The sequence below is a fragment of the Cibotium barometz genome, chromosome 54 (genome assembly GCF_041138505.1).
Source record: "Cibotium barometz isolate CiBa-2024 chromosome 54, ASM4113850v1, whole genome shotgun sequence".
Lineage (NCBI taxonomy): Eukaryota > Viridiplantae > Streptophyta > Polypodiopsida > Cyatheales > Cibotiaceae > Cibotium > Cibotium barometz.
Window position 1 is genome coordinate 23,116,426 of NC_141099.1, and position 72,089 is coordinate 23,188,514.

Consider the following 72,089-nt stretch of genomic DNA (forward strand, 5'->3'; position numbering starts at 1 on the left):
CCATCCAGGTCTCTGACAGGGCGATGGCGGTGGTTCTGACGCCAGACTTCTCTTCGGCAGTCTCCCAGGAGGGGGACGGGCACAGATGGGAGATGATCAGCAGCATGACGGCTTGGCACATATGGAGAGCCCGATGCAGGGAGGCCATAGACCGCCAGGCGATTCCACCGACGGAGGTCATACAGGCTCTCTGGGTGGACATCATTCACACCTTGAGAGGACTCAGGGCGACTCAGATCGCATGAGAGATCGCCGCAAGGTGTTCCTCCGCACTTGGCAGCCTGGCCCTTTCCTCACCGCGAGGGGCGAGGATGTCACTTGGCACTACAGGCCTCCGGTTTGGCTCTTCTCACCTCCCGCATGTACTACTAGCCCCCCCGCCAGCCCACAGGGGTGGAGCTTCGATGTTCACTGTATATATTATCCCTCCTTGTGAGGTGAGCTTTGTAGCCTTATGGCGTCTTCTCATTAACTAATAGAAGGATCGTTTTTCCCCAAAAAAAAAAACCCGAACTACAATTCAGCTTTCCCTGGATACCTCCACCTCGACCACATATCCTTCTCCATGAAGACTAGATGCTTTCCAAAATGTGCAAGTTCATCCAAAAGATTATAAAGAGGTGCCTAACCCTGACATAGTCATCACTATTTGCATTTTTTGCCTCATCATTATTCTACTGGTGGAGTTTCTAGAATGGCATGGTTTTGATGAGTGTCTTCTGGGCATGCCTTTTGACATCAATAAGGGTCTTACTCTACAATAGAGATATTTAGCTACTATAAGGCTAGATAATGCTCACTATTCATGTTTTTTGCCTCATGCTCATTTTGGTGGTGGAGTTTGCAGAATGACATGCTTTTGAAGAAAGTCTCTAGGGTGGCTTTTGACATCAATAAGGACCCTACTCTATGACAAATACTTGTGTACTATGAGTGAGTATAGTGGATGTAAGGCTAGAGGATGCTCACATTCAAAGATATGTTCAAATTTACCTTTTGGACATCCTACAAGGCATTCCACTACACCACCATATGAAGTCCCATTTTGACTTACTTAGCGCAGGCAACTTCTACCATTGACTCCCATGGAGCTTCAGTGTGCCGATGGAGGAACCATGATTAGGAAGAGGGTTATGTTAACCACATTGGTTGACTTTAGCATGGTTAGAGGAATGTTTTACACCTTGACTTTCGCATTGCGGCCAAAAGTTAAGCTGATGCCACATGGAACCGGTGGCCTACATTGCCACATGGCACACATAACCTTTTTTAGGTTCTTTTTTTGAGTGATGATGTGGCACTTAATGCCATGTGGCACTTTGGGCCATGTATTGCCGCATGGGACATGCCAGCCCTAATTTATTTAAGTTTATGTGTGTGTGTGTGTGTGTGTGTGTGTGTGCATGGAAATTTTCTTCAACAGAAGAGGTGTTTCAAAACTATAGGGGAAGGAAATTCAAAGTATATATGGGGGAGAGAGGGGGGAGAGCTTTAGATGAGGGTTGTGTGTATGTATGTGCATGTATATGCATATGTTACCATGTGTAAAGAGAGTGCACACCTGAGCAAGGGTGTGTATATGTGTTGTGTGCATGTAGGTGCATATGCATGTTTTTAAAGTTTGGTCAATTTTAGTTTTGTTTGGGCTTTAAGTTTAATCATTCCTAGGTATATTTGTGTGTACAATTAAATAGAAAGTGCTCTCTTACATATATACAATGGGGTTTTCAGTTTTTGGCTTACCATGTGACCTTTAGTGAGTGAAGGCAAAGTTGCTTACCCATCCAATGAGACAAAAACCTTGATGTCATTGGCTACCATTGGCTTTGCTAAAGCACATGATTAAGCTTTGTCTTTCCAATTCCAACTGGCGAGTTGGTGTTACGATGTGACACACATGGGTGTTCTAGGGTTGTGGTGATCTTTTTGAGCCTTGGGATTACTTGGCATGCTAGAGAAGTGTGTGAACAACACTCTTTGGGGTTTGGCACCGTTGGGTGGCGTTTCTTTAATGGGGACAAGGAATGAGTAAGGCTGCTACACAACATGGGCAAGGTACTACCTCTTGCTGCTTGGCATTGGACTCCTCCAACTTCTTTGAACGTGATGTCATCACATGAATTGAGGTGAAACCCACCACCATACATTCTTGGTTAAGCTTTGGGGTTGTCATTGGAGGCATGGCTTTTAGTCTCCACTCCATCTTTAGTCTAGTGTTAGAGAGGCCTGTTTTCTTAACTTCAAAATCCAAGTATAGTGGTTCTCTTTGTTGTAGAAGCTTTGTGTTTCTAATAGCCTAGTTTTCTTCACTTTGGAACCCAAATGTAGGGGTTCCCTTAGTAACAGCCTTGTTCTTCTAACAGCCTAGTTGGAACATCAACAGAATGTTGGCTGTTGGGCTCGAAATGGTGTTGGGCCACCTCGCAACTCTCTTTAGATTTGGAGATTGGGGTGGGGTTTCATGAGGTTTTTGGGACCCAAACAAAAGGGTTTCCATCATTAAAAAAACCTTAAGCTTCTAACATCTTAACATGGATCTAGGGGGTTTCACGAGGCTCTCGCTTTATAGATCTCTATACATAGGTACTACTCTTATGGCTAAATGGTGTCTACTAGGTCTTTACTTAGGTATCACAATTTCCTTGGTTAACACAACGAGGGTACCTACTTCTCTTTTGTGGCCTCCCTGAAAGGTTGTTAATGTTGAGGTTTGGGAGAGTGATATTTGGTAAGTTTTTAGATCTCCATAATGGTTTTAAGGAGGTGGTTAGAAGGTAAGAGGAGTGTTGAGTGTTAAGGGTTACCTTATGGTGATGGCTTGTAAGTGAAGAATAAGTCTTGGGGTGTTGATAGGTGTAGGGTTCCCTCATCTACCGAGGGTATGAGATAACCATTCCATGGGGGGAAAGCTTGAGTTTTGTAGCTCTTTTCTACCATAGGCTACACAATGGAGGCAATCTATCCCCAAGGATGGATTGCAAGGGGAAACTTGAGTGTTGTTGCTCTTTTCTACTAAAACTAACTACACAATCAATGTGGATGCAATCCATCCCCTCCCAATGATGATTCTCTCTTTCATTGTACCTATGAGGGTCACATAAAACTTGCAAGGTGCAGGTTTAGTTCCAAAATAAAATTCAGCTTTAAAACAATCAAAATTGTTTACCATGGTAACGGTCATTGAAGATAGTGCGAGGGATGTAGTGGCCTAATAAGGTCCATGTTTGTAAAGATAACGCATTGTGGCTAGCCTCGATCTCAACCAAGGTGGGACATGTAGCTAGCAGCCTTTTTAGGGACTCTTTCTAAAAATGAGCAAATTCCATCACTTAATTTGTTTTAAATACATTGATCACCCATAGGGATGTGATTTTACCCTACCATCCAATCGTGCAAATATTGTCTCAAGCTTTTGTGGAAGAGTATCCATGGTTTCCAAACATGAATACAATCCTTAGATACACACGCTCATCTTCACCATCTCACATCTTGTTTATAGGCTCTATAGATATTAATTGGCATGATCCAAGTTCTTATATCAAACTCATTGATGAGAATATCTTGTTCCATGGGGGGATGAGTCTTCTTTTGAAGGACTAGTTACCTTTGTGTATGTAAATGTGATTGGTTTCCCAATCATGAGAACAAATCATGAGAACATACCTTACATCTCTCATGTAAGGCCTTTAAAGGATCATGGTGTATGACCTTGAGCATACCCAATATATATGGCCACATTGTCAATACTTTGAAGAACATTCCAAAACCAACAACATTGGAAGAGGTGATCACATCACTCCAAGAACAAAAGAGAAAGTTCCAAAGAAAGGAAGAAGGGGAAGACTTAAATAGTGCATACTTCTCCAACAATAACTCTAATAAAGGACCTAAAGGTCTAACAAAGCAACGGGCAAACTCAAGTACAACTACTACTAGAGAACCAATCACTTAGAGAAGGATTGCTTCTTTTAAAAGAAGTCTCTCAAAGCAATGGGAAAACTCAAATACAACTACTACTAGAGAACCTATCACTTAGAGAAGGATTGCCTCTTTTAAAAGAACTCTCAAGCCAACCTTAAGAAGGGAAACCTACCTGTCTCAAGCCAACTTTGAAACCAATGAAGAAGAAGGGAAGCCTACCTCAAGCTTGGAAGAAGGGATAAACCTTGCCAAAGATGATTGGGCATTCTAAAGCACCAAAGGTCTTTAGGCCACCTCCAACTCTTAATTGTGTAAAACTTTGCCCATTTTTAAATGTATCAAAATATGTTAAATCCATATGTCAAAGTGATCGATAACACCACTTGAGGGGGAGTATGTTGGGACTGCAACCATTACCCATCACCAGGAGGAGCCATTTAGCCAAAGTTATATTAGTCCAACAATCTTAGAGTCACTTAAGCTTTCTAAAAGGGAGTAAGCAAGTAAAAGCCATCATTTCTACCTAGGAATCTCTACAAAATCAAGTCGGAGAAAGAGAAAATGAGCCCACCTTGAATCTAGCTAAAGGCCTACAATCTAGAAGAGAAAAATGGGTTAAAGAGAGAGAATAGTGGGGAAATTCTAGGGGAATCAGAATTGTCTCCTTATGCTTATAATGTGCCTATAAAAGAGGCTCATTTTTATGAATGAAGTGATAAAGTTTATGCTCTAAATCTCCTATGAGGTTGATTAGTACTCTATTAAGGTTAATCATCATTCTTATCTCTTAATCATGTTGCTAATCATGATATCCTCTTTTTATGATCCACGTACTCATTATGCTCCACAATCTTCCACACTTTCTTGGTGGGAATCTTCAGCTTAGGCTCCAAGAACCTCTCCCTAATGTGGGCCATGTGCAAAGAACCTCTCCCTAATGTGGGCCATGTGCAAAGAAGTCATGTGGCTTAAACATATCACGTAAAGAGTCAATAGGATCTTCCTCTCATGAGTGAATAGGGGAATGGGGATCAAGACTTCTAGAGGCAGCAGTTGTTATGTTTGCTTGGGTGAGAGGTGCATGGAAAGTTAAAGGTTCCTCCATGGTTGGCCTTGGTGAGAAAATTGTGGGGTCTCGGGATGTCTCTAGCTTTTGCCTCTTCAAGGAAATTTAAGGCTTGGGTAGGCACTGCTTCATTATCTAAAAAATGGTTAGGGAAGGCACAAGGGATGGAATCTTTTTACCGATGGCATGATAAAAAATCTTTATAAGCATGTGGACACATTGGACCTTGCACATCGACAAGTTCTTTCACAAGCCTTGGAGTTCAGTTAGTAAAGGCTTTGACCCAATTTCTTGGTTATCCTAAAAGTAGCCTAACAAGGATGGTGAATGACTCCCTTTTGTGATGGTGGTCTCTAGCCTTCTACTGTGAGTGAGGAAAGTGAGCACATAGGCTGGGTTCATTAATTGAAATACTACGATGTCTTCAAAGTATCCTCAAAGGCCTCATTTGGTGGCCAAGTGTGCCAATAGCTCCCTTCTCTTGCTACTATGGAATTTTGATGAGGTTGTATGGCTCTTTTAACAATATCTTTGGTGAGAGGGATTTGACGATGCAAGCCATCCAAAAGCTCGACCTCCCCTAAATTATATATGTTGTGGTGGGATGACTCAATGAAGTACAAGGTGAGAAGAAATCTGGGCCCTAAAATGATCGGTTCCAGAAGGACACATGACATAGACCTTCTTGAGGTAAGGGGCTACTTGAGTATATGGAAGATGACATGACATTCTGCCAATGGATAAGTGAATCGAAAGTGGTTTCCAAGGGGGGCGATTTACTTAGGCATGAATGAGGGCTTCTCAAACTTTACAGAGCATGTCAGTGTCTAGGGATCATAAATTATCCCTAATGATTATTGCTATGGAAAAATGGATTAAATAAGATCTAAAGGCCACTTTCTAGGTTCCCTCCGCTCCATCAACTATGGGGATTCTGCATGGATGTTCCTTGTGTAGGGATTAAAAGTCCTTAGCTTTAGTGTATGTGTAGTCATTTTGTGTGAAGTGCACTTGCACAGGGAAGAGGGCTTGAAGTGGCAAAAAACAAGACTCAATGAATGGATAAGAGCTCTATGATGTAAGTGGGGTCTATATATTGGAGCTTGGAATGGACTTTTTGCACTAAGCAATTCCCCTACTATACTAAAGTGGACTTATTATTCTCATTGACTTGCAGTGCATCAAATTCAGAGCTCATGATAAACAGGTGGCTTATGATCGGGAGGTAGAATACCTTCTCGCAAGCCAGCAACAACAGAAAGCTCTTGGTTGATTATGCGATTAGGATCGGTTGGTCCAAGTGAAGGAACAATGCCATGTTGTCTCATATGCACATCGGACCACACTCTCACCTCTGGGGTGTCAAAAGTCACTAGTGCTGGTGGAACATGATGGGAGGTGCCGAAAGTATTATAACCATTGTAGTTATTACTGATGATAGTCCTAAAATAAAATAACACTAAATTAAAGGATGGAGTTGGTTGATGAGAGTAAAACAACACTAAATTAAATTATCGCGACAGACCGCGAGTTAGTGCAGTGGATAAAGGTGTTTCTTGGAAGTCCCAAGGGGATGGGTTCAAAGCCCTCATTGTGCTCAGTGCACGCTTGGAAGGTTGACCTTTATTACTAGTCTTAAGCAACTATATACACAAAGTCCTTAGACTTTCCCTATTTGACATTAAGCATAAGGTAAGTGCCCGTTCGAGCATGTAAGATGGAAAAGCGCCTTATGGTAGGTCGGGTAGGTGAAACTTATGTTAATCTACGAAGTGGTTGACATACCCCCCTTGTCATCCTCGCATCACCTAAGTGGATGATGAAGTTACTGCCCAGGTGGAAAGGTGTAGATGGTCCAGGATGTGCCACATGAAGTTGGCATGCGAGAATCACATGGTGATAAGCGGAAGAGACACTTCTCCTCCGGCTGGCCGCTCTTTGAGGAGAAGGATATCTCATATGGGGGGGGAGGAACAACCACACAGGTGGTCTGTAGTAGTGCCAATGGGATCACCACCTCTATCTCTGAGAAAAGGGCCAGGCTTCCAGAGCCTCAAGAAAGCCTCCCACCGCTTCCGCATGCCACCAGAACCTCCCTGAAGCTTCCCCCACTGACCGCCCGTGGAGGGTATGAATGATGTCGATCCAAATGCTCATGATGGACTTAGTAGCGGAGTATGGGTACCCTCGATGTCCTCGCTACATCTAGCTTGCCAAATGTGCCAAGCTGCAATGCTGTTGTAAATCTCCCATCTCTGGCATGAGCATGGTTGCTAGTGATCTGTAGGTGGGGCTCTGAATGGTACTGCCAATATACTATAGTGAGAGACCTGAAGGGCTAGCCCTCCCCCATCCTCGTCATAAGCCTTGACCACCACAGCCTATGCGGCCCAAGTGACAGTGCCCTATGTAATGATCCAAGTAGAGGCTCTATCCATAGTGAAGATGCGGAGAATCCGCTGCCAGATCCGCTGAGCCTTCGGGCAATCCCAGAGACAATGTCACTGAGACTCCTGAGGGTGGTCGTACTCAGGCAAGCTATTGGCCTACCTCCAACTAGTACCACCAAGTGCCAACTGCCAAGCTCCTGTGTGCCATCATCCAAAGAAAGAGGATGAGGCCGGAAACTATCCCATAGCCTCTTCCAAAAATCTGAAAGGAAACGCCGTGAGTGTGATTGCCAATGTGTTGCTATACTGTCGGGGTGCAATCAATCTCTAGCATCTGGATCCTACGGCCTAGACGCACAGTATATGCAAAGAAGGGGGCATCCAGAGTCTCCTCCCGATCAGTAAGGTCATGCCAAGTCCACTTCCCCCGGGTCCCACTGTAGGTGCATGAGAGGTCGGCACTCCCATATCCATAGTCGCCATAATCTCTCCTTAACTAGCTGCTCCTCTGAGGCTATGTTGTCGAGTGATTGCTACCCAATAACCCACTGAGTGTCTCTAGTTATGTGCACAACAATACACCAACTTGATATAGAAAACATACAAAGAAAGACGAGGAAAAATAGCATAAATGATTTACAAGAGATGCGACACTGAATGATTATACAAAAGACAGATCAACTTGTAGGTATTACCTGATTGAAAACATAAACAAAAAAGACTTAAAAAGACAGATATACATAATGGTAGAAGAGACGGATATACAAAATGTTAGAAATTTGATTAATACCCCTGAGCTAGCAACAACCCGTGTACAAATTTTCATTACATCTTTATACTACTTAATGTGCAGTTTTATGGAGTAGTACAAAGATGGCATCGTGCTCTGAGCACAGCTGAGTTACATTCCATAATGGCCTATTAACCAGTTGGTCCATTACTGTTACCCGACTGAGCCACAACGGTGGTGTTAAATGCATCGAACTAGGCCATGACTCTGACGTTCTGGCTTGCCAACACTCTAGCTGGCCTGTTGTCCATCCCTAGCACCTGGCACGCCGTGTGGGTCAGATTCAAAATCCGACCACCCGAACCTTTAGTCTTCCCAAATCACCCAGAGATAGGGACCATGTTAGATGCTCCTTATCCCAGACTCCATATGTGGGTGTTCGACTATGCACATCTGTGGTTCTCATTGTCTTGTGAGAGCAGACTTCTTAACCCTGACCTGCTTGGGCATTTTCCTGATCCCGCAGGTCCGGAGGCTCTAGTCTTCAACTCCACCCATCTCATCATCATCATTGCCATCAGGAGAAGGTTGGTTTGGATTGTTCAAGCTGGGTGGAGCTGAGGCGAGGTTGGGGAGGGGTCATGGTCGAGGGAACGCTACAGCAGAAAGGTGTCCATCCTCCTCCAGGCTTGAGATTCGAGTAGGTTAGCACAACAATGGCACCCGCTAGGATCTGCATGTAGTAATAACCCTCGCGGATTGTTTGCGTGAGGTTGCCCTATTGCTGAATTGCTGCTTGTTGGACTTTAGTGAGCTCGGGTATCGAGAGATGCGAGTTCCACATCCTCGTGTGTGGGCCTCTTCCCTACCACCTTGGACTTTAGCTCATCAATGTGAGCTTGCATTTTCCCCCTGTCCTCCATGGCCCGCTGATGTCAGTCTTTGTAGGCCATCTTCTAGGTGCCATCTTATCTTCTAGCTCGTCATAGTTCTTCTGGAGGGCCACTGCCACATGATCTTTCAGTAGGGCCATGGCCGAGTCTTCCCTTGATGTGGCTGCCTTGGAGACTGGCACCAATGCCAGTTGGAGGTTCTGCACGTAGATCAGCTCCTCCGGTTCCTAGAGAGGCCTCTTGCCCAGATCTCTTTGTACCAAGTGAGCTCTTGCTCTAGTTGCTCCATCTTCAGCCAGAGATTGTCATGGTCCACGGACAAAGCCAGTTCCTTCAGTAGGGACTGGGTCAGACTTGTCGGGCTCTCAGCACTACCAACTGCTATTGGGCGGGCGTTCGGCCCAATGTTCTAGATTGAGCATCCCCTTCGTCATCCAAGTTGGCATCCTCCCTAGGTTGGATTGCAGGCTGCTTGCACTGGCCCATGAGGATCATGTGGAGCTCGTCCATGAGGTGCTCCCATAGATGACTCAGGTCATTCTGTAGCATGTTAGAGAGCTTGAATAGGACTTTTGTGTTGGTCTTGATGGTATTGGAGGGGCCGGTGTGCGCGTTTAGTTGGGCTTCCAGAAAGCTTATTTGCATTTTGCCTTTGAGGACTTGGTCTTTGAGCGAGTCCAAGAAGCCACTGAAGTGGGCGGCGACGTGGCTTTCTGCTTCCTCAGCCCCACAGGCATCCACCACCTGCTCTCTCAAGTTGATGTTCTCCAGCTGGAGTCGATTAATGTTTTCTTGCAGGCAGAGCATCTGGGCCTCATCTTGGCATGTGCTGAATGGATCCTCCCCCTCGAAGCACTGGGCCAGGTACTTGGGATACCGTCTGACCGTGGGGATGTTGATGGGCACGCATTGGGTTTAGAGACACACTCGGCTGGAGACCACCACCGACTGTACAGGGGCACTTGGAGCTATTGGAGGTCTATCAGCCGGCTTCATGGTCGACAGCTCCACCAGGACTCATTGCTTCTTTTCTTGGGACGCTTAGGAGGCCAGCACCCAGCTTACACTTGAACTGGGACACCATGGCCATTGATCGGGTTCTTCTCATCTCGGAGGTCATGCTAATCGTCCTTTCCAAGCTGACCACCTCGATTGGAATTTCTGCAGTCTGTGGCTCCGACCGTGGTCACTTTGTAGGGGATCAACCACATCAACAGGGCAGTCACTTTTTGCAGGGGAGGTAACAGGAGAAGGAAGATCCTCCAAGCAGGCCTCTGGTGGCCGTCTATACTTGGCAATGCCTACAAATAGGCCAAACAATGTGATGTGTGCCAAAGACTCAATGTGATGTGTTCCAAAGACTAAGCCACACGACTGATAGAGATCGGATGTCTCACAATCTGATCCTCCAATACTTCTGCTATGTCCACTCCAGCCAGCTTGACTTGGATCATCGGGATGGCTTCATGATAGATCCAGGATTCCTTCAGCAAAGTCTCTGTCTTCTCAATGTGCAAAGCTTCCAGAGTCTGTGATAGTCCCGTCCTCTCCTCCCGGGACATCAGGCTACTCTCTAACGTTCGGCACTAATGTGAGGAGCTATTCCACTGACATATGGATCGGCTGCTACTTTATATCTTCCCACCACAGATCATAAGGCAACGTTTCTCCCTCCGCGAGCCTGCTCTAACTTTCCTCCTACTTCGGTGCCTCCGCACCTTTCTCCTGCCTTGGTGCCTTCGCACCTTTTTGAGGGTTTTCCTTTGCCCGTGTCGAGGACACTTCTCCTCCCCAGTCTGTTTGTTGGACTAGATTAATCGGCTGTATGGTGATTTCTACTTCGTGCCAATAGATCAGTCGAGGCCTTTCTGGCTTCTCCTACCACAACACTTCTCGAGCTTGCTGCTTCTCCACCCAATTGAACACCTCCGTGCAAACCTTGTGTTGCTCCTTGTTAGGGGCTCATCCCTAACAAGTAACTGTGTGCAAAGAAAAGGGAAAAAAACACAGAAAAAGAAAGAGATGAGGAAGAAGACAGAGCTTTCCATTGCAGCCAGATATCCATAGTTGTGAATGCTTACCATACAAGAACCACAAAAGCATAAGGTAGGTGCTAATCCAAAGTAGGTGAAGGACGGCCGTCAAGGTAGGTGAAGGTGGCAGTTAAGGGTAGGTAAAGGTTATGGTGGCTAAGGGTGGTTCACATGGAGTGCACACATACGGGCTAACACTTGGCACACCCCATGGGTCACATTCCCAATCCAACGACTCGAACCCTCAAGTATAGGGCCATGCAGTGTCGTGCACATAACATGTATCTAGTGCAAGTACAGTGCAACCATTTTATGGCAACACGCCAGGGCTGGGAATCCATCAAATACAATGCCATCCACCCATGATCATATAAAATGAAAACATAAAACCTTGTCTTCACAAGTATGTCCACACTCCACTGGCACGGAGTAGACACAGGGTAGGCATAACATTGCCCATCAAAAAGATATATCAATGAAGCTCCAACATGTGCTACACGCTTATGTACCCCAAATGGCACAATGCCTCGAGCTCGAATCGCTGAACATGGCACATCATCTATGAAGAAATTTGCTAAATAGCACAGGAGTGTGTGCATAAGTAACCAATTAAGCATTGCATCCGCATCTTCATCATGCTTTGTAGGCTCAACAAGAACATCAATCCATGATCTACTAGATCTTGCATGCAAGCATAATCTGCATGATCCACATCCCCGAGCTTCTTTGGTTTTGTGGCTTTTAGACGAGTATCTGCTTCCAACAAGGAGTTAAACCAAGCTGCATCCACCTCTGCAAGGCTATCACCATGGACAGGCACTCCGTCATTGGCAAGCATGTCAAACCAGTCTATGTCATCATCTTGACCAAAACTGAAAACTAGATTTTCCAGACTATCTGCACCATGAGGGAAACTTGATGTAAGGTTATCGACATCCAAGGGGCATCACCTGGCTCTTCTGGCCTTCATGCTCCTTCCATGCTCCCTCACCCCACACCATAAGCATCCCATCATCATGGCTAGAAATACCATCTGGATCATCTGAGCATAAACATCCGAGCATAAACTGCATATTGGTGATTCACCTGCTTATCCATCCAAGGGGTCTTAGCATGTGAAGGCTTCTCCAAGCTACGCAGCCACTATGCTCCTCCCCAACCTCACCCTTGTCCTTATGCATCCAAGCATCTTGGAGATTGTCCTCCATGCTTTCCTGCATATCCTTCTGAGGAGTCTCGACATGCAAGGGCATTCTTGGGCTCTCTTGGCCACACAGCTCCTCCACTGGCTCACCGTTAAAACCCTAAGATCTCTCTAGATAATTGTTATGCATAAACATGCATAAATCAGGCATAAACTCAACCACCCAACCACCCTCGAGCCCAAGGGATGCACACATGAATTATAAATGAAATACATCATACCTCTACCTTGATGTCCCATACCATCAAGAGGTATAACTCCAATCCAATAGCATGTTGCTATAGTATGAAATGGTAGATGAGTAGATATGGACCTCTACACAAGAGACCATAGCATAAGTCTCCAAGCCCCCAAGCCTCCCTTGAGTGTGCCCCATGCCTCTATTATATAGGAGGGCCCTCAAGTGACTCTTGACTTTCCATTTCCCATGTGTGACCCTTGGATGCCTGACCCTAAACTTAACCCTTAAGGTTAGTCCTAACCCATGCTCCATTAGAACTTATTCCCATGCTCCCATGCTCACAAGCCTAATGTGGGTTAGCCTCCTAGTATATGCACACATAATGTGCATATAACATACTTTCCCTCTCTCAAAACATTGCACTCTTGCAATGAAAAGAAGAAGAACTGCACTGAACAATATCAATTGACTCCCAAGTCGAATCCTCTATTTCCCTATCTTTCCACCTGAATTTGACCTCAGGGATTAGTCAACTACAAAGTTTCCTTTCCTTGAATTCAAGTACCATATCAGGTTCATGTGGAACATAGGATAAATCTTCGACTTCAACTAGTTCTTGAGGAGTAACTCTGTTATCCTCACCTCCCAGTTTCCCTTTCAATCTATTGATATAAAAGACTGGATGGACTCTAACATGTGGAGGTAGTTTTAAGTTCAAACGCAACCGTGCCAATCCGATGTATAATTCGAAAATGGACCACAATATCTAGGAGATAAATTTGAGCATTTTTCTTTTGACAAAGTCTAAGAATCTTTAGGAACATTAAAATAAACCAACGCTCCTGGTTCAAAAGACCAAGATGAGCGTCCCCTATCAGTATAAAATCGTACCCTATCTTGAGCACTCCTGATAGAATCCTAAGCTTCAGTCAGTATTTCCTGCATATCACGCAAAGAATCCCTCGATGCATCAAGCTCGATGTCCTTAAGACCGACATCAATAGGTACCCTGGGTTGATACCCATACATAAGTATGCACGGACAAAAACCAATAGTCGTATATTTAAAACTGTTATAGGCAAATTCCATCATTGGAAGATATTTTTCCCAATATGATGATTTTCTAGAGACATGCACAAAGCATATACTCTACAATTTGATTCATATGCTCTGATTTGTCCATCAGACTACAGATGATCAAAGCAATTCACATTCAAAGTAACTTCCTTGTTGTAAACCATTCAGAATAAAGTACGAAAACATGACATTATAACAACAAAAACCACGGATTCATCGACGCCCCGACATACCCACATCTGCATATGGAATAATCAACGTCTCCCGAGTTATCCATATCAACATACAGAGTCATCAGAGTCTCGATGAGTCACATATGTCCATCCGTAAAACAATCAGGTTGACTATATAACTCACCTAAAGTATGGAACTAGAGAAAGAAATACCAACAAAGGAACAATCTAAATTTCCTTATCCGAACACAACAAGATAAACTTGTTTGAACTCTAAAGAAAGAGATTTCAACAAGTGAAAATGCCGACGAGATTACACTCATCAAAACATGCAGGCTATAGATAAAAGAAGTTTATCTAGAGAATGCCCACACTATAACTTCTAGTGAATTTAGAAAATGAGATTGTCTTTGAATATTGAGGTCAACATGCTAAGTGATACAAGCAAAGCAACAATCTTGAGCCTAAATTATCCCATAAGATAATATATGTGAGGGATCACTAGCATCCCATACCACCATGATACCACCCATACATACCTTAACAATTCGAAACTCCCTAGTATGCCGTCTAAGAAATATGAATAAAATTCTGTATAAAAGAAATAAGATGGCCTTATCCAGACTTTCACATACTAAAACCTGTCTCTATATATTTGAGACTACATCAAGGAATAACCCTTATCAAGTACATCATTAGAAAAGAATTTTGAGTTATTGACGCTTTTCTAATCATAACTACCCAAAACACAATAAAGTTAGGGTAGAAAAATAACTCACCTAGATACATAAGCAACTAGGTATCCGAGTTGAAATATGTACAAGAGTACAAGGAACATAGTCCAAAATTACATGCAAAAAATGAAGGTAAATGCTACCTTCAAAGCACATGAAATTATGCAAAAGATCAAAAGATCCTTATAACACCATGGATAAAAGCATAGAAGCTCCTCGAATCCATAAAGACTATAGTTGAATCATGCCAAAAGAAGCATTAAAATTGGTGGCCAACTACACACCTTGTTTTCACACCTTCCTGTACAACCATACCACTCTCTTCCCATGGCCTAGGTCAACATAAGCGAAGATCATTACATTCCAAGAGACTGCATCTCGGACTAACAGTTTATCAAATACATCTTATGCTTCCAAGTAAGCTACCTGGACATCTTCGTCCTCCACCCCCTTCCATGCACACACCACTTGCCCACCATATATCTTATTAGCTAACCAACCAGATGCATAAAAAACCTTGGCACATCGAGAAAACATGCATCATTGGCTAATCCGGACATGCTAGCTGTTGTGGTAGCATCCGCTCCAATAAGTTTCCCTCCAACCATGCAAATTTGGCCTGATGAGGTAGTCTGCTTTCCTTCTACAGATAGGGTCAGGCCGTCAAGGTCAGCTTCCATTTGCTTCTCCACATCTTCCGGATGAACTACCAAGTCATCGGAATCATCGAGAACCACTTCATGAGCATTTGCCAACTACTGCGTGGAACCGGGGCATCTCCATGTGGGCTGCCAGTGCCATCGGGTTGTCATCAACCAAATCGAAAGGGTCCTAAGTCAAACCTTCCCCACAGACATCATGTGCATCTGCAGCAAGAGCCTCCTCTGGATCGTGCAGTAAATCCACCATCAACTATACATAGGATGGAGACTCTACAAACGTTTGCTTTGACAGACTGTTGGCCATAGGATGGTCATCCTCATGTACATGATCGTCATCCGCCACATTGGGACATTGTCCACTCAGCAACACCTGCTCCAAGGCTAGGCCGAAACCCAATCTAGATTGATCATGCGGATGTCGGTATGGAGGAGGTACAAAGCCACAAGCCGGAAACATCTCAACCCAGGTGTTCATGACCTCTACTACCCCGCTTGGCGAGAACATGTGACATACATCTGTTTCAATATTGGTATGAGCTTTTGCCTGGTTTGATACATCATGATCTTCATCGTGAAGAGGAACAAGCTTCTCATTCAGCTTATACCATGTACCATCACTAACATGGAGGATATAATCAATGTGCTACTGCTGATCATCACCATGCTCTTCAAGGACATTTTGGGTAGCCAAAAGCTCCTCCTTTGGATGCTCAATCGCAGGCAGATCCGCTCCATTATCATGGCAACCATAGTCAACGTTCAAATCAGTATCAAAAGCCTCAGAGTCACTTAGCTATTGTTCGAACTACTGTCTTCATCCTCGAGGTTTGCAATCGCATGCTTGACATCGGACAAGAGGTGTCATGTTGCAATTATTGTCCATGCCATATCCTGCAACAAAGAGTCTCCTCTTCAAGGGTGTTAGGACCTGGAAAAGATGTACTTAATAATGATGTGAAATGAAAGTACAAGTGAGTACTCAAGGGCCTAGGGCAAAGTGCCCAACACACATAAGTGTGTTCACACGCATTCCACAGACAAGGCAGCATCTTTGAGAAACCACTTTAGCTCCTTTTCACTCTTCGGAAGGCAATCAATATCATGTGCATTCCTCCGCTTGACCCACCTCTGCTTCTTCAAGGCCAGGTAGGTATCGGGGTACCAAGCGAATAGTTCAGGTTATGCCACTGCCATCCATCTTGCCAGCAAATGCTCAAAACTCCGTCACCTCAGATTCCGCGGGGCCATAGCACCATCAGCTATCATAAGCGGGCAACAAGCAAGGAGTAAAGGAATCTCATTGGGGATGGGTGCAGGGAACGTACATATGCATCTCTCTCTGATTGATGCACGGTGGATTGGACTCGACTGTGAGAAGACTGTTTGGGTGGCCGGTTACTGGATCTGGATACCAGCATGATGAAGGGTGCTCCGCTTGACCCGTCGGAATGCCTTCCGGATCAACAAGCGGAATACTTATTCGCTTTACAGATTCAGCTAGTCGGGGAGGGTTGGAGCGTGGAGGGCGGAATCGGCGTGGGATGGAATGCGGAATCAGAGTGGGATGGAGTGTGGAATGCGGAATGCGGAATGCGGAATGCATAACCATCGTGGGATGGAGTGCGGAAGTCGGAAGTCGGTTGGCGTGCGGAATCCGGAAGTCAGGCTGGTTACGCTGCTAGCTCCAGATTCGAAGACCTTCACAACATCTTTGACTCGGGCTCGTACTTGCCTTATGTATGTGCCCAGTAGCGGAATAGAGTGCCGTGCACCTACTTCCACCGGCAAGAGAAGAGAAGACGGCAGCAACTAAAGCTTCTCCAGTTGTCCACCCACATCAATTACCCCCCGCAGCCAATCTAAGAGTCACGCTGCGGAGCATTTTTGTGAAGATATAGCTGCTGTCACCTCTTCCTCCACTTTGAGCAGCCCTATATTCGCAAGAAGGCAACCAGTGTTGAAGCCTCAGAACGAGCTTTCCAAGAGAGTAGGCAATGTCGAAGCTCGTGTTGAAAGCGATGGCTTTCCCTTTCTGCAACTCTGCGTCTGCTTCCCATCGAGCTTCATCTCCAACAAGTGCCTGCTAACATCATGGTCGCCAATGTGTTAGGGACTCAGCCCTAACAAGGAAATGTGTGCAAAGAAAAGGGAAAAAAACTTAGAAAGTAAGAGATGAGGAAGAAGACAGAGCTTTCCATGGCAGCCAGATATCCAATGTCGTGAATGCTCACCATACAACCACCACAAAAACATAAGGTAGGTGCCAGCGGCCGTCAGGGTAGGTGAAGGCAATAGTTAAGGGTAGGTAAAGGTTATAGCGGCTAAGGGTGGTTCATATGGAGTGCACGCGGGCTAACACTCCTACCAGGTGACCACCTTTTGCTTCCCCTTCTTATCCGAGCTCGGCTCTTTCCAACTGCAGAGTCTCACGTTACATGGACCTCGTCACTGCCATGGCTAATGATTCTACCACCTCTGTGGTCGGCTTGATTCTTTCATGCTCGTCCAAAGCTTGGATTTCAAAGGCATTCACCGCCAGCGGGCCATATGTTGAAGCTTGGGCTCCTTCCACCTCGGCCTTATGCTTCCTTTAGATCTCGCAGTCGAATTTCTGATAACCTGGTGCATGGCAATAGAAGCATGTGACAATATAGACCGTTGAGCACTTGGCCAATCCTTGGGAGGAAAATTTCCCTATGGCGGAATGATGACATTCTATATGGATCATACGGAGCCATCGGTGGGGCGGGTTGAACTGCCACTGGGGGTGTACCACAGGTTGTTGAGGTGCTCTCCTCCCATTGTATTAAGACCCAATGAATGAGTCATGAATTTACCCATTGTTTATATATATCAAGACATGTTATTAACTCAATGTTTGAACAAAACTCCCTTGGTCATTCTTGTTCCATCTATATATGTGAATAGAAGGTTACGACAACCACTTAAAAGAGGGAATTTGTTTTAGATCCTCTACGACAACAAAACCTTAAGCTAATTCATATTTCTTTAATTCAAGCAAGAATCTTCACAACATCTTGGTGTCTTAGTTTGCTCTTACACACTAATTCATGTAATGTTTTTTACTCTCTTTTTGACATAGAAAACAAGCACGTTACATTTTATTTGCACGTCTTTCTCACAAATGCCATGTTATTCTTCCTCTCAATCTTGATAATGTACTCAGTTCTCCCATGGGCAAACAATTTTGGAACACGAGAGTTAAATTCACAAACCAGAAGTAGGTATTAAGATGGAGGCAAGAAAATACTCTTGATAAAAGGATGGCAAATGCCAATAGGACGAAAATATGTGCCGAGAATGTCTAGTAGCTCTTGTGGATGCTTTGTTGCTATTTACATGAATGATTCATTCATAAATACAATCAAAGAGATGGAGTAAGCAAGGAAAGCCGTGTACTAGTATCCGTGTTCTGCAGACTCATTGAAGTGTAGCTTGATGCTGAGATGCTTTGAAACTACGTGTGAGGCTTTGAAATTACATGACTACTAGACTTGCATGACATAGGTGTGTACAATTTATTCTCATGATAATTCTATGTATGTGTGACCTTTCCATACATGTATGTATGAAGTCCCTTTGGAAGGGAACTGTGTATGTATAATATATATCAACAAATGCAACCTTAAAGCCACACAAAATCCAGGGCCATTGATCCACTGCAGTGAAGCAATTGCAGCCCCTGGAAGTGGTAACGCTATTGCAGTCCCTGGCGTCGTGCTTTGAGGCAACAAGCAAGTAGTTGTAGTACTAAGCATGCTCCTCATGCAACCCTTAATCCTCTAAGAATTTCACACAATATTTATTGCAGAGGGCTTACATGGAGCCAGAATCCGCACCATTGCAATCCATCCAATGTCCTAGAACACGTGCTTTTTCCTGTTCAAATTGCACCAATTGCATCCTCAAGCTGCGTTCCTCTACCTGTCCTCATCAATGAGCCTGTTAGATATTTTCATCCCAGGAAGACCACCCACTCTTATGCATACACATGTTAAGGAAGTAAGAGAAACAAGAACTGACCTCAAGTGAGGAAGCAATCAAGAGCAAATCTCCACATTCCTCTAGCAGTGTCCTCTCTCGATCAGCTACTTGCGCAAGCTCTGACATCAGTCCATTTGTCTTCTTCATCTGAGGTGTAATAATATATGATCAGGTTAGGCGGAGCTTGTATGCATTGCTACAATTCAGACTAAGAAGCTCCATGGTTCCTTGACTTTCATTTCATTACTTCATGATAAGATATATACAGCAAGTACACATATATATATAATTCACAGGCTTGACTTTCGTTTCATTCCTTAATGATAAGATAGATACTCCAGCAAGCACACGCACGCTGCTCTGTATCAAAGATAAACGATACAGAAATTACATATTAAAAGAACTTCCAAGATGCTGTGCAACTTCATCTCTTGCAGAAAAGTGTGGTAGAAAGATACCCAGCCCAGGCAGAAAGACAATGGACGAAACATGTAACACGTGGAAGCTCTGGGGGTCTTCTTTCAGCCCTAAACACCACTGGAAACAAACTGATGCAAAACGCAGACATGAAGAGAATAGAGAGAGAGAGAGATATGCTGGAAATTCAGTATATTCCTATGGTACAAAAAGGTGCCTAATTCAGTATATTCCTATGGTACAAAAAGGTACCTAATTCTGCAGCCCTAGGCTGCCTTCGTACAAAAGGTGAACATCACCAAAATCTAGTCCCTACTTGGACCCTAAGGACCCATCCCCATAAAGGAATGAATGAATCCAATGAACAGCACATGTGGCCTTTTACAGCCCTCTTGGAACATTGGAGTGCTGGCCGACCAGCAATCGGCCAGCTGACTGGTCACAAATCCTTATAAACTTTAACGCCTGCAGCTGCCTTACTCTCCAGTTCAGTCGACCACTCTTGTAAGCAGTCGACAGCTTCTTGCTTGATTCTGGTACAGCCGACAAGCCTTCCTCTTCATGCCCTCCAGCCTTGCTCCACCATTTCAACAAATGGTTCATGATATTTTCTATGATTACTTAGTCACTTTCATGAGAGTATTCTAAGATGATTTTAGTGTCTTCGGAAAAATGGTGGAGCATCTTCTGTTTCTGGCACTCTGTCTCGTCCACACTAGTGTGCACCTTGTGCTCCAAATCCTAGCTCTAATCTGTTTTTCTTGGCTGCCCCTTCTGGATTAGCTCTGGAAATGTTCATGGCAATGCTTGCACATGGCATCCCCCTCTGCTAAACTTGATGACGGGATTCCAACCTGCTCTTGGATGACTGTCATCATCCCATTCTTTTCCCGAAGTCCCTCTATCATCCATCCATCCCTAGCAACCCTTTTCTCTGAAAACCTGGCCCGGTCTCCAAAACCACTCTGTCTCTAAATAAGATCTATGCATCTGTTCACTCCAGTCCCCAACCATTCTTTCCCTAACTCTGAACATTGTCTTGGTCTTCATTCCTGAGAAATGAGTCTGGCACTCTCACATCACCCCCCTTGGAGGATAATCCTCCCTTGGGACCATTGCCCGAGAACCTATCTGGCTCACAGGACTGCAATCCCCTCTAGCTTTGTGGAACACCACCAACAAACCTCCTGGGATGTCCGATTCTGTGTTCCTTGCCTTGGGCTTCGTATCCGTGTACTTTCCTATACCTTGGACCTGTACACCATCATATGGGACTGAATCAGTTTTTAGCTTTGCTGAGCCTGATGCTATGATACCAATGTAACATGCGGAAGCTCTGGGGGTCTTCTTTCAGCCCTACACACCACTAGAAATAAACAAATGCAAAACGCAGACATGAGAGAGTAGAGAGAGAGATATGCTGGAAGTTCAGTATATTCCTATGGTACAAAAAGGTACCTAATTCAATATGTTCCTATAGTACAAAAAGATACCTGATTCTGCAGCCCTAGGTTGCATTCATACAAAAGGTTAACATCACCAAAATCTAGTCCCTACTTGGATCCTAAAAACCCATCCCCATAAAGGAATGAATGAATCCAATGAACAGCACATGTGGCCTTTTATAGCCCTCTTGGAACATTGGAGTGCTGGCCGACTGGTCACAAATCCTTATAAACTTCCGACTGGTCACAAATCCTTATAAACTTTAACGCCTGCAGCCGCCTTACTCTCCAGTTCAGTCGACCACTCCTGTAAAGCAGCCGACAGCTTCTTGCTTGATTTTGGTACAACCGACGGGCCTTCCTCTTCATGCCCTCCAGCCTTGCTCCAAGTCCACACTAACCTGCACCTTGTGCTCCAAATCCTAGCTCTAATCTGTTTTTCTTAGCTGCCCCTTTTGGATTAGCTCTGGAAATGTTCATGGCAATGCTTGCACATGACATCCCCCTCTGCTAAACTTGATGACGGGATTCCAACCTGCTCTTGGATGACTGTCATCATCCCATTCTTTTCCCGAAGTCCCTCTGTCATCCATCCATCCCTGGCAACCCTTTTCTCTAAAAACCTGGCCCAGTCTCCAAAACCACTCTATCTCTGAATAAGATCTATGCATCTGTTCCCTCCAATCCCCAATCCATTCTTGCCCTGACTCTGAACACTGTCTTGGTCTTCATTCCTGAGAAATGAGTCTGGCACCCTCACATCACCCCTTGGAGGATAATCCTTCCTTGGGACCGTTGCCCGAGAACCTATCTGGCTCACAGGACTGCCATCCCCTCTGGCTTTGTGGAACACCACCAACAAACCTCCTGGGAGCTCTTCCCGATTCTGTGTTCCTTGCCTTGGGCTTCGTATCCGTGTACTTTCCTGTACCTTGGACCTGTACACCATCATATGGGACTGAATCAGTGTTTAGCTTTGCTGAGCCTGATGCTCTAATACCAATGTAACACGCGGAAGCTCTGGGGGTCTTCTTTCAGCCCTAAACACCACTAGAAACAAACTGATGCGAAACGCAGACATGAAGAGAGAGAAGAGAGAGAGAGAGAGAGATATATGCTGGAAATTCAATATATTCCTATGGTACAAAAAGGTACCTAATTCAATATATTCCTATGGTACAAAAAGGTACCTAATTCTACAGCCCTAGGCTGCCTTCATACAAAAGGTGAACATCACCAAAATCTAGTTGCTACTTGGACCCTAAGGACCCATCCCCATAAAGGAATGAATGAATCCAATGAACAGCACATGTGGCCTTTTATAGCCCTCTTGGAACATTGGAGTGATGGCCGACCAGCAGTCGGCCAGCCGACTGGTCACAAATCCTTATAAACTTTAACGCCTGCAGCTGCCTTACTCTCCAGTACAGTCGACCACTCCTGTAAGAAGCCGACACCTTCTTGCTTGATTCTGGTACAGCCGACAGGCCTTCCTCTTCATGACCTCCAGCCTTGCTCCAAGTCCACACTGGCCTGCACCTTGTGCTCCAAATCCTAGCTCTAATCTGTTTTTCTTGGCTGCCCCTTCTGGATTAGCTCTGGAAATGTTCACGGCAATGCTTGCACATGACAAAACAAGCTCGCCAAAAGAGTGCTCATGGGACTCAGAATCCACGAGTGCCTCACACACATGGAACCATCAATGAAGTAGGGGTGTTACCTTAGAAAAGAGAAGGTCCCCCCTCCTCTCAGATACAGAACATCCGCCCATCAGGTTCTGGTCTCATAGGGTCTCATAGACCCATTAGGTCTTTGGTACGTTATCTATATACGTATATACGTGTGTGCGCACATGTGCATCTAGAGATAGACCAAGAGGTTGATCTCACAAAGAAGTAGAGAACTTGGGTATTAATGATATTTTGGACGGAGACAAAGGAACATGCTATATTTCATTGTTTACCGCTAAGCATACTAAGATTCCATAGCGCCACCATTGTTTCTTCAAAGAAGGCTTCGATCCCTCTACACAAGTATGAGAACCAAGGCATGTGGTTCTCTACTTGGATGAAAATTGTAGGCATAGAAAGAGTGTAGACTCTTCTGTGGCACACCTACAATCAGACAACTCCACCAAAGCACTCCTTGATTCTTCCTTTCCGCAGACTCTGAATGATAAATGACACAAGCACACCAAACGACCTAGTCAGAGGATTGAGACCCAGCAATGTTACAACAATTTGATTTGAGTTCCTTTATTGCAAAAAGAGTAAGCATACATGGCCTCCCCCTATAACAGATTCTATACACATGGTACATTTTCAGTCTCATAGGCCATTTCTGCCTTCCATTGACGGTAGGAAACGTGGGATGGCTCAAGAAATGGAAGCACGGAAAGTAGAGCAATGGGCAGTCTGCAGAGCTGGCAGTGTCATCATTACTGAACAACGCCCCACATAGAGATGTGGGGTCTATGGGACCACAAATGCTTGCATATGGTTACAAGGAACTGCAACCGGACACTGATCAGATCCTGGTGGGTTTGCAGAGACATTTACAGGACGAGATGTGATAATCTACAGATGGATGCACCAAAGCCGTAGGATAAGACTACGTAGGTGTCAAAGTACTTGAGGGAGACGGCCTATAAAGGTCATACTCGTCCTGTGGTGGCTACAAGGTTCAAGAGTGGCTATATTTTTCATGCTTCACCTGCGTAAGGTGCTCACAGTGGTTTAGACCGGATGAGGAGGAGTAGTTCATGGGATATGCATAGCTCTACCACGAGCTAAGACATTATACATTGCAGTATTCTACTTCCCACCTGAGACGTAGGTCTTTGTATGGGATTTGTTAGAGGGTGGCGAGTCATCATATGACCCTACTTTTGTAGACATTGTGGATGTTTCCCAACAAGACCTCCAGATGGTCACGACTGATCCTCAATCTAGACGGCACAAGAGGGGACACAGATCATGGGAGACGGCAGTTTTCACTGGTAGTACAACCTGAGCCTCAAGCATGCGGGCCCCCCACGTTCATGTGGAGTCCTCATCCTCACAGAGAAAGAACAGTCCCTCCAAAAAGCCAAATGTCTTTGTGTCTAGAGATCCAGGCCCTCCTCCCATTAGCTTTAGGTCCGGGACATCCTTCACATGGACTACATGTACAACCTTGTACCTTTAGACCCACGAGATAGCCCTGACCTGGATACCCCTACTCGACGGACCAGGCAGCGTACAGTGACAGCACATGTGCAACAGATGCCACCCCGCCTCCCTAGACAGAGTGATTCAGGTGTAGCGAGCTATGTGCAACAGATGCCACCCCGCCTCCCTAGACAGAGTGATTCAGGTGTAGCGAGCGAGACGGCCGGAGGAGATCTCCACCCCACAGCTTCAGATCTCACAGATTCAGGAGTGCCCCCCCACAGGCAGTGGATGTTGAGAGCCTCTATATGTCGAGGACCCACTTGGATCCGCTCACATTATATCATTGTAGCATTGTACCAGTGGCACTTACAGGGCTGTTGTTTCTTCTCTTAGCTCTAGTTGGGGTTTGTTTATCATGTTTTGATTTTGTCACTTCGTGGACACATTGTAACACCTTCAATCTCATGTAGAATTTAAGAACTCTCTCTCTCTCGCCAGGTTTGTATACACGCCCGCACCAGGCTGTAGTAGTCTGTGTTACAACACATGCACAGTGTTGGCAAATGTTACGTGGCAATTTCTTCTTGCTAATCTCTTGTGGCTGCATCTCAGGCATTGAAGAGGATAACCTGCCAACGCAAATTGCACCCAGCCACTACAGTATGCCCAAGAAGACTAATTTGGATCAAAATGGCACAAAGAAGTCAACAATCCCACAAGCAGGCCTCATTGTTTTACCGACAAAATAATGGGTCCTTAAAAACTTGTCATCCTCCAGGTGCATTTTGCAGAAAAGAATCTGCTTTCCCTTTCCTTAAAAGGACTCATTTGCCCTTGCTTCCCCAAACACGCATACACAAGCACAAGTTGACACCAATTGGAACAAGACAATGAGGCAAAGGACCAGAGCGGAATGGCCAAGGTTTCAAGTCAGCCTATGTTACCATAGAAAAGAGACCTTCATCTCTTCTTGCTAATCTCTTGTGGCTGCATCTCAGGCATTGAAGAGGATAACCTGCCAAGGCAACGGCCACTACAGTATGCTCACGAAGACTAATTTGGATCACAATGGCACCAAGAAGTCGGAAATCCCACACACTAACAGAAGCCCTGCTGAATCTTACGGTATAAGGAGGCCCTCATTGTTTTACCGACAAAAGAATGGGTACTTAAAAACTTGTCATCCTCCAGGTGCATTTTGCAGAAAAGAATCTGCTTTCCCTTCCTTAAAAAACTCCTTTGCCCTTGCTTCCCCAAACACGCTTACACAAGCACAAGCTGGCACCAATTGGTACAAGACAATCAGGCAAAGGACCAGAGCGGAATGGCCAAGGTCTCAAGTCAGCCTATGTTACCATAGAAAGGAGACCTTCAATACAACACTACCTTGGGCAGTAAACGATTGACAGAGGACTCCACTGCATGCACCAAATCAACTGCAGAGATCATCGCTTCTTTCACTGCTTGGGTATCTGCCTGCACAAAGAAAAACGAACCTGATATAAGGCATAGAGAATCAGACTTCAAAGCCATGCACGCTACAAAAGTTAACGATCCAATCCATGTGAACATTGGCAAGCAGAAAAATGCCACATCATACCTTGACACCCTCGTTGACAGGAACTCTCAAAACAGCAGCCTCCAAAGCTTCAACAACTCCTGACAAAGCATTGCTATGATCCTGCTGAAAACTGGACCAATCTTCTAGCTTTGATCCCTAAACATTCACAGTAAATGCAAATGTATATGTTTTGTCCTTGCTTTGAAATTACACATGGTTTACATACTCGTGTTTCATTGGTGAATCAAGATGGCAAGACAAACTCAAGTCCACTGTTATCAAGTCCACTGTTAGCCTGCAAATCTAGAACTCAACTCTCAGCCAGAGGCTAGAAACTTTTTGCCAAGTAGCCCCGAAAGCAGCTTGCAAGATAATCTCTCATCAAAGATAGCAGAACTGGTTTTTAGGGTTTCCTTGTCAGCCAACAGCTGGCTCCAGGTTGTTTTTATATGTATGTCCTGGTACAACCATTTCTTCGGTACTTCCACTTGTAATCCAAGTGATGCCACAGGACCTGCGCACTTTGAGATCGCTGGCAGTTAGTGCTACGCTACCTCTAAGGATCAATGCCCTTGGACTAGTTCCGTCGTTCTTAAGGTCTTCTGTTGGCTGCTCCAAAAGAATAGCCTACTTCCATTAAATCGCTTTAGTTGTATTATTCCCACTCTGACTCACGTTAATTTTAGCACCTCTAAGCACGTTGCCTCGCTGGGCTCGTTTCTCTGCTAGCCCTAATGGCAGAAGCGGAATATAGAGGTATGTAATGCTTCCAAAATTAACCGAGATTGCTGCGTGGAAAGCCATATAGCCAGGTGGTGGAGCTATTTGAAGCTGGTACAAGACGTTCTGATGTGTGGAATGCGGCTTTAGATCAAGGATCGAACTCGGTTGCAGTCATGATCCTTCAAAAGAATCATCCAATAGAGGATCTGCTATTGGGAGCTAGGAAACAAAAGGAGAAGGAGGAGGAGACGGAAAAAAAGGGGCTAGAAAATGGGTGTGCTCTTCGAGGGCCAAGATATACGCCTTCTACTCTTCCAATTTGGTGCTCTATTCTGCGATTGCTCGCATCATCTGCTGGAACATATCATGCACACTCATGTCTTCTGCCCTCGAAGGACTACATGGTGCTCTTTGTTCCGTAGTTCGTCGTTCTCTCTCTTCGTCGAAGCTCGCCATAGCGGAAAAATGCACTTCCTTTTTGGAGCACAATTCGACCATCCACGATGCATGTGGGAGACTTCCGGAGGCTAAAAACCAACCGTCCTTCTAGGGAACGGAGTCACACCGAAAGAGATGGTCCATTGGAGTCTAGAAACCAACCACACAAGTGAGAAAAAAAAAATCTTCCTTTTTTCTGGTTTTTTGGCTGAATCTTCACACTTGAAGAAGACTTTTATACCATTGTTGTTGAAATTATATGCTCATGATAGAGATAAGGTGTGTGTATAGCAAGACATCTCAGGAGATAAGGCTTGCGTGTAGCAAACCCTAGCCTAGAAGCTATAAAGGGGTCAACTCTCTCTCGAGAGGAGAAAGGCATTTTATAAGTCTTTATTTTAGCTAAAGCATGTGATAAGCTTTATGCTACATGGCTCTCTCTCTCTCTCCACGTAATCCTTCTCTTTTTTCTTCCGTTGCGCTCATCTATATTTTGTCACATGGTATCAGAGCACTTCTATAGAAGTCGTGCCAATCGTGCTGCACCCGTCCTCAACAAGCAGCGGCTTATTTCAAGCTGTGCACAAGCGCTTCTGCAGGAGTCCTCACCAACAAGCAGCAGGCTATTAGGGAGCAAGTTCGGTCTTGATCTTGTCCCTGGCACTTCCAGGGTAGAAGTCGGGAGGTGGCTTGAGCTGCAGACAACTGTCAACTCCCAAACGAAGTTGCTAGTTGGTGTCCAACCAAGCAGACACACACTCCACACACACACACACACACACATAAGAGCATATATTCACACAAAGCCCTTCGTACTGAGTTTTTGTCAAACCTCCGAAGATGCAAGGCAAACTCAGCCATAATGAAGCCTAGCACTAAGGGAAGTAGCAAATAGAAAGAATTAGTACAGCAAATAAGTAGTTGATAGAACAAATGCACCACTAAAAATAGAAAGAATCAGCACAATATTAACTGGCCGCAACTCGGACGAAAACTTCACAATGTGAAATCTGCATGTCCGCCAATACGGCTAAATTATATACTTAGATGAATCCAAGAACATACCCAAATTCACCTTTTAGGAACGTGCAAATGACTAAAGCCTTTTTCACATGTCCATGCCTTGATTGGATTCAAGGCTTTAATCATATGCAATTCTTTATTGTGTTTCGCCATAAGCAATTGTTTTTGCAATCATTAAGCTAGCTTTTCCTCTCTCATGTTGGAACAACCGGTTTGTAAAGGAGCGAGACACTCCTCTTGCCATTCTATAAGGCAAGTAATAAGACCTCTTCTTCCTCCCCATCATCATCATGTCGAAGAATACACATGCCATTGACAAGTTCGATGGAGAAGGATTTCGGACTTGGTAAGTCTAAGTTCAATATGCTCTCATGAGCAAGGGTTCATGGCCTTTAGTGAAAGGCACAAAGGTGGTGGATTTTGTTGATTCTGAAGTGTGGAAGATGATGAACAAGTTCAGTTCATTATAGCTCTAAAAGCTCATCCATCATGTACCCCACATGAAGACCGCGAAGGAATGTGGGATGAGATGGCAAAGTTGTATGGAGAAAAGGACAAGCGCTCCCGTGTTTCTCTCAAGGTGAAATTTTTTGGTCTTAAAATGAAGTGAAGAGTCCCCTGGAGGCTTCATAAGCAACATGAAGAGCATAATGGAACAACTTGCAAGCATTAATGCAAGAATCGAAGAGAAGGACTCCGTAACGGTTCTTCTCAAGGCGATGTCCGATGAGTTTTCCAACCTCATCACCTCCCTAAAGCACCTTCCTAACCCTACCTTCGAAGACATCGAGGTGGCTCTCCTTGAAGAAGATCAACGACTACGTGTGAAAAATGGAGGATCTACATCGACTTCTCCTTCTACATCAAATGAGCTTCTTGTCATGAAACACAACCTTAAATGCTCTTACTGTAACAAAAAAGGGCATACGGCTTATTAATGTTTCAAAAGATATTCCCATAAGCTCAAATGTAGTTAGTAAGTGTGGAGAGCAAGGGCACACTACTTCAAGGTATCCACAACATGCTTCAAAACAAGAGACGAGAAACTTTGTATCCAATACATAGTCACAGGGGACGGTGGGGACGGCGCCTAGGAACGCGGGGACGCCGACACGGGACGGCGCAGGGACGGGGACGGACGGGGACGGACGGACGTCCCCTGACTGGCGTTTCAAACCGGGGACGGCGCAGGGACGGGGGACGGCTTGTGCGGGGACGGCAGATAGCCGTTGCGCCTGCTCGTTTCTGGCCGTTGCCCCGTTTCTGGCCGTTGCGCCAGCGTGCCGCGTGCCTGCCCCACTGTAGCCGTTTATGGCTGTTGGGCTTGGGCTCTACTAGCCGTTTATGGCTGTTGGGCCTTGGCCCTCTCTCTCTCTCTTGCCTATCTATATAAGAGCCCACCTCTACAAGGCTACAAGCTGCCACACACAAGTTCATTGCTCATTGCTCAAGCTTCTTGAATCTTCTCAAGTTCTCTCGAGTCTCTTCCAACTTCCAAGTTCCAAGCTCTAGGGCCTAGGCTCTCACCTCTCCCTCAAGCCTCTTGAGTCTTGACTCTTCCAACTTCCAAGCCTCTAGGCTCTCTCTCTCTCTCTCTCTCTCTCTCTCACTCCTCAAGGCAGTCAAGCGGCAAGCCATCTTCAACCATGGCATCCTCCTCACATGCCGGGGCTTCTCGTAGAAGGACAACGGGATGGACATGGTGGGAGGAGGTAAACTACACCACATCCGTTCATGGAGGCGGTTCTCGGCCATGGGTATGTACTATGCAAGCTTTGCCCGTACCGGCGAACGGGTGGCGCCGACAAAGTGCGAGCCCACCTCTTGCATGAGAGTGGGCATGAGGTGAGGTTTTGCACGAATGTCACGCCCGAGAAGAGACGGGAACTTCTTGACAAGCTTAGCGTCTACGAAGCGGTCGAAGCGACAAGAAGGACACCACGAGTGGCCGTGGATCCCGCGACGATGGGGAGAGGAACTCAAGCCTCTACCATGGAGTCATGTGGTGGATCGGGATCATGCACACCATCACCTTCGCCATCAAGTCGGAATGTTACTCCATCCACGACACCGGCACCCTCCATCTCCACGGCCTCTCAATCATTACGTGGCCCACGGCGACAATCTACACTTGGGGAGAATTGGAACCCCAAGTTGGAGGAGGAGGTGGATATGGCGGTGGCCCGCTTCTTCTTCCACGACCACATTGCCTTTCAAGCGGCTAGGTAAGTGCAATCGATCATTGCCAATTCATCATTCATGTTTTCATCATCCTAGTCTCCTTCTCATTAGTAAATTACTTTCTTGAATAGGTCGGAATACTTCAAGGTAATGGTTAAGAAGATTGGGGAGTATGGCTCAACCTATACGCCCCCCTCATCCGAGAGCTTGCGCACTACATTGCTCGACAAGGAGAAGCGCATTGTAGAGCAAGCGGCCGACAACACAAAGCGGCAATGGGAGAGGAACGGAGTCTCCCTCATTGTGGATGGATGGAGTGACACCCGCAAGAGGAGTATTCACGGCATGGTTGCATATTCCCGTGGAGAGATGTACTTCATCTCATCTCATGATGCATCCGGCACTGGGAAGAGCGCGGATGTGCTTGCGGCGGAGTGGGCTACCACCATGGAGATCGTTGGCCCCGAGCATGTAGTGGGCTTTGTTGCGGATGGGGAGCCTTCCAATAGGGCGGCGGGAGCTATTCTCCAAGGTATGTATGGACATGTCACGGTGTCCTTTTGTATGGCTCATTGCCTAAACAACCTCCTCAAGGACATCGGGGCATTACCATGGATCAGCCCGCTCATTGAGGAGGCCAACACCATGGTCTCCTTTGTCCTCAACCACCAAAGACTTCGGCATGAGTTCAACAAGAGGTCCTGTCTCTCTCTTCTCAAATATTCCGACACCCGGTTCGCCTACAACTTTCTCATGTTGGGCCGGTTGAAGGATTGTAGTGGTGCTTTGAGGGGGCTTTTCCTTAGGACGAGTTTGTCGCCATGCAAGAGTCCCATACAAACACTGGCCAAGAGTGTAGGCTACGGGCGGATGACGCCTCTTGGTGGGAGCGTGTGAAGACCACAGATGCTATGGTGAGGCCCGATCAGGGACCAGCTTTCGATGTACAGGTCGTTTCATGGCTCCTATGGCTGTCATGATGCACAGGTTGACCGCTCCAAAGTTGGTGCTGCTCTATGGTGGGAGGACTTTGGTTCAGATGGACCGGAGCTGCAGCAGCTTGCCATCCGCATACTTAGCCAGGCCGTCAGCTCCTCTTGCTTGGAGCAACTTTGGAGTACCTACAGCCACATTGCCTCTAGGAAGAGGAACCGACTCGGGGTAGAGCGTGCCAATGACCTTGTCTTCGTCAGCGCGAACTTGCGAATGCTTTGCAAGAGCATGACCAAGAAGGCAGATTCCTTCACCGAGTGGGAGATGAGTCAACAAGAAGAGCAACGGGAGGATGAGGTGCAGGAGCAGCATGCCAGTGAGCCTGAGGATGAGACTGAGGATGAGCTTGATGCTTCTTTGGCAGCCGCACAAGCTACCCATGACCATGAGGCGAGCACTTCACGTGGATGATCATTCATGGATCATGATTCATGGGCCTTACTACTTAGCTCTAGCCTCTAGCCTCTCGTCTTCAGCACTTTTTTGTCATTGACTCATTTGAGTCCGTCCTTGTATTTTGCCTCCTTAAGGCTCCTGAGTCCTGACTCTTGAGTCATGACTCATTTTGTATCTACTTAATTATTATCTTTGACTCAAAATCTTAGCATTTTAGTGTAAATTTGTGCTCATTTTGATGTGCTTCCAAAGTAGAATAAGTGCAGAGTAGAAAATTTAAAAAAAAAAGTATTTTTTGAGTGCCGTTCCCTCCCCCGTCCCCGTTCCCTACTTATGGCCGTCCCCCGTCCCGTCCCCGTCACCGTCCCCCGTCCCTTGTGACTATGATCCAATACCTCTACTCCTAATGATGGACTCCTATGCTCATGAGTCATGATAGAGATAAGGTGTGTGTAGCAAAGCATCTCATGTTAGAGATAAGGTTTGTGTACAGCAAACCCTAGACTAGAAGCTATTAAGGGATCAACTCTCTCTCAATGTTGTGTGAAAGGAGAAAGGCATTTTATAAGTCTTTATTTTAGCTAAAGCATGTGATAAGCTTTTTGTTACATGGCTCTCTCTCTCTCCATGTAATCCTTCTCTCTTTTTTTTTCTTCCATTGTACCCATCTACTATTCGTCACATAGTGGATGAGCACAACGGAAGAAAAAAAAGAGTATTACGTGGAGAGAGAGAGAGAGAGAGAGAGAAACATATAGTAAAAAGCTTATCACATGCTTTAGCTAAAATAAAGACTTACAAAATGCCTTTCTCCTCTCACACAACATTAAGAAAGAGTTGACCCCTTTATAGCAAACCATCTCCAACATGAGATGGTTTGCTACACACACACACATTATCTCTATCATGAGCATATAATTTTAACACCCTACTCAATGCTAACCATGGGACATGGGACATGAAGAGGCATTGGACATACTCATACACCAAAAACAAGGAGAAACCCTTTATAACATAGGCTTGTACAAGAATTGGCTTGTAAGTTACAATGTGTGCTTATTACAACACTCCTTTATCGTAGGAGTCCATCATTAGGAGTAGAGATGTTGGATACAAAGTTCCTCGCCTCTTGTTTTGAAGCATGTTGTGGACACCTTGAAGTAGTGTGTCCTGGCTCTCCACACTTACTACATTTGAGCTTATGGGAATACCTTTTGAAACATTGATCAGTCGTATGCCACATGGGACATGGGACATGAAGAGACATTGGACATACTCATACACCAAAAACAAGGAGAAACCCTTTATAACATAGGCTTCTACAAGAATTGGCTTGTGAGTTACAATGTGTGCTTATTACAACACTCCTTTATCGTAGGAGTCCATCATTAGGAGTAGAGATATTGGATACAAAGTTCTCCGCCTCTTGTTTTGAAGTATGTTGTGGACACCTTGAAGTAGTGTGTCCTTGCTCTCCACACTTACTACATTTGAGCTTATGGGAATACCTTTTGAAACATTGATGAGTCGTATGCTCCTTTTTGTTACAATAAGAGCATTTAAGGTTATGCTTCATGACAAGAGCCTCATTTAATGTAGAAGGAGAAGTCGATATAGATCCTCCATTCTTTACACGTAGTCGTTGATCATCTTCAAGGATAGCCGCCTCGATGCCTTCGAAGATAGGGTTGGGAAGGTGCTTTAGGGTGGTGACGAGGTTGGAGAACTCATCGGGTATTACCTTAACAAGAACTACCACGGTGTCCTGCTCTTCAATTCTTGCATCGATGCTTGCAAGTTGTCCCATTATGCTCTTCATGTTGCTTATAAAGCCTCCAAGGAACCCTCCACTCTACATTTCAAGGCTAAAAAAACTCACTTGAGAGAAATACGGGAGTGCTTGTCCTTTGCTCCATACAACTTTGCCATCTCATCCCACATTGCCTTCGCGGTCTTCGGCCACATGATGAATGAGCTTTTTGTCCATATTTAGAGCTATAATGGATTGAGCTCGTTCATCATCTTCCATAACTTCGGAATCATCAAAATCCACCACCTTCGTGTCTTTCACTAAAGGCCACAAACCCTTGCTCATGACAGCATACCGAACTTGGACTTGCTAAGTGTGAAACCCTTCTCCATCGAACTTGTCGATGGCATGTGTATCCTTCGACATGATGATGATAGTGAGGAAGGAGAGGTCTTACTGCTTGCCTTATAGAATGGCAAGAGTAGTGTCTAACTCCTTTACAAACCAAGTATTCCAACACGAGAGAGGAAAAAAAAAAGCAAGCTTAATAATTGCAAACAATTACTTCTCCCCAAGTTAATTCACTACCTTATGGCTACAAAATAGTCAACACTATAGTGCGGCTGGCTGGGGTACTGCCACTTGTGGAACTAGCAGAACTAAAGAGTTGTAGCATGATTGGTTTTCAATGCGAGAGGAGGTTGACACGCTGCAAACAAAGAAGGTCGACACACTGTCATCTCAGCTCTGTCTCGGTGAGCACCAACGAGCAAAGTCGCCTCGGCTCTACCGGACAACGACTTCTTCTGCAACGAACATGAGCAAGACAGACTTGGAGGAGACACGATGCAATCTGGCAGTGATACCATGTAACAAATAGTGGATAAGCACAACAGAATTTTAAAAAAAAAAGATAAGGATTGTGTGGAGAGAGAGAGAGAGAATCATGTAGCAAAAAGCTTATCACATGTTCTAGCTAAAATAAAGACTTACAAAATGCCTTTCTTCTCTCACACAACATTGAGAGAGAGTTGACCCCTTTATAGCTTCTAGGCTAGGGTTTGCTAAACACAAACCTTATCTCCAACATGAGATGGTTTGCTACACACACACACCTTCTCTATCATGGGTATACAATTTCAACAATTGTAACATGCAGACGTTCAGTGGAAGAATCGATAACTTCAATGCTCATAATTTAGTAATCATTTGCACAATATAGAAAGAGAGGTGCAGAAATAGAGAGAGAGAGAGAGAGAGAGAGAGAGAGAGAAGAGGACACAGTATTCGGACCCGAATACTATCTATAGGACCTCCACCATGCATGGTGTATTTGCTTTATTAGAATGATGTAAATCTGAAATAAAGACTGGTTCTTGACCTCCACCACGAATGATGTAAAAATGAGCAAAAGAAGATCTTGAGGTGACACGAGAGCACACGTGCACATAGTAGGCCTAGTCGATGTTATCAGCACCTAAACCTAGGGTATCCTGGCAGCACTAGGCCATGTTTGTGGCTCTGCAATGCCAAATCACTGCGTTACAAGTCTGTCTTGTTATTATTTTCTTTGTTTGTTCATTTATTGTATCGATCAACAAGTCTAAATTGTCCTTTTCTGTCAGATTCTTTACTGCATCAAACTAGTCAAGCTACTGGTCTGTCTTATTTTTAATCAACAAATTGAAAAGGGTCCTTTTCTGTCTGATTCTACTGCATCAAACAATGAGTAGTATCCTTTTCAGATTAAGCACTACGCCCACTTACATAGTTTGCATGAAATCCATGGCAGGCGGCGTTCTTGTTTTATGAAAGTCACTCTTCTTATTATGCATACCTTTACTAGTGCTTGGAAGCCCTTCCATAGTGCAAACGTTAGCTAGGTAAGTGATTACCAGATGTATCGAATCACTATTGACGGTAGCTAGACCAAACATAATGCGATGAAACATTTCAGCTTGCTTTCATTAGGCAGATTAGCCCACCTACAACGCCCTAATTAAGAATGCTCGAATACTTTTTAACTCCCATCGTAGTACATACACATGTACACGCGCAGACACCAATGGGGGTTGAGTTTGTCGAAACAATGCAAGCAGACTAAAGCATGTAGGTAAACCCACATTTACATAAGTGAGATTCTATTTTCTGATTCAGGAAAACTTTGAATGGATCGTTTGACAAGAGTACAGCAAAAGAATTATAGAAATTTCAGCTGATCATGATTGAATGAAGATCAGGAGTAGTATTGCATCACTGACAAGGCTCAGCAATGCGTTAGAAGTACGGATTCCCTGAAATACTGCATGCTAATATTATTTCACAAGAGAATAGCTAGCAGTTTACAGAAATTTTTAGCTGATCATGACCGGATAAAAAGCATACCCCCAACCCACTTTTGTTGTTAACATCATATGCTGGTCTCACTAAATGCCAGAAGTGACATATCCACAAGTTAAAAACGTGCCTTTGCAGGCCAATGAGGTGATATCCCAAGTGGCGAAGGTGTAGCACCAGGAGGTACTGGGTTCAAAACCCCACAAGGTGCTTGCGGCAGTATCACCTACAGGTGGCTGCCTACAGCCGTGAAAAACGGTAACTAGAGGAGGATCTTGGGCCTAAGGGTAGTAGAAAAAAAAAGTGCCTTTACAGAATCTTCCTACAGGAATAGACACCATGGCTGCTTTCCACATAGTTGGCCTCTCGTCTGCAGGTGAGTGTTGTTGACAAGTAAAATGCATGCCAACTGTTAATGTATTCTATGTTGGTGACTCTGAAACCCCAGAAAATTGCCATATGGGCAGCTAAAAGAAGTGCTTTGCTAGAATCAGAACTACTGCAAGGCATTGCCTACTTTTACTACAGCTGTAGCCTAGAGTAAATAATCAATCATCACTCCAAAAATATGAAAGCCGTGAATTCTTTATGAAAGTTCTTGTTTGTGTGTAGGAAGACTGCCGATGGCTAAAACTCTTACCTGGACTCTCAGAATTGAGTTGAGCTTATAAGCTTGGCGAGCTTGCTGCAGCTTTATCCTCTTGGTTGTGACAGATTTTCGAATCTCAGCTGTTTTTGCCCACACACTGAATAACAGTTTCTGGATAAACAAGGAACAATAGGTCATAAGCACCATGATCCTTCGTAATGGGAAAATACAAGACCATGACATTGTCCACTTTGCCTTGAACAGACAATTCTAACAGCTAAGCCACATGCATGCCAAACCCCAGCTATTGCTGATGCCAACTTGTGTATTAGGGAAGGCTAGAAAAGAAAATTCATCATTTTAACCTTCAATACCTTGTTTTTTTGGGGAAACACTGGCTTTTACAACAGGCATGATCTCTGCCATGGGTATAACTTTGCCTTGAATCACTGTGTAGTCTATTCTTGAATGGACAGACAACGTAGCCAACTTATATGCATTCCAGCCATTGCTGGTGCCAATGTATGCATTAGTCAAAATTGTGGGGATAATATCTTCTTTCCATAGAACGTTCTAGTATTATTTTAGATGCTCAAAACTGGGAGTCTTAAGTGGCCATATGATCTCGGCTCTAAAACAGATAGCTTGAGTGAGTTCTGTGGATAGATCATCAAATCTACAATTCACTTTGTTTTTAAGTTGGACAAAGAAGCTAGTGTTATTATGTTACCTCTCCCGCTTGTCTTTGAGTAGTATTTGCAAAATCAGCTCGAGCATTAGCAAATCGCCACTGCAACAACCTATTGTGGAGTATCCGGTGCAAGTAAGTTGCTTCGACTTGAGAAAGCCCTTTCCTACTCTTTCGGGAGTCAGCACCAAAATGCAACATAGCTGGAGCTCCGCTGGAGCGATTTGCTGCAGAAATGCTTGTCGAGGAAGATAATGCTGACACCCTAGATCCCGTGGGACTAGGCCAGCTCCTTACAGACAAGGAACCCGGGGGCAGCTTGACAGGCGAGAGGGATTGCTGGTGGGAAGGCTTGCAAGCTGAGGCCAGATGGTGGGGTAATCCCGGCCATGGAGAAGCAATGGTGTGACCTGCTCTTGTTTCCGATGATGGAGTTAGTCTCTGGCGAGTGGCTAGTTGCCTTCCACCAGCTGCCGTGGTATATCCAGACTCGGGAGTTGATGAACGCAGTCTGCAGAAATCTGAGGGCGTCCTTGACCTACTAGTAGAAGCATCTTGCAAGAACCTGGCTGGCACTGATGCTCCTCTTGTAATCTTCGCAGATGTAGCAGTAGTTAATGTACCCCTGGCCCCGACTGTTGCCTCATCTGCAAGAGAATCTTCAGATGCAAGCTCAGCTTCTTCGTCAGATTGCCGTACGAGATCTACTGACCTCTCAGACTCAGACGAAGCAGCGCTAATTCGAGAACTGCCATCCCTAACCGGAGTCCCTCTTCTACTTCTTACAGGCGATTCCCTGCCGCTTACCCTCGGCTTGCTTTCCAGGTTCAGCTTGCGTGCGGCAGTTCGAAAAACCGAAGAGGCAGGCCCATCGTTGATCGTTTGAGAGAAAACCCCCGCGGAATTCGCCATGACCCGTGGTATCACCTTACTGCTGAAGGAAGTAGGCCTGGCCTGCATCATATTCATGGACCTAGCTCGGCTAGAAAATCTTTCTCGGTCATTTGTGAGATCTACGGACCTGCTCATCACTGTGCCATACAGTTTTAAGGTGCTCAAAGAACTCGGCCAGCGGTGCTGCACTATTGGCTCGGGCTTCGCATGAAAGCTTTCAGTCGAAGGTCTGGCATTCTCAGCTTGGTCCAGGCTATGGCGTCGCAAAAGCGTACCTTTACGTTCCGGCGTCTTCTTTCGTTGATCTGCGAATCTTTGAGCTGCATTTGGAGAGGGCCTTAAGGTGTGATCTGAGGCCAAGTTGCTTTGAGCTCTCCCTCTGCTGTCAGGGCGAGTTTTTGCGGGGCTTCTGGGAGGGGGGGAGTAAGGTTCTGCCAGCATTGAGGAGTAAAGATTTCTGGTGGACGGCCAGAGAAGCTCTGATCGACCAGCGGCCGTGGTGGTGGTGCGCCTGGGGGGCAATGTGCTGCCATCACAGCTTCCTGCAGAAGAAATCTTGGCGTCGACACCTGTTCTGGTAGGGGACGGGCGGCGGTGTTCTGCAGAGACAGCACGCTTGGAAGACGGAGTGGCGTCGAGAAAGCTGCGATCGACACTGGGGGAAGCGAAACGGCGACTCGAAGAAGCAGAAACAGCGGCAGAAGGAGGGGGAGACCTGTACCTGGATGCAATCTCTGCGGGCGATGGAGTCGGGGACTTGTATCTTGAGGTGATTTCTCTGCTGCGAGGCTTGTTGCGGGCGGCAGCAGCAGAAACAGAAGAAGCCGAAGACGAAGAAGATGATGAGCTCTTGTCCAGCAAAAGCTGAACGGAAGCTCGACCATGGTGGTGGTGGTGGTGGTTGTCGATGCGGTGATCCAGAAGCGACGATCTTGCGGGGGCAACACAGAAAGGATCTGCAGAGACCATTCCAGACGACACACGATACCTAATCTAGCAGGTGTATGATTCTTTCTTCTGCGGTAGGAGGAGTGGATGGGGGGACTTCTGTCTGTGCGTGTCAGAGAGCGAGGGAGGAGAAAAACATGGGACTGAAGGATGGCGGAGGAAGGAGGTGTCCCTGTCGGAAGGTGTGTAGACTGGGCAGAGGTGGTGGGGCGCAAAGGCGTGGGTTGGGGTTGGTCCGGCAACGGAAACTCACCAATCCGTCAAGTTTCAACGGCTACCTTGGTGAAGCTCACAGGGGCGCGAGCCTGCGTTGCAAATGACATGGCTCCCCCTCATGCTGACCTGTCAGCCGATCAACCCCGGACATACAATGGCCCGGGACTGTAGGTACAACGTGTGTACCCAAGCTAAAGCACGGGCGTGAAGCAAATTAAGCACATCTTGTGTCTCATAAAAAGGCCATTTTGGTGAGTAATGCCAAGCCTTCAATTTTGGGCATGTTCATGCAGGGCAAAGAGTTGTTGCGCCTCGATGCATGCAGTGTAGGTGATTAGGCTCTCGTGGCAAGCCCATCTCCATGCATTGTGTGTTACACCTCCCTTGCATCACTTTCAACCCCCAATCCTATCACCTCCCAACCTCTGCATCCCCTTCATGGTTTTCCATCTTCTCCATCCACATGAACCCCACCAACTCCTCGTGTCCACCCCTCCTCCCATTCTTCCAAGCCCACATTTCCCACCTTTTTCAATGGCTTTTGAAGTCATCGAACTCTTGTTCCTAGCCAATGGCTTATTAAGAGAGAGAAAGAAAGAAAGATATATTAACGTCTCCTAAAGGCCGAAATGGCCCCATGAGACCAAAACAAGGTACAACTGATGATGATGATATCTCATCATAACAAATCTGAAAGAAAGAATGAAAATAGTAACATCCTAAGAGAGCTAAGATCTGAAAGCTGAACCGCTAAATCATCGCGGTAAACTCCTCCGGTGGTGGGCAATGATGGCTTGAATATGTCGATGGTGAGGGAGTCGTGGACGCGATCCTCGTGGTCATGGGCGTCTGGCAATGGCTCTGTCAAAGGTGACTCCTCTAGGGTGGTCTGAGAGGTAGGCCTGTAGATGGGGGAGTAAAGACTAGTGGGGTTACAGTGCTGACTCTAAAAAAATCTGTGAGGGCTCTTTGTCTAGGCGGCTCTGGTCCCACTGCCCTCATGTCCCTTAATAGGTTCTCTCTATGGCGTCTAAGCTCAAGTATGAAGTACCCTAAGCACCTTTGGTCCTCAAAGTCCATGATCCGACGCAAAGGTCCAAAGCCTTCACGGAACAGGCAGTGGTACCTCCCTCGGATCTCTAGTAGACACATTACAACGACATATATAGTGTTCCTCTAACTCCACCTCTTGATGGCAAAGTTGGCATATGCGGTCCTCTAGTGATATATCCTCATATCGACCTGTCTCTATCCTCAGCCGGTGTGAAGAGGTGCGAATCTGTCCAATAGCACTCCGAATACCATGTGAGAGGTGTGTGTCTATGTAAGAATGGCGTATAATAAACCCGTCCGAAGAGAGGTGTAGAAAATGACTATGGTAGTGTGAGCATTAAATCAATTATACCATAGTTTAGCATGAGAACCTCTAGCACCCTTCATCAAGCTACACCTGAGTACATGATGGGCATGGAGCAATCCTTTAAAAAGAATGTAGGTGCATAAAAACATCAAGTACCTCCCAAGCTAAATGTCTCTCACATCTCATAGAGTGCCATGTGGATTAGGAAGCCTTAGGGCTTGAATTCAATACTTCCATATGGCATGGTGTGCCTTGAAGGCAAAACGGCCACCATGTGGAATGGATGCCCCTTAAGAACCTTCTATTTTGTTAGTGGTTGTTAGTGGATGACCAAGATGGATTGATTAACATATTAAACAAGCAATACACAAATAGATAACAATTACATCAACATACCATAGAGATAATAATCATTGAATATTGTATTCCCTTGTGCACGTGAGAATATGAACCTTCACTGTACTGAAGGCAGGCAACACTAAAACATGTGGGTTCGAGAAACCCATATCCACACGACGTAGGGTCTACACAGATCTAAGGTTGCTTTAACAATTAAGGACCCATCAAGAGCCCATTAAATGTTGTCGCCCATGTGAAGGACCAGAGGCCAAATAAAAAGAACACATTCCTAAGGCTTTCACAAATGACAAACCAACAGTTTATCTCGTGCAAATCACAACAAAAGACAAAAGCAAGCAAGTGGGCAATGGCAGCATTAGCATGCTACATGCATGATGCAAACCACTACAATCTTTGATAAATTTTGATTTAATTTGAAAAAAATTAACCATCAGCCCTTTTTTAAAGAAAAAGCTGACACGGTGTTTCTTAAAAGGCACCTTTTTGAGTCCAAATTTCGCCTAATGTAGAGTTGCATGTGTCATTAGCAAGGTAAGTAACATAATATAGTCGGATGTTAAAACTTCATGATTTGAAAATCCTAATCCTAATCTTGTGAATGTTGAATTTGCACTTCAATGACATGTGCATCTAGATGAGCTTGAGCATACATATCAATTCGGTAAGAGAGATATAATTGATTCTCCTAACATTCCTCTTCTACCGACTCTGCATGTGATCTTATGTTGAAATTCGTCAATAAGCAATGTTGCTTTGGCCATGTAGTCATTTGACTACTCGAGGACTATGATGGCGCAAGAATGTGCTTGAGGCTATGGTAAGAGCTGATTGAGGCCAACGTTAATGTCAGATCTAGTCCCCTCATTAGAGAGATGGTAGCTTGGGTGTGAGATGAACCACCAATGGATTGTCTAGAGTATGAGTGTAATGAATGGCCAATTGGGTGGGCAGGGCAAACTATTAGCCACCAAAATTTATGCACACAATGATGTATAAATTGACAACATTTTTATAGATTTTCTGAACTTATGTTGTCCTTTTTGCCAACAAAGTAGCATGTGCCAGATTGTCATTTATTTGTTTGGATAGGTGCATATGCTCAACATGCTTCCATCCTGGCAATTATAGCTTCATACTCATCAAGGTTTTGTATAAGCTTTTGTTTCGTCGCCATTGGCCCTTCTACTTTGCAAAACAACCAGTGTGTCTTTCAAGGTTTTGTATAAGCTTTTGTTTCGTCACCATTGGCCCTCCTACTTTGCAACAACCAATGCGTCTTTCAACACTTGAATCTTGGCTCTACATCCAACTGCTATTGTGCTTACATTTCTACTAGGTTCTTTTCTAACTCTTGGTTAGCTACTAGCTTCAAAGCAACAACTTCATCTCTAAGATTTTTAACTTGATTCGCATAAACAATTACCTGCTCCTAGAGGATGGCCATGCCAAAGGTGTTGAAAACTTTTGAGCCGAAGCAAGAGGGAACCAGAGGCATTACTATCGAGCGCTTTTTTCCCTTGTCTGTGTAGCAATGGTAGTTGGAGTAGAATGTGAGGTACCGGCATAGGAGTTCTGCGAGTTTCGGTAAGTTGGATCCGAATTGTCAGAGTCTACTATTGTTGCCGTCTCCTCCCAAAGCCTCCTTCTTTGACTTCCCTATTCTTGCTGGATATAGAGGTATAGAGAGAGGCAAGATGCGACCTCTACAAGATCTAAGAGAGACAATGATAAGCATAATTAGCACATGATATTTCGGGGATTAGGAAAGAAGTACAAGAGTCGTTGAAAAGCATTTTTTATTATTAGATTTGATCCTCTTTATAGGGGAGGCAACATTTACAAAGTGCATGCGTATGCCACCACTATACATATGAGGCAACCTTTATAAGGTGCATGCATATGCTACCACCATAGGCCACATGTCACATCAAGATGCCACACTATACATATGAGGCAACCTTTATAAGGTGCATGCATATGCTACCACCACACATGCCACACGTCACATCAAGATGCCAAGTGTCCCTATGAGATGTCATCTACGTACATCATTGATTATGTTACGTAGGCTGTAATGCCTGCGGCGACCGACGGCAGACCGGATGGCCATGTCCGGGGTTCAGTGGGAGAGGACGCCCATGCGGAGTCATGGGTGGCCAGGCTAGTGTGGACGGCAAGCCACACACTATATAGCCTGATACCAGTGTTACATTTCCGTAACGCCGCTACAGGCGTTACCACAAGAGGGGACGGCCTCTGGCTCACCACCCAGTCATAGAGGAAGAACCATGCGGAGTCATGGGCGGCCAGGCTAGTGTGGACGGCAGGCCACACACTATATAGCCTGGGGGATGAGGGGCAATCCTCATTCTTCCTCTATGGCTGGGTGGTGAGCCAGAGGCCGTCCCCTCTTGTGGTAACGCCCGTAGCGGCGTTACGGAAATGTAACAGATTACCTAATCCTTCTAAGGGGTTGTGTTCCCATGTATAAGAGAATTCACACACTAGTGGTTGTTCACACACACTAGAACTGCTTTATTTAAATAGCTTAAATACACACATTACGATGCTAGTTTACACAACCACCTACCACTAGGATATGGACATGGAGCGGGCTCCTCTGAGCGGGCTTTTTTCCTCAAGCCTCTCTTTGTTCTCTCTCTACAATTTCAACCCTCTCCATCCTCCCCTCCCCAACCCTTTGCCTAGCCCCGCCCCATCCACCTCTTTGTTCTCTCTCTACAATTTCAGCCCTCCCCATCCTCCCCATCCACCTCCCCAACCCTCTGCCTAGCCCCGCCCCGCCACTCTCTCTCTCTCTCTCTCTCTCTCTCTCTAACACACAACACACAACACACACCCTCTCTCCCTCTCCCTCGCTTCCTCCCTGCCATCGTTCTCCTCCCTCTCTCTCTCTCTCTCTCTCTCTCTCTCTCTCTCTCTCTCTCTCTCTCTCACCATACATCCTCGGTCTCTCTCCCTCTATCTCTCTAAAACCCTCTCTCTCCTTCAACACATACACATGCCTCTCCCCCTCTGTCTATCATGTCCTTCTCTCTCTGGGGGCGCGAGGAGAGGGCAAGGAAAAGGAGCGGAGTCTAAAGCGCGCAAGGGGAGGAGAGGAGGGTGGTAAACCTGACCCCCGTTTATACCCCTTTATAAGGGGGGTTGGGTTCATGGGCCTCGCCCCCTTGCCCCCACCAAACGGCACAACCCTCACTAAACAACGGGGTGGGTTGGGGTTAGCTCACCACAACCCCCTAACCGCCCCCGCCCCACCCTTTTTGGGAGCATATGGGCCTTGCCCCGCCCCCACCAAACCATAGGGAGGGTTGTGTGAGGGCAAAAGGACGAAAGGATTAGATGTACGAGGACGAAAGGACCAGATGTACCAGATGTACGAGAGCAAAACAACATAGCATGAAATGGGTGAGTGAGTGTATATATGTTGGTGAATAAAAATATGTACAAGATCCCTCTGATGTGAGGAGAATCTGAGTAGAAGACCGTGCAGAAGCAAAGATGATGTCGGAGCTAAAACATGGTCGATGATGAAGGCTCGCGTCAATGTGAGGCAAAGGCACTCCAAGAGGTGGTCGATGTCAAAGGCTCATGTTGGTGGATGCAGAGGCACTCCGAGGTGGTAGTGGGCAGCGGAACATGAAGTGATGTAGGCTCTGGGGTGACAAGGGTGGTGGTACCTGAGGGGTGATGAAGAGCAAAGAGGGCTGCCATCTCGAGTGGTGCAGGCTCTGGTGATGAGGGTGCTGCAATACCTGAATGGTGATGAGGAGCAGAGAAGGCTGTCGTCCCGGGTGGTGTCAATGGTGAAGATAAGCAGAGAGGGCTATTGTCCTTCCCAAGGTAAATTGTAGAAGAAGAACGATGATGTACTGTAGCAGAGAGTGGGCTATTGTCCCAAGATATGTACTAATGATAAAATGCTGAGGTGTTGTACTGTAGAGCAGACAATGAGCTGATGTCCCAAGGAATGAATTGAAGATAAAGCACCGGTGTGCTCTATGTAGTAGAGAGGGCTGCTATCCCATTAGGCTGAGGAAACATTGAAGTGCTCTATGTAGCAAGAGGGATGTTGTCCAATGAGCTAAGGTAAAAACGCAAATGATATGCTGATGTAAAAAGCTGATGATATGCTAATGTAAACGTAGATGATATGTAGCAGAGAGGGCTTTTGTCCTAATGATGTAAAATGCTGGTGTGCTAGAGCTGACAGGCGAAGATGATGAAGCAGATATAGTGTATCGCACCAACAACAACAAGTGATTATGTGGTACTGGATATGTGCAATGAAATGGTACTAGATATGTGCAATGATGTGGTACAACTGCTATATGGTCAAGCGAATCTATATATAGTATGTCGACTATTGGTCGGTCCAGTGCAAGGGGTAGTTGGCTAGCAGCAAGACCCAAAAAATAATAAATAAAACCTAATAAATCCAGTAAAAAACCCCTTTTTAAGGTTGGACAAAATGCCATTTTCACACAGCCCCTCTTAGGCCAAAAAGGGGACCATGAGAGAAGATGAAGGATACCAGGGTCCCACACTGACACACTGGTAGAAGGAATGTATCCCCCTCTGGAAGCAAAGTCTAATAAAGTCTGAGAGGGAAATCGTGATGGGAAAGGTAGTGAGGGTGAGTGCATGTAGATGGGTTGATCGTCTCCTAAAGAAAGATCTTAAATGGGGCTCTCCTCTAAGTAAGAAATCCCATTCCCTATGTGGTCCAAATCAGACTTTTGGAGAATCAACTTCTGGTGAGAAAAATTGGTCCTTCGGAAGTGTGGGTAGACGATCCATGATGTGTTCTCTTGAGGTCTTCAATCCCTTTGCCCATGATAGCTCTAATACCATGTGAGGGCAAAAGGACGAAATGAGAGATCAGAGAAAAACAACACAGCATGAAATGGGTGAGTGAGTGTATAAATGATGGTGAGTGAAAATATGTATAAGAGCCCTCTGATGTGAGGAGACTATGAGTAGAAGACCGGTGCAGAAGCAAAGATGATGCCAGAGTTGGAAGCATGGTTGATGATGAAGTCTCGCATCGATGTGAGGCAAAGGCACTCTGAGGGGTGGTCGAGTGCCAAAGTGGTCGATGATGAAGTCTCGCATTGATGTGAGGTGATAAGGGTGTTGCGGTACGTGAGGGGTGATGAAGAGTAAAGAGGGCTACCGTCCTGAGTGGTGCAGGCTCTAGTGACGAGGGTGCTGCAATACCTGAGTGGTGATAAGGAGTAGAGAGGGTTTTGTCTTGATGATGTAAGATGGTGAGCAGAGAGGGTTGCTTCCCAAGGTAAACTGTAGAAGAAAAACGATGATGTATTGTAGCAGAGAGGGGGTTGTTGTCCCAAGATATGTACTGATGATAAAACGTTGAGGTGTTATACTATAGTAGAGAGTGGGATGTTGTCCCAAGGAGTGAATTTAAGATAAAATGCTGGTGTGGTCTATGTAGCAGAGAGGGCTGATGTCCCATGAGTTGAGGAAAAATGTTGAAGTGCTCTATGTAGTAGAGAGAGCTATTATCCCATGAGCTAAGGTAAAAACGTTGATGATATGCTGATGTAAAATGCTGATGATATGCTGATGTAAAATGTTGATGATATGCTGATGTAAACGTGGATGATATGTAGCAAAGAGGGCTGCTGTCCCAATGATGTATTGATGTAAAACACTGGTGTGCTCAAGTTGACATGCGAAGATGATGAAGCAGATGTAGTGTATGGCGCCAGCAAAACAACAATACCAACAGATGATGATGCGGTATATCGGATGAGTGCAATGATGTGGTACAATTGTTGAATGGTCAAGAGAATCTATATATAGTATGTGGGCTGCTGTGGGGTTCGCCCAGTGCAAGGGGCAGTCAACCAAGACCCAAAAAACAAGAAATAAAACATGATAAATCCAGTAAAAATCCCCTTTTTATGGCTGGACAAAATGCCATTTTCACACTTGTGGCAAGCTCACCACAACCCCCTGACTACCCCCACCCCCATCTTTTTTAGGAGCAAGTGGGCCCCGCCCCCGCCGCCCCGCCCCCACCAAACGATGGGGAGGGTTCATGTGCTCTCTCTCTCTCTCTCTCTCTCTCTCTCTCTCTCTCTCTCTCTCTCAGCTTGATAGCACCCAAAAAAAGGAGAGGTGTTCCTTTAAGCACTATTTTTTTGCATGCACCAAAAAAATCAGAGGTGTTCCTTTAATTACTATTTTACGCATGCAGCAAAAAAAAGGAGAGGTCCCTATTAAAAGTGATGTGCGAAGGCTTTAACTAGACCTACTTAAAACTATAGAAAGGTATGGCTTGGAGCTCATTAGATCTACCATAATCTCTCTCTTTGAACACATATTCCCTTAACAAGCTATTCCTCTCTCCCCCTCCGTCTCTCTCTCTCACATCAACCCCAAATCCTCTATCTCTTACCCTCTCATCCTTCCAACATGTCTAGCTCGGGCAGCACTGTGCCGAACATCAAAGAAGCCATCTCCATAGAGAGTGAGAGAAGGCGAGAGGGAGAGATATAGAGAGATAAAGATAGAGAGAGAGAGAGAGATAAATAAATAGAGAGAGAGAGAGATAGATAAATAGAGAGATCAAGAGATATACAAAGAGAGAGAGAGAGAGAGAGAGAGAGAGAGAGAGAGAGAGAGAGAGAGAGAGAGAGGGAGGGAGGGAGATGAGGGAGAGGGATAGAGAGAGAGAGGGAGAGAGGGAGAGGGAGATATATATATATATATATATATATATATATATATATATATATATATATATATATACATAGAGAGAGGGAGTGAGCGGGAAGAGGAATAGATTTTAATAGAGCAGAGGGGGAACGAGAGAGAGAGAGAGAGAGAGAGAGAGAGAGAGAGAGAGAGAGAGAGAGAGAGAGAGAGATTGAGGAGTTGGTTGCAGTGGATTGGAGGGGGGAGGATTGGCTATCAAAAAAAGCCCGCTTTAAAGCTTGCTCAGAGAAGCCTGCTCTATGCCCATCCCCCTAGCACTAGCCTAATCTTCCTCGATCAGGTTTGCTTTTTCCTCTAGTTATTGCTTCTTGTTGTCGAAGGTAGTAGATTTAGTGTTTGCACAATCTTTGTTAGCTTTGAGCTTGGTAGGTCTCTTTTGACACTCTTCGTCCCTGCGATGTAGTACCCAAGCTTATGGCAGTAATGACTACCCCACCCCCGCGATGTAGTACCCAAGCTTATGGCAGTAATGACACTTTCCTTTCTTTTTCTTAGTGTCACTCTGTGGACGAACCCACTTTGCCTTTATCTTTAGAGAAGAAGGCGTGATTTGCTCACCTTGTGTCTCCTTTGGATTTGTTCTTCTTAGACTGCTCCTCATGAAGAAGTAATCCAACCAGGTCCTTAAAGGAAATTGGATTACCTCCTCCTCTCACAAAGATACAAAGAAGTGTGAAAACTTTAATAAGACTCAGGTAAGGAATGAAGAATTGTGGAGACCTTCTTTTTATCAATTACCTCATTTATGTTCAACAATTGGTTCTTTAAGGTCTGTAACCATGGTAAGGCGATCCGCTATGGAATCCCCTTCATTCATGGGTCAGGTTGTCAAGCTCTCTCATTAAGTACATGACTCTTGCTTCATTATGGAACTGGAACATGGTCTTTAAGTACCAACTAGGCCTCGTAGAGCTGTAGGATTGGATGTGAGGAATGATAGATCATGGACATTGCTTGAGCATCATGGGTGTCTCACCATCTTTGATCTTCAGTGGGTTTAGGTAGTGCTTGAATACCTGACACCACTTGGGCTATTGTTTGATTCCCCCTTCTTGCTGAACTGAGGAGGTGGTGAAAGATGGTGCTGTAGAATGAGGCTCTTACCCCATGACAATCTCCCACCCCTTGGCTATATGTAGAATGAGGCTCTTACTCCATGACAATCTCCCATCACCCCTTGGCTATATGTAGACTCTTCATCATGACGCTCCAGAGTGAGTAGTTAGGCCCATCAAGCCGATCTTCTGCATTCATAAACCCACCAAATCCAGAAAGATTAGTGGTCAAAGCTTGATAGGGTGTAAGGAACTGTGAAGCCCTCGTAGATGTGAGCTCTTGGGAAAGTAAGAGAAGGTGAGAGGTATGGGAGTGTGCACACCGAAAACAAGGTGCATACTTAAGTGACCATAACAAAGCTATGGGAAATGTGCACAATAGCTAATCCAAGGATGCCAAATTTGTCTCTCTTATGTATGTGTGCACTCGCGCGTGCGCACTCAAACCAATCTCTAGCTAATCCAAGGATGCCAAATTTGTCTCTCTTATGCGTGTGTGGACTCGCGCGCGCGCACTCTCTCTCCCTCAATAGAAAAACCAATCTCTAGCTAATCCAAGGATGCAAATTTGTCTTTCTCATGTGTGCGTGCACACGTGTGCACTCTCTCTCACCCCCTATCTCTCTCCTTGTATTTTTATGTTGTGCATTAGTCCCATTGAGTGATTAATTGCATTTCATTTGGTGTCCTTCTAGAATATCAAAAGGTGTTATTATCACCCCAACAAGTCTTTTGTGTGTCGTGAGCTATCAACAAGTTTGTTATTCATAGTGAGTAGTGGGGTTTAAAAGAAAACAAAAGTAATTTTCTTTTAATATCAAATGGTTTCTCATAGTGTCCTTAAGTGACAGCTACTTGGAGTCACATTGGAGCAGAATGGATGAATGTCTCGAGTCTACTCTCATGAATAGGAGAAGCATCTCATAAAAATGAGCAATTCTCAAGTAACTTGGTGTATCAACCAATTTATTGTTTTTTTCAATGGAGTTGAGGTTCGGTGCTAGCATTTGAAGTTTTGTTTATGGCTTGTAAGCTTAAAGTGTGGCTTGTGCCATGGGAAAATGGGCATTGGCCCAAAACAGAAGGGAAAGGGTAGGGTTGATAGTGGCATATGGTTTATTTGATGTCTAGTTGGTAGTTGATTGTTGACTTGGCAACTATTTTGGTAGTGCGACACCTACCTACTTTTTCATTTAATGCATCTCTTTACAACACACGGGCTCTCAAAATCACCTCCATGTGTGTCACCAAAAAAACTTATGGAATCCCTCCCATGTGACCTAGCTCTAAGGTCACATGTCATCCCAAGTCCAGGGTTTTACAAGGCTTATTCACGTGAAGTAGGTGGTAGAACACTAAGTGTTGGCATCGACACATGTGCTCAAAGTGGATTCTCAAATGCCCATTTTGCCTCCTTGGTGCTCAATCCATCCAAACCATCTTGTGTGTGTGTGTGTGTGTGTGTGTGTGTGTGTGTGTGTGTGCGAGAGAGAGAGAGAGAGAGAGAGAGAGATGTGAAACCACCTCACATTTGTGAAACTCCCTAGAAAGCCTATTCGACCAATGAACACATGCAGAGCCATTTGGATTTGCCAAGTTGATAGGGGGAACCAAATTCGGAGTGCTCGGTGAGACGATCACGACTCTTACCTCGGATTTGCCGAATCGATAGGGGACCAAATTCGGAGTGCTCGATTAGATGAGCACGACTCTTTACCCCCATGTGAACAGGCACATGGAAGGAAGAGCTTATGAATCTTAAGCCTTTTCAATATCTTTTCCAGTGAAACGAATTCGATGTAACTCACTAACTAGTAGAGTGTAGAAATTGCAACAAGAATTGTTGTTAAGTGGCATAGGGTGACGTCGTTTGTCAGCGGGGCATGCGACACGTCACAAAAATACTTTGAGCGGTACAGGTGTGCGCCACTACGTTTTCCTACGTGGCACGGGCGCGCTCGTGGGGACCAGGGCGCAGATTCCAGAGACTTCTTCTGACGTAAAGAGGAGGAGTGGTGGCGACCCTGGCGGTGGCGGTGGCGGTGGCGCGTTCGATATCATTGCTAAATACGCGGCGCGGAGGGGCGGAGACGGCTGAGATGTTGATATGTATTATGCAGTGCTTAAATTTGAAGCCCGTTTTGGGCTTCAATGGCTGTGCAAGGCTTCAAATGAAGCCCTACAATATTCTAAAGGCTTCAACCATGAAGCCCAATTTTTCATGCAAGGCTTCAAATTGAAGCCCTCCTAAATCACCAAGGCTTCAAAAAAATATAGTATATAAATTATAATATATATACTATATAGTATATATATATATATAATACTATAGAGTATATATAGAGAGAGAGATTATGAATCCCAAAATTTTGTATAAGGTTGCAATTTGAAGCCCATTTGTGGACTCCAAAGCTTCATTTTTTTTTCCATGAAGCCTTACATTAGGCATCAAATTTAAGGCCTGGTATTATGGCCTGTCGTTAGCGTCGGTCAGTGTGCACCCGGGAAAAGCACACGTACTCAATTACGTACATTTTTTAACGCGCGAAAATTTCCCTAAAGTGGAACTTTAGTACTACGGGTTTTATTTTATATTTAATTTGGAAATTTGAAAGTACAGTAGGTGCCATTACAAGGGACTCGGGGATGAATATGCTTGCCACGTGGCGTCACGCGTGGTTTCACACACGAGGCACCGTGCCTCTCTCTGTGTGCACACCCTGTCTGAAATACCCAGTACACACGGTCTGAAATGTCCAGTGCCCACCTGCCAGCCTTCCGCCACGTGCCAAACTCACACCCTCGCACGTGCCAAACTAGCTGGCACTATAATTTCAAATCTTACTGCATATAATCATTTATTCCCACAACAAGGCATCATAAATACGCTTGCAATATTACTAGCCTCTATATAATGAGTGCAATAATGACCCCTTAATCTCTACGCATAACCCTTAAGTATTTTATTATCCGTCCCATCACTCAAGTTCTTAATATAAAAAGCCATTTCCTTGGGAAAAAAAAATAAGCAAGCACAAATTTAATTATTTTATTTTATTCCTTCTTTTTCTATTCTACAAATTATTATTATTTTGGTATAATATTATGCAATTTCTACCCTTCAGCGTCAAGCCATTAACAAGAATCCATGCATCGTGCAGTGTGAATTAAAAAAATGATGTCCTTAGTACCTTGCAACAATAAGATGGAGACATGGGTTAGGTCCTGGCAGGACGACTCGTTTTCAAAAGCTATCAACCTTAGATTAAAACCTTATACCCGTATGATGTGTAGATGTTTATGTCTATAAGGTGTGTCGTGTTAATGTATTATATGAATAAATTTGGTGAAGAGTTCACATTAAACGTAACTGCCACACCATCAACACTACACCACAACCTTAGGAAGGAGAAGTATCTATCAATTAGGGTAGGTTGGTTATTCTCTTCGGTTGAGGTAGGTCAAGATATATTTTTTAATAAGGGGCAGCTTATATTAAGAAATTAGGAGGAGAAGTTACAAGACATTTTCCTCAACTTAACATAACTATAGATAAATCGAAGCACTTACCTAACCCTTGTTTTTCTGGGGAGTAAAAACTCTTTCAAGCTCAAATTTCTACTTGAATCTCCACTATTTCTCATAAAATATTTGCTAAGTGTCTCTATTTCGGTCCCCTTCAATTGATTGAATCACAGTATTCCTTTCAGACTAGACTGGCCACATTAATCTATTCAAACCATTATATATTTGTTTTTGTGTCATGCCACAATGAGAATGCACAATAGAACTACACCATCAGAATGCACAATAGAGCTAGAATCCCAATTTCTCTAAATCAGAATAAAGAAAGTGCAAGGTTCTAATTCATACTTGGGAAAGTGCAATGTTCTAGTTGAAATTGGGTAGACAACCAATAGGTACACTTTGAAGACATAATCCAATAGTGCTCGTACAAAGTGCAAAATCTTTCATTCTTTCCTAAACTAGGAATGATTGCATAAAGAGGGGAAAAAATTATTGTGATTACATAAAGAGTCTAAGTCCTCATTGTGATTGTACATAGAAGTGCGTATAGAGAGAGCAAGTAGAAAATCTAAAGAGCTATCCAAAACCCTACACTTGCACAATGAGTGAAAATCTTAAGTTTGAGTCCTATTACAAAAAGCCAATAGCTAGGACTATAACACCTTAATTTGTCATGGAGAACCAAAGTCCTAACGTAGGAACCCTAATTCAGGTTGAAAAGATTGGTTTGCACGTAAAGGGCAAGAAGAGCCATATGAATGTGAGCTCCATGGGGCCATGATGTGATGAAGTGTTGCTAAAATGGCAATGCTACCTATATAGACACGTTTATAAAAGCCTCCACAATCCCTCTCTTCAAATCTAGCCTTCTTTTCTCTTCTTCATAGCCATGCCTATGGCTTTCATGTGGTATGATCCCCACCAAATAATAACAAGGATGTTAGTCCATTGGTTTCTTCTTCAATATCATACCCTTGTCTCTTTAACTTATGAAAATGGTTATTATGCTCGCGTCCTTATTTTTAGCATTAACAGCATTAGGATTATCATTAAAATGGTTATTATGTTATTGTCCTTATTTTTTAGCATTAGCACTAGGATTATCATTGCTTTTTGTATAATGCATGTTGAAGAGATGCAGGGGAGAAGAGAGATTGAGCTCTTGCAAGCAAACACATACTCACAAAACCCTAAAAGAGAACACACAAGGTGACCTAATCACCTCAATGCCGAAGAAATATCTGAGCTCCCCTAGATCCTTCATCTCAAACTTCTGTCTAAGCAAGATCTTTACATCAAAGATCTCTGCATCATGGTCCCTCGTAATGATTAGGTCATCTACATAGATGACAACAAGCACAACCCCTCTATCACTATGCCTCACATACAGCGAGAAATCTGCATTGGCTACATGAAAGCCAATAGTGGATATTTAGAAATCTTGTCAGATCATGGTCTTGGTGCTTGTTTTAAGCCATACAAGGCTTTCTTCAACCTGCAAACATGCTCGGGGTGACTCACATGCTCATAACCAGGTGGCTGCAACATATACACCTCTTCCTGCAAATCCCCATGCAAGAATGCATTCTTTACATCCATCTGATGTAAAGACCATTGCTTTGATGCAGCCACTGCTATCACAACTCTCACTGTTGCCATCTTGGCAACTGGGATGAAAGTTTCCTCATAATCAATGCCATATGTCTGCGCAAATCCTTTGGCTACCAATCTAGCCTTGTACCTGCTTATGCTTCCATCACTGTTATGTTTTACTTTATACAACCACTTGCATCCAATCGCTTTCTTGCCTTCAGGCAATTGCACTAAATCCCAAGTCTCATTTCCATATAGTGCATCCATCTCCTCATCCATAGCTTTCTCCCAACACACATTTTCAATAGCCTCATCAATGCATGTGAGCTCTACAACTTGCACAACTTTTGCCATGTATGCATAGTGGTGTGCCACATAACCATCATAGGTAAACCTTTGCACAGGATTCTTCACTCTCCCAAATCTTTGCAGCTTTGTATTCATGGCTTCCATAGCCTTCTTTACACCAGGTGTTCTCATAGCTGGTATCCCAAAATCCTCATCAGGCTCATCTCTGAGCCACTAGACTCTCCATTAACATGGAATGCCCTGTAGAAATGTCAGGCATACTAAGAGGCTCAACCACTTTCTCTTTGCCTGTATGTGATGTACTAATCACATTTGCAGGATTGGTATTATGACGCAGCTTGCCACTCCATGGTCTATCAACTGAACCACTTCTCCTGGTCCACTCAAAGACTGTGATTGCTGACTTGCATTCTTTGCAACCATATTTCCACTCACATCAGCCCCAACAGCTTCTTTTTCAGCAGCATACCAGCTGCTCATCTCATCAAAAACAACATCCCTGCTTACCCTCAACTCACGTGTAGCAGGGTTGTAACACCTGTATCTCTTTTGCTCAAGGGAATACCCAATAAACACACATTTTTCAACTTTTGGATCGAGCTTAGTTCTCAGCTCATCTGGCACATGCACATATGCAATGTATCCAAAGACTTTTAGATGAGACAAATCAGGTTTTTTGCCAGTAAACCTCTCCTCTCTCTTTGGAGTTACATCATGTATGGGCGCAGTTGGAGTCCTGTTTATGATGTAAACTGCTGTAAAAACAGCCTCAGCCCAATAGCTATGTGGCATATTCTTCTCTCCCATCAATGCTCGGGCAATCTCAGCAATGTGCCTATTTTTTCGCTCAGCAACTCCATTTTGCTGAGGAGTGTATCTGCATGTAAACTGTCTCTGAATATCATTCTTCTTCAAAAAATCAGAGAACTCATTGGAGAAGTACTCTCCCCCTCCATTTGACCTTAGGCACTTTACATATTTCCCTGTTTGCTTTTCAACCATAACTCTGAAATTCTGAAAATGAGTGAACACCTCACTCTTCTCCTTCATGAAGTATACTCACACTTTCCTTGTGTGGTCATCAATAAATGTCACATAATACCTGTAGCCTCCCATAGAGATGGTCTTCGTAGGACCCCATACATCTGAATGCACAACATCTAGTGTATTTCTGCTCACATTTATGTCACGTGGAAATACATGCTTTGTTTGCTTTCCGAATTGGCATGCTTCACATATTTTCTGCATACCTTCAACTTTAAACTCTTTTGTCTGCATAGACTTCAATCTCTGCACATTCACATGTCCAATTCTTTTATGCCATATGTCTGTGTCTACAACAATTCCTGAACCATTTGCAAACATCGCAGCACTCACTTCAGGCATGTTTACATTCAATGTAAACATTCTGCCCACTCTGTTGCCTTTTGCAACCAACCTGCACTTGTCTTTAAAGTCTTCAACATAAAACCATCAGGGTTAAACCGAACCTGCAAACCCTGCTCAATCATCTGGCCAACTGAAACCAGATTCTTTGTTATGTTCGGAACATGAAGTACATCTGCAAGGTACTTCACTTTGCCATCTTGCATAGACAATGGCACATCTCCAACATGGGCAATTGGATGAGCTGTGTCCTTCCCTGTTTTCACATAAAACCCGATCTTTCAAGGTTTTTCATCTCCTTGAACCACTCCCCATGACTTGTCATGTGGTTCGAAGCACCTGAATCAACGTACCATACATCATCTTTATGTGTTGCTTCAACATTTTCAGACATGGCATTAACGACATGCTGCATAACAAACAACCTTTCATTATCCTCATTGTTTGTGCTCGAGGATGCATAGTTGTTTTGCTGCAATTTTCCATTTTGCATGTCAGCCTACTTCTTATAACAATCTGCCTGCACATGTCCAGGCTTACCACAATAAAAGCATCCACGTGCATCATTATACTGCCTTTGCCAATTTCCACGACCTCTTTGACTCCCCCTGCCTCTGAATTGGCCTCTCCTGTGTGTTGTTGTTGTTGTGGGACTGTTGTTGTTGCTGCTACTAGCCATAATTCTGATTACCTGTTCGGCCACCTCCTTGGCAATTTCCATGACCTCTTTGACTCCCCCTGCCTCTGAATTGGCCTCTTCCACCTGCTTGTTGTTGTTGTTGTGAATTTTGGGACTGTTGTTGTTGTTGCTCCATAATTCTGATTACCTGTTCGGCCACCTCCTTGGCTGCATCCACGGCCTCCTCTACCTCGTCCTCTTCTTGAACTTGTGTAGAAGGCCTATTGCTCTCTGAACTATTTTTGTTTTGTGAAGACTGTTGGTCTTCACCCAAGCTCTTCTTTTCTATAATCAACATAGACACTAAATCTGTGAAATTGGGAATGTTTTTTCGAGTCTGAATAGACGTCTTAAATGCCTTGTATTGTGGCCCGAGACCACGTAGACAGACTTTCACCTTATCATCATCATCCTACTGAAACACCAATAGATGCAAGGGATTCCACAATACCCTTGATCTTCAATGCATAGTTATACATAGACATACTCTTTTTCTCCACAGTATGAAGTTCATTCTTCAAGTGTATCTTTCGTGCCTTGGTATTCGTTTCATAGAGTTTTACCAAGGTATCCCATGCCTCCTTGGGGGACTTGGCGTCCTGTATGTGCCCAATCATAGTGTCATGTATACTGATAGAGAGCCAATACATAACTTTTCTGGCCCCTTGGCTCCAATCCTTGAACTCTTTCACATCTGCAGCAGTAGCAGTCAGATTGATCTCCGGTATCTCTGGTGCCTCTTCATGCTCACCTTCTATGTAGTCCCAGTAACCCTTTCCCATCAAAAAATTTGTCAACCTGAACCTCCAAGCATGGAAGTTTTTCTTATCAAGCTTCTTAGCAACAATCTGGTTTATGCCATCATTTGACATCTTGCCAGACACACAAATTTACCAGAAACAGCACTCTGGTTTGTCTTGCACAAACTGTTATATTTTCTGTAGTGGTACTGTACTACACTCAAATGTCACAACCAGTGACCTCAATGTGCATACATACACCCAATGGCAACTGTTGACCTCCTTGCAGCACACACAATATTTGCACAACCAATCTGTCTTCCTGCAGTTCTTAAAACAGAGTTCTGCATAGAATCGATGACTTATCCGTGGTGCTCGAAATCGCCTGCTTTCTGAAAAACGGAGGTCCTAACGCGCCCGAAATGCATTTTCGGCATGAAAAATACGTCCGATAGGATAGTATAGTTGCCCTATAGCTTTACTCCCACGAAGAAAGCTCCTCAATTAGAGATCATTTGCCGATGCTTCTTGTAGAGCTCCCGACAGGGGTGTAGTCGCCAACACAAATAGAGAAGAGTAGATGAAGCTCACCCTTGTACCGCTTCCTATGCTTCTCTTGCTTGCAGCTTAGCCCTTAGCATGAACCAGGCTCTGATACCATGAAAAGATGCAGGGGAGAAGAGAGATTGAGCTCTTGCAACCCACACACACTCACAAAATCCTAAAAGAGAACACACAAGGTGAGAGGCTGAAAATCTTATTCTTCTTCACACAACACTCAACACACCATATATGAAGATAAGAGTACACCCCATATGAAAAGGTTCTCAACCAAATACATACTAGGGTTCTCTATAGTGTGAACCCAACTAAATGAGTTGGCGCTATAACTATGCCAGCAGTCTCTAGAATGGCTATCACATAGCCTGTCATCCCACTGGCCACATATCACCCATGATCTCACCAACCATACCAGTGGTGTAAGTGTGGGGCCTATCCCCCAGGCGGGTCATCAGTGTCCACCGCCTTACTAGATGAGCTCGATATCTCAACACGTATAATTAGAGTAAGAATTATTGAGCACATCATAAGGATCATCTTTATTCCAAATACCATCAGGTTTAGAATTGAACTGTTTAGGGTCTTGTGATTATTTTAAAATAACCATGATGAATGAGGAGCTTCTCTCTCCTTCATTATGTAGAAGGAAATCATCTAAGTACCATAATCACTAACATCTATAGTGTGGGCTCCCTTATACCTTTTTGGAGGGTACCCACACCATGCTTATAGAAGATAGATGCTAAGGATGAAGGCCTAGAGCTTACTATGCTATAAAATGGAAAGCTATTCCCTAAGTGGTATAGGTACCTTTTGGTTAGAGCAAATCCTCTCTTGCTGTCAAGGATGCATCTCAAAATGTTTGCAAGTCCAAAATGATAGAAAAGGAGAAGACAAGTCAAGAGAAGCTTGTATGTAAGGAGTTATGCTCTCATATCAAATGTATTTTGGATTCGGGATTCACCCGCTATAAGAAAATACAACACACAAACAATGGAAAACTTCATAAGACAAAAGACTTAATGTAAGAGAGATGAAAAATAATAATGAATTATCATTGCAAGCTGATTGTAACTGCCCACCTATGCACTCCAATAAGGAGCTTGGATGGAAATCTAGTAGGCTCTAACAAGGGTGCATACCGTAGTGAATATAGATCTAAACGCGATGATCTCAATATGATAAATGTTGAGATATCAAGCTCAACTAGTGCCGATATGGATGGCTTGCTAAAATGGCAGCTACATACTTATGTCTTTAGCATGGTTGATGAGATTATGGGTGATATGCCTGTGGTTTATGAGTTGTGTGACAACCACTTTGGTTCACTAGAGTTATGGCATAGTTATTGTAATGCTCCTTGTATTATAAGCTTAAGGACTTGTAAGGCTAGTACTTTGATTCTCCTCCTAACCACATTCCAAATGGACCCTAAAATCATGGTTACATAGGCCTAAGTGGTGCATGACTTTCCAACTTCAGCCCCTTGACTTTTCATTGGCTAACATTGCCTTTTCATTAGCCAAATGTCTCTTTAACTACCCCTAGAAGGGGGTGCCCTCTTTTGTGTCCCTTGGGCTTCCATTGTGTACCATTTACTTCACTTTAACTTTGACTTTAATGCCTATTAACCATTGCTTAGGTATTTCCTATTTGAAATCCCCTGAACCTTATTTATATGAAAACCTATCTTTCCTAGTCTTATCTTTTAGTGTTTCCTGTCAATCTCATAACATTTCTTCCCCCTTGAAAGAAAAGTTTTCGTCCTCAAAAACAAACTCAAGAAACCTTTTCTTTAGTGTAGCCACTCTTTCCTAAGTAAAAAATTCTTCTGGTCTATCTTTCCACTTTACTAAACGTTCTTTAAACACAAAATGTCTAGTTTTCTTCTCTCAATATTCGAGCACTTGGATTGTCATGACATTCTAGTAAATATTCTCACGAATATTTTCTTCTTTAGGTACACAAATGCAACCTTTATATAACAAGTATCCATTATCATGGAAAAAATTCCCAGTGATCTTTTTTACTTATTGACCCTTCTTTAAGTGATTCCCTTGAACCACTATCTTTTTTAACTGACACTAGCTCTGCATTTTCTTTACTCTCTATTTGAGAGTTACCTTTTTTAATCAAGTAATTGCAAACTACTTGATAGCTAGGGTCATTAGCACATTTTCCTTTTAAGTGAGCCAGCAACTCACTTTCTCATTTATCATGGGTGCTCGACTTAGAGCATCAGCCCCATGACATTAAATTTTCCTTTTCTATATCTGATTTGAAAATCAAACTTTTGTAGGATTTCAGTCCATCTAGCCTTCCTACCTCTTAACTCCTTTTGAGTATTTAACCATTTAAGACTTTCATGGTACGATAATACTTCAAAATTGGTACCATATTAATGACGCTACTTTTAAAGAGCATGCACAATTGCAAATAGTTCTTTTTCATAAGTTGAATAGTTACTTTGAGCTTTGTTCAACTTTTTACTTTCAAATGCAACTGGCCTTCCCTTATGCAATAATACTGCTTCTACAGCAAAATTACTAACATCCGTTTCCAATGCAAATGGTTCATTTGGATCCATGATTTGAAAAATAGAATTAGTAGCTATTTCTACTTTTCAATTTTTGAAAACTAGTTTGTCCAACTAAATTGTTTTCCTTTTCCTTTAAGCTGGCTCACATTGGAACATCTATCTTAGCATAATTTATTTTGTATGGAGAATATTTGAGAAATATAGGGATTAGATTATGGAAATGAATAAAAAAGAGATTAAGGTAAAGAGATTAATGGGTATAAGTAGAATTTAGAGTTAGAAATGAGTGGCTTAATGAAAACATAGAAGAGAAAGAACTTGGCTATAATACCAATGTAATGCTTCTTGCATTATAAGCTTGAGGACTTGTAAGACTAGTACTTTGATTCTCCACCCAACCACATCCCAAATAGACCCTAAAACTCATGGTTATATAGGCCTAAGTGGTGCATGACCTTCCAAATTTAGCCCCTCGACCTTTCATTGTGGCTAACATTGCCTTTTCATTAACCAAATATCTCTTCAACTACCCCTAGAAGAGGGCACCCTCTTCTGTGTCCCTGGGGCTTCCATTGTACACCATTTACTTCCCTTTTAACTTTGACTTTAATGCCTATTAACCATTGCTTAAGTGTTTCCTATTTAAAATCCCATGAACCTTATTTATATGCAAACCTTTTACATATAAATAATCTTTCCTAGTTACCTTTTAGTGTTTCCTGTTATTCTCATATTAGTTATAGGGCCAGCTCATGTAGCTAGGTTCACATTATGGACCGACCTTGTATATTTTAATAGGAGAGTACTTTCCCTTATAGTTTGTAGGAGAGTACCATCCCTTATAGTATTAGGAGAGTACCATCCATTATAGTATGTATTCTTATCTTTATGTTATGATTATAGAGAAGAGAAGAGAATATAAAAAATCACCCATCCATCTCTCTTGTGTGCTTGTCTACTCTTGTGTGTGTGTGTGTGTGTGTGTGTGTGTGTGTGTTTTTGCTTATGGATCTTAAGCTCACCCTCTCCCTTGCATTCTTCTCATGGTATCAAAGCGTCGATTCATGTGAAGAGCTCAAGATACAAGCAAAGAAAGTAGTACACGGGTAAGGGTAACTACACGAGTAAGGATAACTCCATCTCTTTCCCTTTAATTTGGAAGTAAAACTCTAAAAGTAGTTGTAGTCAAGAGCAGTACACAGGTAAGGGTAACCCCATCTCTTTCCCTTTGATTTGGACGAAAATCTTTAAAGGTGGTTGTTAGTCAAGAGAGCAGTAGGTAGGCATAACCTTAAGGTGCACTATCACATCTTAGGCTACCTTTTGCAGTGAAGCAAAGGTGCATTATATTGTGTGGGAGAAGTTTGAAGGTCGTCAATGTTTCAAAATTTGGATTCGAGGCCATTTCCAGCTAATTTTTGGCTCTCCAAGTTTTTTGCAAACACACTATGGAAGTGCCAATTTTGATTATATATGCTCAATTTCTAGTTCAGTGCATGGTTACGGAAAAATTTTAGTTGTAAGACATTCTATGAAGAGAATCTAAGATTTATATACATTGTTAGTGGATTCATGTATAGTTGTAGTATAATAGGTTTACAATACCGTATGAGGTGACTATGTTAGAGATTATAGGTTTGCTATAAGTGTAGAAGTTTCTACAAGTACTATTCTATAAGTTGCCACATGTAATAATGTTTGATCATCTATCCCAGATTGTGAGCAAGAAGTTGGACAAGAGTAATTTCCAAGCACGGAAGTTTAGGATAAGAAACTTTCTCATTGGAAAAGGATATTAAAAGTTTATTTCAGGTGTGACGAGAAGAATTCAGAGCTTCTGGAAGAAAATGTATGATATTCTATCCTAGATTGTGAGTGAGAAGCTTAACAAGAATGATTTTCAAGCATGGAAGCTCAAGATCAAAAACTTCCTCAAAAAAAGGATATTAGTGTTGAGATATCGAGCTCAACTAGTGATGCAGACATTGATGACCTGCCTAGGTGATAGATTCTGCACTTATGCCACTGGCATGGTTGGCGTAACGTACCCTTAATTCTGTTTCATTTAATTAATCATATAATTTCACAATATTTGAAAATCATAGCACTTGACCAGATCTAATAGATTACATCATGCTTTATGAGAAAGAAGAGATTTATCCAGTAACTATAATAATAATAATCACTAATACAATTACGCAAATTGAAAGAGATATTCACCAACTAAAAATCCATCCTATCTAGGGCTTTCTTCGATGCTTGTCTCCCCAACCTCCACACTGGACATTGCACCTACCTTGGGTATGTCTCCTTCTAGATCTTGTCCTCTATGGGTTCTATCACAAGGCTCCCAGAGGGCTTTAATCTCATTTGTTGTCCGGCGGGTAAACAATATCAGTCGGGCCCGAATCTTGAAAGTCTCTGAGCAAAATCTCTCTCTCTCTCTCTCTCTCTTCCTACACAGAATCACATCAAGACTCTAAAAAGATAGCCCGAAAAAGGCCATGAAAATTAGTTAGATTACCATGCATGAAAAATATAAAGATAACAATCTTTTCTATAAAAACATGTTCTTTAACCAAAATAGAAATGATATGTTTTTTTAAAAACACTAGAAAGTGGTGTTGGATTCATTTTGCGAATACAGACCAAACTATGAGGAATCTCCAAATGGTCTGAACACGAACTTTGTTCCTCTTATTATGATCTATCTTTCTTTAGTTCATGTCTCTAACAAATAAAATTATCTAATCCGTCATACTTACTGAAAATTAAGGGTCAATTTGGTGTTCGGGCCCTCTTTCACGCACCCGTTTTACGACTATGTTTTACTATGTAAACTCCCATACGAGTTTCATTTAGGCTAAACAACCCACTATGACCCTATTATACATTATCTAACATGGTTAGGTGTGGTATAGAAATCACTTACAAATGACATCACAAAACAAGCGTAAAATCCCAAAATTGATAAAATCGACGTCTCTAAAATCACTCAATTTGTGACCAAAATTTATCTTTTATGTCCGAGTATTTTCCACTTATAAACATTAAACAGATGCTAAAAATCACCAAGTCGATTGGACCCCAAAATACGTACATATGAGTACGTTACAGTTGGTGAGACCAGTGGGATGACAGGCTATGTGACAACCAGTTGGTGAGAGCACCAAATGTATAATTCTGATTAAAAAATCCCTTGCCTTTGATATTTTTGGTTCTGGATTTAGGGGTAAGCTTCTTGCTCGTATAGGTATAGCCAAAAGCATAAGCACAGAGGATCCTCAAGAAATAGCCCAATCACTCCTTGAGCACACTTTGCCCAATAACAAGAGAAAGAAGCTCAATATTGCAAGAAAGTTTTTGTAAAGATGCTATATCACTTCTTATTATGAATACAATACAATTTTTGCAAACTTATTTTCGTCAAGTATATCATTGTTTTTTCTAGTTTGTACCATCAATTTTTTTGTAAATGCATCAGAAATGACCCTGGAGGCCTAGGGGAGCAGTGCCAGAATAGTGAGAATTTTGAGCCTCCACACCGTTTGCTGTGTAGAGCCCAAATTCGCACTATTTTGGCATAGCTTCCCCAGCCCTTCAAGAGTAATTCTGATGCATTGGATGATAAATAATGTATTTTTACACATGATTAAAGGTGTTTTTATCTTGTAAATTACTATTTTTCATAATCAATGTACTCAACTTCATTATAAATGCATCAAAAATAATCCTGAGTGACTGGGGGAGCAGTGCCAGAACAGTGCGAATTTTGAGCCTGCACCGCCGCTGTAGAGCCCAAATTCGCAGTATTCTGGCATAGCTTCCCCAGTTCTCCAGGAGCAGTTCTGATGCATTGGATGACAAACAATGTATTTTTACACATGATTAAAGGTGTTTTTATCTTGTAAACTACTGTTTCTCACAATTAGTGTACTTAACTTCATTATAAATGCATCAATGTAAACTTTATTATAAATGCATCAGAAATAATCCTAAGTCACTAGGGAAGAAGTGCGAGAACAGTGTGAATTTTTAGCCTACATCGCCATTGTTGCAGAGGCTAGATTCGCACTGTTCTGGCACGGCTTCCTCAGTCCTCCAGGAGCATTTCTGATGCCTTGGGTGACAAACTGGCACATGATAGACACTCCATGTTAAACAAACATGATGACACCGAGACATTGTAAGAGAAACTTAAAATTTAAATTATCAAAAGGTTACAAATGAAAGCCAGATAGACTTGTTACAAAGGGGGGTTTGAAACAAAAGAGTTGCTTCAAAAAGCAGGTTAACATCTAAGATCTCTAGATCGTGTCTCGCTTACCTAGAATACGCCGAGCTAATTGCATGTCCTTCGCAGAAATGGTAATCCTCTTTGCATGTATTGCAAGGAGGTTGGTGTCTTCACAAAAAGCCTAACAAGGTAAGCCTCGGCGGCTTCTTGCAATGCTTCAAGGGGCAATCCCCTGCACATGGAGCTCTGTTCTATATTGTTGGAGAATCTCCTTCACTGTGCAAGCGAAAGGGGCTCTTCTTATTATAGCAACTCAGTGTTCCTCTGATAAAACTTGATTTCTTGTAGAGCTCTATTCTCCTTGGCGCTCTCTGTGTTGTGTTGGTGCGTTGGCGAGGTTGGGACTTCCTTGGCTTGAAGAGATTGACCTTTCTGTGCTTGCGCTCACTTGCAGGAACCTCCCCTTGGTCTCTCTCATAGTCTGAATCCTCCTCCCTTCTGCTGCTGTAGTACCTGTGTATCAAGTTCCTCCCGAGTAGGTAGGGGACCCTGTCTTGGTAGTAGGGTCTTGCCACCTGTGGTGCTGTGGTGCTGCGCAATGTAGGAATGTTTTCACCAACCCAGTCAATCCCGGGTAGGTAGGGGACCCTGTCTTGGTAGTAGGGTCTTGTCACATGTGGTGCTGTGGTGCTGCGCAATGTAGGAATGTTTTCACCAACCCAGTCAAACTACTTATCATCGGCCTCTCTATCTTGATCTCTGCGGTGGCTGCATTGTGGGGTCTTCTTTACGCGCTTGCTCCCACTAGAAGGGCCTGCATGTGTATGCGTTGGTGTTGCTATGGGAGGAGGGTTGGACTCTGGCGATCCCATTGGGCATGTCCTAGAATCCAAGGGGTCACTCTCTTCCGTGGTGTCGCCTAGTATGTGGTCGTTGGGTGCCTTGCACTGTGTTTTGTGAAGGCATGGTAACACGTGCGGTGTTCTTGGTGCGTGCCATATCCATGTACGACTATGCCTATTATGCTAACGTGGTGATGTGCTGGTGTCCTTACGTGGGTGCTTACGTAGATCTTGAGCTCAAGCTCTCTAAAAAAGTGAAATGAAAATGAAGTGAGAGAAGGAACTATTAATAGTTTTTTTAAAGGGCAAAGAAAACCTAACTAAACTTATTTTCTTAGCCTTATTACATCTAGATTTGTGTTGGAGCATGCACAACCCAACGCCTCCCTTATCTCCTCATTCACGCACGTTAAGCACCATGCCTATGGGGAGCATTGGTATGCAATCATTCAAGACAAGCATGACTTTTTGCAGCCTTGCGTGTCTCTTGCACACAAGCTTTGATTGTTGGGCCACTCCCTAACCAACACCCTTCCAAAGGTTGTGTGATAAAACCAATTGAACATCTCTTGTAGATAGTTTGTACGTGTTCTCAGAAGCTCCACCTCCATGTCTTGTATTTTTGAAATAAACCCCCTCTTGCTTTATAATGTGATTTCTCCATCCCTTGGGACCTCCACATGTCGAGCGATCCATACTTGTTCATGAAATACGCACCATGCACATAAACTATGTGCTATACACATGACAATAGAAAAAGTCCAGGTTAAAACACCAGTTTATTTTTTTATTGTACAACTTACCATATAGTGTGTTACTTTACTCTCTCCCCAAGCACCTAGCACACTTTTGGTGAATTCTACGATATGTTGTTGGAATGATGCTCGTTCTTGGGTAGTTGTGCTACTTTGATTCATAATGCAAACCATGTTATTGAAATTTATCCAAAGCTGTTTGTGCATATTTACAAGAGCTGGTTGGCATTGGACAATCTACATTTGTGGTGATTGCACACAGGTCTCTCTAGAGTCCCCAAGTCTTCTTTGAATTCTCTACATTTGCTAGCTTCTCCAAAAATCTCCTTGCCTTTGCTCCACTAGTCATGGTGGAGACCTTTTGAGCAACCTTGTATGACATACCAAAGGCCTACTTATTTACTTCAGTTTTCATGTTTCCGCCATGGCAGTGTAGAGAATTTAAAAGATGCTCTAATTTACCAAGGGCTGCAACTTTCCTCTCTTGTTGTGTAGGCATTGTGAATGTATAATCGATATGGCACTTAAGTTATCGATCGAAAATTCTCATGAATGCATGAAGAAGTGTGCAAAAGTGAATATTCTTTGGTGGAAAATTAATGATGGGGGTCCAATTTGAATTCCTGTTTGGTTCTCCTAGCATATCAAGAGACATGACACCTTCCACCCATCTTGCATTTGGTTGTTCCTCATCTTCATCGCGTCAGTTGACTCGATTGGTTCTCCTAGCATATCAAGAGACATGACACCTTCCACCCATCTTGCATTTGGTTGTTCCTCATCTTCATCGCGTCAGTTGACTCGATTGGATCTACTGCATCTTCTTGTTGCTTCTTCCCTTTCTTAGTACCTTTCAAGGCATCTTTCCCAATAGAACCAACCTTCTACTTAACTTTTCCATTTGTCTTTTTTTTGCCTAGGAATATCAATCTGAGCATTACAGTATGGACAAGGCCATCTTGATGTCGCGCCTTGAGAACAACCCATCGCATTTAATTGTCTTCAAATCTCCCCCAAGATGCCAATCTACCTTGAACTTTCCTATGTTTTCTACATCTAAAAGTTGACCATCAATTTGCTTTTTGATTACATCTATTATCCAGGGAGTCCTTTCAAACATCCATGTCAATACCTCATGTGTCTCCTTTGGTACCTCGAATGCACCAAGCCACCAGACCTCTTTCTCAGATTGCACACTAAAACTTGGTTTGGTAGTCTTTTCCCATGCACATATCATGGCCTCATTCATGAGCGTAATGCTTATACGTTCTAGCTTCTGACCTTTTACAATTTGGCACTCATCTAGCTTGAGCACAAATGAAAGTGTGCTCCCCAAAACTGTAAATAAACGGTAATTTACAATATTCAAAACAAAATAATCGTCTTCATTTTATACTGAAAAACATGAATAGTAGCAATTGCAAGTTCTCACCTTCTGGTGAAAGACCATATAACTTCACCATAGCTTGTTGTATTCTCTCAATATGAACAAAGATGTTATTGTAAACATCATAGTGAAATTATGTACTTGTTTTGCTTTTCTTTCTGCTCGACCCTGTGTCTAATGTTAGTGTGCCCTCAACGTGATAAAACTGTCCTATAGCTCGCTGCACATCATCATTATTGATACGCTTGACATTGTGAATCACCTTGAGTGTAGGAAATAAAGTGCCTTGTGAATCACCTTGTATTAGAAATGTATCTTTTACAACTTGACGGATTGCTTGGTACCCTTTTATGCTGATTCTAGCCGCATCACAAGCATGTTGAATTGATGAAGAATCAATGGAGGTGGTAATCTCGCTCACCATGACAACAGCTTGCCGTATTTTAGGACAATGAGGGTCAATAATAATTGAGAGAATATCCTTGGTATTCAGAATGGCTTTGACCAAATCCTTCCATCCCTCTTCGTTAGAACCACACACCTCTTGTAGAAAATTTGTGGTGGCAGAATACACAAGCCAAGCTCTCCTTCACCAACAAATTGCATAAAAGATGATAAATCGGGAAAAGAGGGTTTGCTCTTAATGGAGGGTCAATTGGATAGAGACGCCCATCAACCCAAATATCTACATTTTTCTCCTTAGTTATCCTACGAGCTTGGATAGATTGTGCATCAGTAGGATGGGTTTTTTTAGAGAGCTGCCATACTCTTCAGGAATACGAATGTGTAAATTAACCTTCCGTTTTCTAGCTTCACAAGGGGCTACACACAGCTTGCAAAGGCTCCATAGCTAAGGAGAGGAAGAAGCTAAAGTAGAGAGATCCTCAGAGGGGAGGGGAGAGAGAGAGAGAGAGAGAGAGAGAGAGAGAGAGGAGAGAGAGAGAGAGAGAGAGAGAGAGAGAGAGAGAGAGAGACTTAAAACTTTGATGTTGGAGGTTTGTTGTTGGAGGTTTAACACAAATCCGTTTTTCTAAGTAGAAAATGATATTTTCGATATACAAATATACTAACATGGAGTTTTTCATCAATAAATTACACTTATGAGAAAAATTAATTAATTAATTTTTGGGTCCCCACAATTTCGAGATCTTATGGATGTAGTGGTTCCTGACAGTTAGTTATGTTTATGGGGTTGTGGGGACCTGATAGTTAGTTATGGATGTTTATGGGGTTGTGGGGACCTGATAGTTAGTTATGGATGTATTGGCTCCTGACAAGCTTCTGATGTAACCCTTTAATTACAAGCTTTTTAGAGGCTTTTTGGAGAGAAAAAAGTATTTTCATTATACATATTGGTTGGGTGGTGTTTTTTCCACCTCAAAATATAAAAAAATGAAAAATTTTCACTTTTGGGGCCCACCTAGATATGAGAATGTTTTGCTGATGTGGAAGGGAGATATGGTGGGAGTTAATGAGGAAGGGAGATTTTAAACTCACAAGAAAGATTCAATTTGTAGAGAGTGAAGATAAAAAATTCAAAAAGTAAGAGAGAAAGTATGAGAATAGTCAAAAAGTAAGAGAGAGTATGAGAGTATTCCCTTTAAAAAGTGAAACTTGGGGGGTATGGTTAATGTGGCAAGACAAAAAATAGGGGTCATCATAGCCTTTGTCTCCCTTAAGCCCAGCTTTTAAAGCTCTAATCCCTTAAAATTAGGAATCCTTAAGAGGCCCTTTTTGGGTCCAAAAAATTCCTAATGAACTAGGGTGCAAGGAAAGTCATGTATAGACACAATGATAGGACACATACATGATGCCAACACTCCAACAATTTCATGGTAGAACTTGGTGCATATGTTCCAAACCAACACAAAGGCAAAGAAACTGCAGGTAAAACAAGAGTTGCATACTGTGAAGAAAAAAAGCATGTCTATCAATGAGTATGCTTTAAAGATCAAGGGCATTGTTGAATCCCTTACGTGTATAAATGTTTTGATGAAAGATAATGATTTAATAAGAATTTATCTAAATGGGCTTAGTAAAGATTACAACCCATTCAATACCTTCATTTGTTGTGCAATTAGAGAGAATGTTCCCATTTTTTGGGACTTAGTGTCTATACTGATCATAGAAGAAAAGTCTCTAAGTGAGGACTCTTTTTCACAAAGCAAGAACACATCAAAATAGGCCTTCTACTCCAATTTAGATAGAGGTAGTAGTTGAGGACATGGTGGTGGACGACATGGAAACTATAATTATGGATAACAACAGTCCAGTGATTCACAGAGCAACAGAAGGCAGCAATCATACACATGTGGAAGAGGCTAGGGCCGAGGTGGTTGGCAAAGAAATCAAATTGCAAACAGCATTGCAAATAGCATAGAGTGCTATTATTGTGGCAAACTAGGGCACATGGCAAAAGTCTACTTTAAAAAGCAGAATGACATTAAAAGTGGAACTTTATTGCAAGGCAACTATGCATCATCTAGTAAACAGGGTGGGTGGTGATTGTCAACCTTACTGGAGACCTCTATGGCGCCGATGCCGGCACCACCACATCATTTTCACCACCTTTGGGCCACAGGTGCCGGAATGTGCGGAATTGACTTAAAAACAATGTTTTGTATATTTCACATGCATGCTCGCTGCTTGTATACATACCACGGGATTTTAGGTGGAGAGTGCTAGCTTTATAATAGGTGTTTACACTAGCTAGGGTGAAGAGTGCTAGCTTTTATAATAGGTGTTTACACTAGCTAGGGTGGCCAAATGAGCCCAAGGACCAGACTTTTAACTTTGGCCACCTAAGAGTGTGAACCCTAGAGATCACCACAACAAAACCTAAAATGTGACTCATTATTTTATGCTAATTCAATAGAGTGCTCTTATTCTATATCTACTATCTTATGCTATTGCTTGCTTGTATGAGCTCTTATGTGTGCTTTCCTACTTGCTTGTGAGAGAGTGAGTGTGAGGAGGGTAGAGCTTCCTTTGGAGTGCGACAACGATGGAAATGGAGTGGATCTTTGGAGTTTGGCTGTGCAGCAACATCGTCTCCTACAAGAATTTGAGCACAAGTATTCATGAGGTTAGTGACACACCTTGCCCATGCAATTGTAAGCTAGGTCATGGGATATTGGCTTCTTAATTAAGTTGTTTTATGCTTCTGAGTGTAGTTGGGCAAAGCCCCATGATATTCGTTTATTCCTGCAGTCTTTCTATGGTGGAAGGGCCTTCTATAAGTGGCATTGTTGATAGGGAATAGCCCCACTGCATAGCCACAATGTATTTTGAATGCGTGTGTGCGTATGGATGATTTCTGTGTTAAATTTCTATTTTTTGTTTTTTTTCAAGAATAGTAGAAGCGAAATTTTAAAAACTTGTCCATTTTGTTCCATTGTTATTGAAATCTATATTCAATTTCTGCAATTGCTGCATGTTTTTCAATTTTTGCATGTTTTATCAATTTCTATAATTTTTGCATCCTTAGTGAGTTCTGTAATTTGTGCATTTAGGTTAACTCTACTCTAACTTTGCAGAATTATATGGTAGTAATGTGTGTGAACACACTTAGGACCGTTGGGGTACTTTTTCTCTCACTAGGAGGTTTTTCCCCCGTGCGTATGTACACCCTTTCATCTACTCATTTTGGGGTGTGTACTTATCTTTTGTATGTGGCACACATCTGTTGTTTCTAATCTAGTGTGTTTATGTGCTCTCAAGATTCTCTATCTTGTGTGTATGCATTGTTACAACCCTAACCCTAATTCCAACAATTGGTATCAGAGCTAGCCTCCTTGACACTTGATCTAGTAGTCTACCTCCCTCCTCACTCACGACCTTATTTTTCTGTCTCCGACGACTGAGATGTCCTCTTAGGAGAAGAAGGTATATACTGTAGTGTGCTATATATGAAGTATACAACATTTTTGGAGTCCGCGGCGCTATTCGGGCATGTTTTGGGCACTGCAAGGTTTCTAGAGACGTTTTGGAGAGGCATCATTGTGGATTGGTTTTTGCTTGATTTTGGGTGTTTGGAGCGGCAAAGATTTGGTGTGCAGCAACATCTATAGTGTCTTCAACAACATCAACCATCATACTTTCGCCACCACCATCAACACTCTATTCTCTACTCTGTGTTATTTTTCATACACTTTGTATGTGATTTAGTTAGTTGGCAGCCATCTGAGGTTGCATTCAATGAATACTAAGTACTTGTAGTGTGTTGAAAGATTTTGCATTTGGTAGACAGTCATGGATGGCAGTAGTGATGTATTCAACATGTTGTTTGCTGGATAAACTTGATGGGACTAACTATCCATTGTGGTCCTATAAGATGAGGCATGTACTAGTTGCTAAAGGCCTTTGGAATGTGGTTTAGTGGTAGTGAAACTCATCCTGTTCCATAACTACCAGTGCAACCAGGTGCTGCAGGCACATCTGAAGTAGAATATTATACAGATGTGGCTCCTCCACATGCACCACCAGTACCTCCCACTGCTGCTCAAACGAGATGGGATGGAAGAGATGCACAAGCACATGCATTGCTTGCACTTTATGTGAAGCGAAGCATTATTCCTCATATTTGATCATGTAAGACTTGAAAATAGGCATGGGATGCACTTGCTGCATTATACCAGGTGCACAATGAAGCACGTGTTGCATATTTGCGCAAACAGTTGGAGTCTGAGCACATGAATGAGGGAGACTCAATGGACAGCTTCATGACCAAGATCAAAGATTTTAAGGAGCAGCTCGCTAGTGTGGATGAGATATATCCTGATAGTACATTGGTGCCCACATTTCTCAATGCATTGTTGGATTCTTATCATAGTTTTGCCTCTACCCTTAGACTCATGATGAAGGGAAATCCAAATGCCCTTACATTTGATGAGCTTGTTTCAGTACTCTTGCAAAAGAAGAGTAGTCTAGGCAAAACAAATCTGTTATCCGAGTTGGTGACCAAGTCTTTGTTACCAAAAGGCAATAATAAAGCTTCTTCACGTGGTGGCTATAAGCCAAAATCAGAATCCTCAAGTAAGGATGTAGAAAAAGAAGGTGATAAGCCTAAAAATTAGGACATGTCACTATTGCAGAAAACCAAGGCACTACATAAATGAGTGCAAGAAAAGGCTAGAGAAAGAGAAAAAGAAAGAATCGGGCATGGCTATGG

The 72,089-nt window shown here is 43.5% G+C and overlaps 1 protein-coding gene across 3 annotated transcripts; it reads right to left on the reverse strand.

Moving 5' to 3' along the window:
• Positions 1-18,318: 18,318 nt before the first annotated feature.
• Positions 18,319-39,066, reverse strand: LOC147607957 (uncharacterized). 3 transcript variants are annotated; one of them, XM_086789569.1, is made up of 6 exons: positions 36,805-39,066; positions 36,126-36,245; positions 25,684-25,800; positions 25,470-25,559; positions 19,109-19,216; positions 18,319-19,009 (listed from the first exon to the last, which is right to left on the reverse strand). In XM_086789569.1, exons 1-6 carry the CDS (start codon positions 38,623-38,625, stop codon positions 18,902-18,904), a joined length of 2,364 nt encoding a protein of 787 aa, XP_086645695.1. In that variant the 5' UTR covers positions 38,626-39,066; the 3' UTR covers positions 18,319-18,901. The 3 variants fall into 3 exon arrangements, with proteins under 3 accessions (XP_086645695.1, XP_086645694.1, XP_086645696.1); XM_086789568.1 differs by having other exon boundaries at positions 25,467-25,559; positions 36,805-39,065; XM_086789570.1 differs by lacking the exons at positions 25,470-25,559; positions 25,684-25,800 and having other exon boundaries at positions 36,805-38,792.
• Between the last annotated feature and the right edge of the window lie 33,023 nt (positions 39,067-72,089).

What these genes read in the sequence shown, in the direction of transcription:
- LOC147607957 (XM_086789568.1), bottom strand. Translation starts at nt 38,625, where the DNA reads ATGGTCTCTGCAGATCCTTTCTGTGTTGCCCCCGCAAGATCGTCGCTT. An exon ending in ATCGTTTACTGCCCAAGGTA is followed by an intron (nt 19,217 to 25,466) that starts GTGTTGTATTGA and finishes ATTACACCTCAG; the next exon opens with ATGAAGAAGACAAATGGACT. An exon ending in TGATTGCTTCCTCACTTGAG is followed by an intron (nt 19,010 to 19,108) that starts GTCAGTTCTTGT and finishes TGATGAGGACAG; the next exon opens with GTAGAGGAACGCAGCTTGAG.